The sequence below is a fragment of the Lycium barbarum genome, chromosome 4 (genome assembly GCF_019175385.1).
Source record: "Lycium barbarum isolate Lr01 chromosome 4, ASM1917538v2, whole genome shotgun sequence".
NCBI lineage: Eukaryota > Viridiplantae > Streptophyta > Magnoliopsida > Solanales > Solanaceae > Lycium > Lycium barbarum.
In genome coordinates, this window is record NC_083340.1 from 147,217,306 (window position 1) to 147,279,905 (window position 62,600).

General features: G+C 36.3%; 2 protein-coding genes and 1 long non-coding RNA gene across 11 annotated transcripts; 2 read left to right on the plus strand and 1 right to left on the minus strand.

Moving 5' to 3' along the window:
• Positions 1–370: 370 nt before the first annotated feature.
• On the plus strand, positions 371–10,310 carry LOC132636949 (zinc finger CCCH domain-containing protein 16). 6 transcript variants are annotated; one of them, XM_060354052.1, is made up of 12 exons: positions 580–1,939; positions 2,394–2,538; positions 4,091–4,295; positions 5,302–5,390; positions 5,482–5,577; positions 6,956–7,052; positions 7,458–7,550; positions 7,688–7,983; positions 8,725–8,840; positions 8,915–9,101; positions 9,500–9,572; positions 9,916–10,310. In XM_060354052.1, the coding sequence occupies exons 1-12, from the start codon at positions 1,909–1,911 to the stop codon at positions 9,952–9,954; spliced, it is 1,467 nt and encodes a 488-aa protein (XP_060210035.1). In that variant the 5' UTR covers positions 580–1,908; the 3' UTR covers positions 9,955–10,310. The 6 variants fall into 6 exon arrangements, with proteins under 6 accessions (XP_060210039.1, XP_060210040.1, XP_060210035.1 ...); XM_060354056.1 differs by lacking the exons at positions 580–1,939; positions 2,394–2,538 and adding an exon at positions 371–510; XM_060354055.1 differs by lacking the exon at positions 2,394–2,538 and having other exon boundaries at positions 583–1,939.
• A 3,491-nt stretch (positions 10,311–13,801) lies between these two features.
• LOC132636950 (putative late blight resistance protein homolog R1B-16) lies at positions 13,802–18,555 on the plus strand. The gene is made up of 2 exons (XM_060354059.1): positions 13,802–16,626; positions 17,760–18,555. The coding sequence occupies exons 1-2, from the start codon at positions 13,907–13,909 to the stop codon at positions 17,794–17,796; spliced, it is 2,757 nt and encodes a 918-aa protein (XP_060210042.1). The 5' UTR covers positions 13,802–13,906; the 3' UTR covers positions 17,797–18,555.
• Positions 18,556–30,936: 12,381 nt separating this feature from the next.
• Positions 30,937–34,402, minus strand: LOC132638816 (uncharacterized). 4 transcript variants are annotated; one of them, XR_009581904.1, is made up of 3 exons: positions 34,261–34,402; positions 32,699–32,957; positions 30,937–31,475 (listed from the first exon to the last, which is right to left on the minus strand). It is a non-coding gene; the product is annotated as an uncharacterized LOC132638816 (long non-coding RNA). The 4 variants fall into 4 exon arrangements; XR_009581903.1 differs by having other exon boundaries at positions 30,937–31,478; XR_009581902.1 differs by lacking the exon at positions 30,937–31,475 and adding an exon at positions 31,496–32,125.
• Between the last annotated feature and the right edge of the window lie 28,198 nt (positions 34,403–62,600).

The following is a 62,600-nucleotide window of genomic DNA, read 5'->3' on the forward strand; positions in this document are numbered from 1 at the left end:
CGTGTCCGCAGTATCTCAATTGTTCTTTTATTTCCTTTATTTGGCATATACTCCCTCTGTCTCAATTTAAGTGTCAACGTTTGACTAGACATGAAGTTTAAGAAATAAAGATAAATTATCTTGTGATCCTAAATTAAAAATATGTATAATATAATAAATATCCTTTCAATCTTGTGATTATAAACTTGACATGTAAGATATTTGAATTGTCAACTTACTAAATATAAAAAGAGACAGATATAACCAAAATAAAATAAATTTTAACAATAATTAAGAAATTAAGAGGAAATAAAATAAAAGAAAAAAATACGGAGATTCACTGAGGAGAATAATAATATCCTTTTTAAAATATACAAATTAAATTAATCATATTGAGTCCCGTGCTATATTTTGCTAGTATATATATATATAAACCAAGATTTTACCGAGGAAGATCATTCCACAATCTCTGTCTATTATTAACGCAATGCCTCCAAGAAAAGAACTCTGCAGGAATTTTATGCGTGGCAGGTTAAAATTTATTTATTTTGGGCTTAATTTACATTCAGATATATACTTTATTATATGCACAAATATTTATAGGGTTCTTGATAAACCCCTTAAACCTGCATATCAAGATTCTTGATTTTGTGTTTAATTGCGTCCTTTATACTTATAACTCGTCCTTTATTATGGATAAAGTAGTAAATTTGAGTAAAAAATAGTTCTTTTAAACATTGTGTTTAGGATTGATTGGTAGGTTAAAAAAAAAAATTGGTCTTAATTTACATTCACATATACTTTATTATGCACAAATATTTATAGGGTTCTTGATAAACCCCTTAAACCTGCATATCAAGATTCTTGATTTTGTGTTTATTGCTTCCCTAATGTTTATAACTTGTCCTTTATTATGGATAAAGTAGTAAATTAAGTAAAGTTAGTTCCTTTTGAACATTGTGCTTAGGAAAAATAAAAATAAAAATTGGGCTTAATTTACATTCACATATACTTTGTTATGCACAAATATTCATAGTGTTCTTGGTAAACCCCTGCATATCAAGATTCTTGACTTTGTGTTTTATTGCTTCCGTTAATACTTATAACTTGTCAGTATGTATAAAGTAGTAAATTTGAATAAAGTTAGTTCCTTTGAACATTGTGTTGGAGGGGAAGGTAAAATTTATTTTGGGCTTAATTTACATTCATTTATTTAGTATGCACAAATATTTATAGGGTTCTTGATAAACCCCTGAAAAGTTCATGTCAAGATTCTTGATTTTGTGTTTTATTGCTTCCTTAATACTTATAACTTGTCCTTAGTATGTATAAAGGATTAGGTTTGAGTAAATATTAGTTCTTTTGAACATTGTATTGGAGGGTACCTGAATTGAGAATGAATTTAGAGGATTCATATTGCTGACTGGTTGTTTTGGATTAATGGGTAGTTGATTGATTGTTGTATGGTCATTGCTAGGAGTGGCAAGCGGGCGGGTCGTATTGGATATGGGCGGGTCGAAAATGGGTTAAATAAAGACGGATAAAATATCCGACCCAACCATATTTGACACAGATAAAATATCCATGGTCATGGTCTTCATCAAAAAATTAAATATCCATGGTGAGAACACAAGCTATAAGCCAAAATAAGCAAAGACTCCCAGAAGGCAAGAACTCGTGAAAAATATCAAGCAGACAAATTAGTATTGATAACCATATTATCCATCTGGATTTCCTTTTTTTAGTGGATAATGTGGATAATATTCATATTTAATCCATTTTAAATGGTCAGTTATCCAACCCATATTTAATGGGCCGGATTGGATGGTTACTTGTTTTTTAACCAGTTTCCCTAATCATAGCTAGTAAAGCTCTAAGCTCCAATACCCAAGTGTGTGGCCTAGTGATCAATGAAGTGGGTTGAGAATCATGAGGTGTCAGGTTCAAATCCCCAGCGAAGGTAAGTATTGAGTCATCACATTGGTGCTTTAGGGGTAGGATGGCCTTTATCATGATATTGAAGTCAAACCTATCTCAATTCATTGTTCCCCTATATTGTGCCCCATCTTATATAAAAGTTGTAGTAGTGACAGTGTAATTTTTTTTTGATACTACCGGTGCTTGTTACCAATCAGATGTTTGTATATAAAATTAACTGAAATTGCTTTTTAAATGACTTGTTGATAATGTTTTTAATACCATCAGTGCACATAACATATGATCACTTGTAAAATTACAAGTATAATTATTTTTAACGACTTGATAGTGTAAAAATAATCTTTTATACACTTTTACTATTTATGAGAAGACCCAAGCCTATAGGCTGCCAGGTGAAAAACTTCACTACTATAGTTGCTAATTTGCAAGTCCGTAGAGGGTTAATTTTTTCTTATGATATGACATAATCCATATAGAGGAGGTGGCGGTGTATCGGAATCTCAGGCGAGTGGGTCCCATGGTGGCGATGATCGGCATGATACAAGGAGCCATCATTCATAGCAAATTCAAGTTCATCCATTCTTTCCAACTTGTGTTTTGTAAGTTTGGATGTTTAAAGAGGTTTGATTATTTGCTCTAAAATTCCTTATCTTTTTTTTTTTTTGGTTGTTAAATTTCCCTTGAGCATTCTTTTTCTTTCTTCACCTTTTTTCGTGTGATTAATTTGCCTTACGAGTTTGAAAAGGGCAACAGTTTTAACAAAGGGAGGAGTATTTTGGTTGGTTTTGTCAAAAATCTCTGAAATGTTTTTTCAATTATAGAGTAGAGATTGTTCCTTCATCATCATCATCATTGATAGTTCCTTTTTATCTTTCTTCTAATCTAATGTCACATGTACAAACATTATTGCAGTAAGTTAATTTCATCTGGATATGGATTATGTCATATCATAAGAAAAAATTAACCCTCTACGGACTTGCAAATTAGCAACTATAGTAGTGAAGTTTTTCACCTGGCAGCCTATAGGCTTGGGTCTTCTCATAAATAGTAAAAGTGTATAAAAGATTATTTTTACACTATCAAGTCGTTAAAAATAATTATACTTGTAATTTTACAAGTGATCATATGTTATGTGCACTGATGGTATTAAAAACATTATCAACAAGTCATTTAAAAAGCAATTTCAGTTAATTTTATATACAAACATCTGATTGGTAACAAGCACCGGTAGTATCAAAAAAAAATTACACTGTCACTACTACAACTTTTATAAAGGGGGATCAGCCGGCCATGCAAGGGTGTTAAGTCCCACATTTGTGCTTTAGGGGTAGGGTGGTCTTTATAAAAAATATTAGGTGATCTTGTCCAAGCTGGCTGGACAAAGTTACCTAGTATTTGTTCTGGTGGGAGGTAGCATGTATGCCTTGGATTAGTCGAGGTGCTTGCAAGCTTGCCAGAACCCACTGTTATAGAAGAAGAAAAAAAAAGGGTCCTGAGCTTCAAACTTTTATCATCTCCTTATGAACTTCTTGATTTGGCAGTTTTATCTATTTTCATTCACTAAGGAAATAAAGAATTTTCTGTTGGGTTATGGAATTTCTCGGATATTAGTTCCTGCTTGGGATTGGCAAAAAGTTTAAATTGTTGTTTTGATAGGCCTTCAACAAGTCTGTTACTTCTGAAGCACAAATTCTCAACCAACTTTCGAGTAGATTACATGAGCCATAATTTGTGAGGAACACAGAAAATGCGGTTTGGAGTAATATCAAATTTCTAGAATTTCGGTTAATGTCTACATGGAATTGATAATCAAAATTGTGATCTTTGCTAAGGAGTCTGTACTTATCTAGGCAACTAAAACACTGATATGGACTAGTGACTGAAACTATAGGAGGCTCAGGGCTCTGAAGTGCTAAGGTGCAATTGAGGTTTTTTCTGTGTTGTAATAAAAGTTTCCATAAACATTTGGTTGGACACTTTTATTATATTCCAATGAACTAAGATGGAGATCTTTGTCTTAGAAAATGAAATTAACGTCTTTAAATTAAAACAGAGAAAATATTATTTAAATTAGTTAGTAGTTTTTTATAGGAGTCCAGTAATGCTTGTTTTGATTAGGTTACTTTGTGAAAGTATGAAAAACAGGAACTGATCGTTGTCTTATTTCGTCCAGCTGTCAATATGGTGAACGTTGTAAATTTCAACATGCTGCCCCTCAACAACCGAAGCCAAATCCATTTGGGTTTGGCAGCCAATCCACTAATTTTCAGAGTACAAATATGCAGCAAACAAAGTCCAACCCTTTTGGTTTTGGTGTTCAGAGCAACTCCCAGCCAAGAGGGTCCAATGATTTGGTGCTCAAACAGAATCAATACAAGGTACTTTAGCTGTTACTCTATAATTATAGCTAGTTCCAAAGCAGATTATATTTTCTATTTATTTATTTATTTAATATAAATACTAGGCTCTCCCACAGTACCATTTTGAGGAGTCTTCACTCCATGTTCTCAAATTTACTTGCTAATATATGATAAGGGGTAAATACTCCCTCCTTCCCAATTGATGTGACACTCTTTCCTTTTTAGTGCAGTCCCAAAAAGAATGACATCTTTCCATATTTATTAAAAATTTAACTTTAAAATGCTCATTTTACCCTTAATGAGATGATTTGTAGCCGCACAAATTTCTATGACTTATTTTGGACCACAAATTTCAAAAATTTTCCTTTCTTCTTAAACTCCGTGCCCAGTCCAAACGCTATTACATAAATTGGGATGGAGGGAGAATAAGAATGTAATTTTTTGGGGGGTTTAAATATAGAAAAAGGAATGGATTTTGGTTAAACAACGTATACAGTCCTTTTCATTAACTGAAAAAGAAGTATCGATAGCGAGACTGCGAAGTAATTTCATATGCTATTTGAAAATTCTCTTTATAAGGTCACCTTATGATTGCAAAAAGGGAATAATACCACTGATGCTATTTTCAAACTAAAAAGTCACATGAATCTAAAGGAAGGTTGATTAATGGAAACATATGGAGTTAATTTTTATACATAAGTATGTGGAGTTTAATACTTTGGTGGTAATTAAAGTTTTCTACTGTTAATAGTTACATACTGTCGTCGTCATCAGCAACAGTTTACTGGTGACTGGTGAGTCAATATCTATATATGCTTTTGTTGAGACTTTCTGCATTGTTTATTTATCAGATTAAATGACATATTTATGTAATAGAAATTATGATTATGAACTTGTGCATGAGTATGTGTAGGTTCATATTTATCCAGTTTTCTCGGTGCTATGAAGAATTAAAATGAATAGATAGGTCTTATGATATTGTAAAAATCTACATGATGCTTATTAATTTTTTTTTCCTGTTTAGCCTTTTGAAAACAAGTGGACTCGTTCTGCAAGTACCAACAGTTCTTCATCGCGGCCAACTGATAATCAGCCTGTTGCATCTAATCACACGTGAGTACTCTATGGCCAAAGCCTTTCCGTTTTGCATTTATCTTTATGATTTAAGTAGAATTTTAATGGTTTGGTTCTGCTACATGTGAAGCTGCACGGATCCCGAGTCATGCAGACGTCAGATTGTGGAAGATTTTAATAATGAGAAGCCAATGTGGTTGCTTACCTGCTATGGTCATCGTAAAAAGTATGTTTTAGATCTTATCTTTAGTCTTTACTTGACACACTTTGCTAAATCAGCTTTCCTCATACTTTGAGTTTCTCTCATGAATAAGATTTTTGTTGGGCTAGTTATCCAGCTTCTTTTACTACTATTAATTGGGAATTTGGGATATGAAAATCCCGAACCCTCTCTTTTATTTGCCAATTTAAGTACTCATCCAGCTTCTTTTATTATTATTGAAGGTTAATGAATGGAAAATGAAGATCTCTAACCCTTCGCTTTCATTTGCCAATTTTATTTAAATGAAAAGGTAGAGAATTTTATTACTTCCTCCATTCCAATTTATGTGACACTCTTTCCTTTTAGTCAGCCTCAAAAAATGACCCCTTTCTGTATTTAGTAGCAATTTAACTTCAAACTTCCTAATTTACTCTTATGAGATAATATATAGCTACACAAATATCTATGATTTATTTTAGACCACAAATTTCAAAAGTCTTCGTTACATCTAGTCAAATACCTTCACATAAATTGGGACGCAGGGAGTAATAAGTACCAAGAAGGTACCAAAAGTAGTACATCAGTTTTTTTATTTGCCAATTTATGTGCTTTGATCTCGTCAGACAGTTTGGAGACAATTCAACAGAGTCCATAGAGTTCTCTCTCTGCCCTGAATAATCTACTACTCAAAGAACGTATCATGCATTAACACAAATACTAGTATAAGTTTTTATGTGCTTTTCATCGGCTATTACACTCATATTTGTTCTTCTAATTTGTAATTGACCAGTTTATAACTGCCTGTCTTGGGAGATGATGATTTTCATATCTTAGGGTGTGTTTGGCATGACAGAAAATGTTTTCCATGGAAAATATTTTCTTGGAAAAGAAGTCGGTTTCTTACTTTTTTTTCTAGTGTTTTGTAAGTAAGCCAAAAATATTATCCGAAGAGCATTTTTATGTAATCTAGTAAAACACTATGGGGTTGGAATGGGTGGGGAGTGGGGGTTCGGGGAAGGTTAAGGGGTGGGGGTTGGGCGGGCAGGAAGGAGACAATGAACTTGGAATATCACTTATGGAACTTGTTTCTCCTACTTCCATTAGGGAAAGTCATTCTCCTCATTTTTAAGGAACTTGGTTTCCTCGTGAAAATGTTTTCCAAAATTTTTGACCAACCAAACGTGGGAAAATTGGAAAACAAACTGGAAAATGTTTTCCTTCATACCAAACAAACCCTTAGTTTCTACCCTCCTATTCTAAAACTAAAAGTAGAAGGGAAAAAAAGGCAAACTTTTATTCATATATCTGGAGGGCTCAGATTCCAATTATATGTACATTACCTGTTTCATGAACTGGTAGATCATAGAGATTGATCAGCAGTTGCAATTACTCTTCTATGCAGTTTTGGTCCATGTGATATTACCGGCGATGTTAGCTATGAAGAGCTGCGAGCAGCAGCATATGATGATGCAAAACGTGGACAGAGCTTGACTTCTATTGTAAGACATCACCCTTACTCCCTTCTTGCTCTGTCTTCTTTGCCGTAAATGAAATTTGTTCTCAAAATTCAAGGCAAATAATTCTGTCTTATCAGAAAGAAAGACTTCTAACTTCTAAGTGAAAGAGAGCTTTAGATTAGTTAGATAAAGGGAAACCTTAACATGATCAAGTTTTTCCTCTTCCATTACCTGGGTGAGTTTTTCTTTTTGTACTGTCCTCGCCTCCTGAAAATATGTTTATAGAGGAAGGAGTTGACTTAAGTAATGATTTTTAAAAAATTTTGCACTTTGATATATTTTTTTTTTTTTAGCTATTTTTCCTTGCTAACAGTGTTGTCTTTAGACCTTTTGTACATAATTGTTTATTATTGCACCTCTTGATGCTTCTGACTATTGTTTTAATAGGAAAAAGGTTCAAATTTGCTCCTGAACTATACACTATCTGACACTTTTGCCATCGGTTATACTTCGCCAACAAAAAGACACGCCATTAAAAAAGTAGACCAGTTGTGCCCCTCGTGTTCAATTTTTGACTGTCTCATTACGTACCAGTAAACTCTATCATGTATCATTCACTAAAATCATCTTGCTTCTAAGTTCTAACAAACTTTTTTCTGTCCTTGTGTTAAATGCAGGTTGAGAGAGAGAGGAGCCTGGTTAATTCTAAAGTAGCTGAATTTGAAAATCTATTGCGAAATCCTTATGCATCTCAATCGACTTCTGCTGCTAATGCTCAAAGTCCTTTTCCTGGTTCTGCACCAAGTGCCTCGTTGAGTGCTCAAAGTCCTTTTCCTGGTGGTGCACCAAGTGCCTCGTTGAGTGCTCAAAGTCCTTTTCCTGGTGCTGTTCCGAATGCCTCGTTGAGCGCTCAAAGCAGTTTTCCTCCTTCAGCCTCGAGTTTTAGTCAGTTGGGAGCCATACTGAATACAGGGTTAGAACTGATGCATAAGTATCACTTACATTAGTGCATTTTACACTAGAGTTTTTGGCTTCTTTGATAAGTAAATTTTATTGATAGCTAAACCAGGCACCAAGTGCTGCACATTACAGTAGGGTATTTTCCTATTATACAAATCAATTAGTAACGAGCTAATAAAATCTTTCATAGCTACATCTTCATATACATGATTTTAACCTACACCAACAAGCTAATAATTGACTGTTTGACTAAGCCTCTAAAATTAGCTTATTGTGAAAAGTGCTTTTCAAAGTAGTACTTTTGGTGAGAAGCAGTTTGTGTTTGACATATCAATTTGAAAAAGTACTTTTGAGAGGCAATTATTATTTGGCCATACTTGTAAAAAGTGTTTTTAACTGTATTTTCTCAAAAATGCTTTTCAAAAAGGTACTTTTTGGGAGGAAGCTACTTTTTGCAGCTTCTCAAAAACAGATTATGCTACTAAAAACATTTTTTTCTCCTAAAAGCGTGGCCAAACTCAACTTTGCAAAAAAGCATGTTTTTTGAAGGAAAAAAAACTTTTGGCCCGGAGAACCTTTTTGATCAAACAGGCTATAAGACATTTATGTTTCATTATGTTAACAATTGCAGCTTTTCCTTCAAAACACCACTGGTCTCTTTCCTTGCAGACCGCCCAATACACAAAACTGGAATTGTTTGCTTGAGTTTTGGCTTTTACCAACTTCTGACTTCGTTTTTTCTCAAAATTAACAGGGCATCTACTCCACCAACTAATAGTATATTTGGGCAACCCAGTCCCCTTGGGAACTCTTTTAAGGCATCAAGTTCTTCTGGGGCGGCGAATGCCTTTTCATTCGGGAATACATCAGGTGATTTGACACGGTTTTCTAGTATTGTGCAGTTCTTGAGTAATGCGTTTTATTTAGCTCGACTATGCTTGCAGGCTCCTTTGGCTTCGGAAGCCAAGTCCCGACCCAGTCACAACAGAATCCTTCCATTCCAAGCAATAACTTATTTTCCACCTCGACATCGCTGCATGTTCCTAATCCATCTGGTGGCCAACTTCCTACTCCTTCTCAGGGACTTTTTGCTGCTTCAGTTACGGCAGCCCCTGCCAGTATCAACTTGACGTAAGTTCCAGCACTAGTTACTTCATTTGCCATAATTATTACTCTCTCCGTCCCAACTTATGTGAAGGTGTTTGATTAACGGAGTTTAAGAAAAAACGGAAGACTTTTAAAACTTGTGGTCTAAAAAGTCATATGTTTGTGTGGATTAAATCCATCCCTTTAAGGGTAAAATGAGAAATTTAAAGTCAAGTTGTTAGTATTAAATATAGAAAGGTGTCATTCTTTTCGGGACTAACTAAAAAGGAAAGAGTGCACATAAATTGGGATAGAGGAAGTATTTAGACTATGTAGAATTAAGTCGTCAATATATTAGTCTTGTCATTTTCTATTGAAGTTTGAAATGGTAACTTTCTAATGAGGTCCTTTTGGTTGTTCTTTCTTATACCCTTGTTTTGCAGGAGTGGTGCATCAACAGAAGAGTTCAGTGGTGATAACAGCATTTGGACAAAGAATGAATGGAAAATTGGGGAGGTAAAGCTCTAAATATTTTCCTGATTTTGGCATTTGAACCAAGAGACCATATAGAGAACACTAAATATAAAAGTAGAAGTAACCTTCCTTGAAAATGTCTCGATGGGATTATGCTCATGCAGTTCTGTTTTTATCGGAGATTATCAATTTGATCCAAAATATGATATTGGAACGTCATAGCCCAGAAGTGTTTTCATAGCCCAGAAGTGTTTCATTTATAGCATTCAGTTGTGTTTAGCCAATTTTGGCAGTTGATACGGTGCATCGGCAAGCATGTCTACTTGTGTATTTCAGTAACAATCTTTATAACATATTAATATGTTCTACTGGTTGTGCTTTCCAGATTCCAGAAGAGGCACCCCCAGACAGATATGTTTATTAGGAATGCTTCTGGCACCTGACTATTAAAGGTTGTCAGTTCAAATCAGATACAGAAGAAACTTCCTTTTCGTGACATGGTTCATCGACATATCAGCAGGAAATTTTGGGCATTTGATTAAGTTCCTAGGTAGTTATGCTAGTGAAAAAAGGGTTTACAATATCTTTACCTTTTATACAGTTTCAAAGAGGGGTTAAATGTAGTTTTCTTCAGCTATTTAAAGAGTTGTAATGTGATCAAGTCGTTAGCTTGTACATACTATACTGCTTTTTGTATGGAAAGAAAATGAAGTAGTCAAATATATTTGTTGGCAATTAAAAAAAAAAACTGATAAGATGAGCCAAAAGATTTCTTTACGCTGTTTGTTGAGAAGCTATTTAAATTGCAATGTTCAGGTACCAAGAAGAATATTGGCAAATTGTAGTTGCCAATTCACATGCATATTCAAGCAATGTTTTGAGTTTAGAGAAATTTTGTCAGACCTCATTATGGTGTTACTACTTGATCTGCTGAAATTATTCAGAGATGTTAAAATGACGCAAAAAGGATATATTATATTTTGGTGATACAATCAATCAAAGAACAATGTAATGCTGATTTGAAGATCAAAATTTGGGTCGTATGCCAACTTGGAAACTAGATTTTTTATATGAATAAAAAGGATCATGTTTTACCATGTAAATGTTTCATATTATACCAGATTGCCTACTTAAGAATCATAGAAACAGTAATAATAATTTAAAGACTACAAAAGTAGGATAAATTGCTGGATTGCAGCCATAGATTAATTGCTACTCGAAAGATCTAATTTTGGGAAAGAAACACTATATTGCATAGGAAAAGGCATTGAAGTTAAAAAAAATAAAAATATAGTCGAGCTTTTCTGTAACATTGATAACGGTCGAGTTTTCTTCGGTTCGAGTTCATATTATGTTATATTACATATGCCCTCGAACAGCACATCGTCATAGCAGCCAAATAATATACATTAGAGAGAGATTTAACTGTAGATCCCGAATTGGGTCAGTTGGTGACAAGTAAGGTAATGATAGTGTAAGTTATCCTTCAGGTATATGCAAACAAAATCAAATAACAAGATTAAAACAAAATAGATCAGATGACAAAGATTTGACTAAAGATGGCTTTCATTATACTCAATTGTTAGCTCGTCCCCACTAAATATAACAAAGTTCTTTATTTACTTCAGAATTTAAGAAAAGAAAAGGGAGTTCTTATCAATGTGGAGCAGCATCAAGACCAATCTTCACTAGCTCGTAGCAGCAAAATCTGTATTACAATATGTGCAATGCATGCTCGGGAAAAAAAATAGACGATTCGTCACCAAGTTTAACAGTTGTTAAGGTGCACAACTCGGAAAAATCCACAACAAAAGGATGAAATGACCTTCATAGCCAGCAATGACAGTAACACCAGAAACCATCATTTATTATGAGTTTAGATTAGATCCAATGGAGGAAAAAAATAGTAAGGTAATTGCAGGACTGTAATATTTAGTTACTTTAACTTCCTTCAATATCATGAATTCCCACTGCCTTAACCTTCTATGAACTCCTAATTTGGCTGTTTGGGTTTATTGACCAATGCAGACCATTTTAAACCTGGAAAACACCAGCTTCCAACTGGCACTGGTCTTCAATCTAGTTGGTCAACCCCGAAACAACAGTTGATATGTACCTGTTTCACAGTAGTGGACCAACTAGCATTAGGAGACACTTAGTCTTGTTTACTGTCTCAGTGGTAATTTTTGCTGGAGGCACGTAAATTCTTGCTCTTTTCAAAATTTCAGCAGCAACCCAGTGCTTACGCTTGCTCAGTGGTCTTGAATGATCCAACTTAACCTGAAATTGAATTTTCATCCCTAACTCAATGAGCGTATACAAAATTGAGATATGCAAAATCTTATACGAACAAGCAGGAAGTTAAACACAATGACGGTCAGATACAATGCACGATACACGAAGGACGTAATTTAAAGTTCTACTGCGATGACATTAAAGTAAACCATTCTGACTAATCAATTCAGATATAAGAGTTGCACCCACAACAGCTATATATTAGTAGCTTATGATTTGACGAGGAAAAAAAGGTAAATGAACCTTTAATCACATGAAGCAAAGATATAAATCATTTACACTTAAAATTCAGCAAACTTTTATATTTGAATAAGTACACCTTTCCCTTAACTAGAAATACGTACATGGCTTCCTTCCTACCACTCCCCTTCTTTCTGAAACTCGTGACTAAAATTGTATTTCATACTTATTTGTCAAATTCAGAGAGATAGTCTCCCCTTTTCTCTCTTCTTGTATAACTCCTGGCGTAGTGTGATTAGTGATGTAATTAAAAGAACACATCAATCAACCACACACAATTCCAAATCAATTGTGGTCCTTCAAATGAATCCTCTTAACAAGTTCCACCATGAATTAGTCTTCACAGGTTTATCATAATTAGACTATAACCTCCCGTAGACCTCCTTCTTTATCCGTAGTTGGGACCGCGAAATAACACCATTAACAAATTTCAGCTGACAATAAGAAGGATTCACCAACTTCATGTACCCACAAACAGTTTTTTTTTTTTTTTGTGATAACCGTGGTGTTCAAGCCAGTTCGCGCGCACCTCAAATAATAGATACCAGGTAACACTGTAGACTAAGAGCCCGTTTGGATTGGCTTACAGCTTAAAGCTGTTTGCAGCTTATAAGCTGAAAAAAATAAGTTGGGGTAGTCCAACTTATTTTTTTTGGCTTATAAGCTGTTTTCAACTTATAAACTGCTTTAGATAAACTAAGTCAAATGGGTCCAATTATTTTTTTGAGTTTATTTTAAGCATAAAATGACTTTAAGCTGGCCAGCCAAACACTCAAAAAAACTGAAAACAGCTTATAAGCCAACTTATAAGCCAATCCAAACGGGCTCTAAGCCTAGAGCAAATGGAAAGAAGCCACCTAGTATCTTGTCTCTGCTGAGAGTTGAACCTAAAACCTCATGGTGCTCAACTCACTTGATTGACCACTAGGTCACATCCTTGAGGGCGAAACAAATTATAATCACAGAAACAGAAACACATCACCAATTAAGCATTTGGATAAAAGATGAAGCTCCATAATGAGCCTAGGGATGCATAATTTATAGGAGCTTCTTTATTCTTCATTGAAATAAACTGTTATTATGAGGTGTAATTTCTGCTAATTTTATATATTTTTAGTGTTAGTGTAATTTTTTGTGTTGCATAGTTAAATCTTTTTTCGACAATTTTTTTCAAATTTAACAGACAGAGTTCGGTAAATATTTATGGAGACTAAAAGTGTTAGCTTTTGACAATATTAAAGAACCAAAACTATTAAGTGCTTACTTAAGGGACTATTTGGACTCTACCAATCCGGTGCTAAACTAACCACTCAACGACGTCGTTTGCTTTGAGACCTCCCTTTGCACTCGATTCATATGGTGCTGTGCAACTCAATAAGTGGCTTTTGCACCCACCTAATTTATTTTCCTATGCAGATTCACCCCGTTACTTTTTTAATGGCAAAAGTCATAGATAGCCCCTAAATTTTGTCACATTTTTCGCTGAGGTACCTAAATCGAGGGTTGTACCTATTGGGTACCTAAATCAGTCCAAATTCGATCCCATTTGGTATTTAGTGTATAGAATTTACGTAGAAGCTACTTGGTTTCAGTAAACTTGTATACTACACACTAGCTCCGCCTCTGTGACACTGCTTATTGTAGGAACGCCAATGACATTGAACCTGGCCTGTGTCTCTGTCAAGATTGAGATGTTAATTTTACTGGATAATATCTCAGATGGTCATTCAACAATTCATCCATTTCATCCTGAGAAATATTCTGCCTTCTTCTCTGTGCAGAAACTCCTTTTTTTATTTATTATATACACATAAGAGAGACATTAAGAGAGAAAGAGTGATATGGCTTATGCTGCTATTACTTGTCTTATGAGAACCATACACCAATCAATGGAACTTACTGGATGTGCTTTGCAACCGTTCTATGAAAACCTCGAATCCGTGAGAGCTATTCTGGATGGATCCTGCAGTGTAACGGGCGATCTTGAAGCACTAACAAGCTTGGAAGGTGAAATTGCAGAGGTGGCATACAGTGCAGAAGATATGATTGACTGGAAATCAATAGATGTTTCTTCAGCAGAAACTTCAATTTCGCGAAGCGGAGCTTTCTGGAAACTCAGTTGTTCCTTGGAACAACAGGTAGAACGCATTGATTCCATCATGAAGAAGTGGATGGCAATACGGAACTGGTACAGAAAAATCAAAGATTTGAAAGCACAAACGTTTTCTCTAGCCAGTACTATACCTGAACATGCTGTAGAGAGGCCCGAGCACATAATGGTTGGCCATGAAAATGCATTCAAGATGATGCAGGATCAACTTACTAGAGGAGAAAGGGAACTAGAAGTTGTCTCAATTGTAGGGATGGGGGGCATAGGGAAGACAACTTTGGCTACAAAGCTCTACAGCGATCCATTCATTATGTCTCACTTTGACATTCGTGCAAAAGCTACTGTTTCACAAGAGTATTGTGCGAGAAATGTACTCCTGGCCCTTCTTTCTTCTATAAGTGATGAACCATGTGATCAACTAGCAGACCGACTTCAAAAGCATCTTAAAGGCAAGAGATACTTGGTAGTCATTGATGACATATGGACTACACGAGCTTGGGATGATATACAACTATGTTTCCCAGACTGTAATAATGGAAGCCGAATACTCTTGACTACTCGGAATGGGGAAGTGGCTGAATATGCTAGCTTAGGTAAGCATCCTTATCACATGCGTCTCATGAATTTTGATGAAAGTTGGAGTTTATTGTATGAAAAGGTCTTTGCGAAAGACTCTTTCCCCCCTGAATTTGAACAGCTTGGGAAACAAATTGCATCAAAATGCGGAGGATTGCCTCTAGCAATTGTTGTGATCGCTGGACTTCTCTCCAATATTGGCAAAGCATTGACCGAGTGGCAAAGTGTTGCCGAAAATGTGAGTTCAGTGGTTAGTACGGATCTTGAAGCCCAATGCATGAGAGTGTTGGCTTTGAGTTACTATCACTTGCCTTCTCATCTAAAACCGTGCTTTCTATATTTTGCAATTTTCCCAGAAGATAAAGTAATTGCTGTCGCTAAACTTGTAAACTTATGGGCAGCGGAGGGATTTTTGAAGTCAGACGAAATGAAAAGCATAGAAGAAGTGGCAGAAAAATGTTTAAAAGATCTTGTAGATAGAAGTTTAATTTCTGTCCACCATTTGAGTTTTGATGGAAAAATCGATTTTTGTCGAATGCATGACGTGACCCGTGAGCTCTGCTTGAGGGAAGCTCGAAACATGGATTTTGTGAACGTTCTGGGAGGAAAGAGTAATCAAAATCCTTGTGCGCAATCCATGCAGTGTTCCACTACGAGTCGAGGTCGGATCAAAATCCATACTAAGGTAGAATTGGCTAGGTGTCGTAACAGTGGGGCTTATTCTATTATCATGTCTCGTAGAGTCCAATCCTTCATGCTGGAGTTGCCTTTCAAGCTAGTAAGAGTACTAGATCTTACTCGAATTGAATTTCCAAGTTTTCCCAGTGAAATACTACATTTAATTCACTTGAGATACCTAGCTTTGTCTCTTTATCCTCTCTTAGAGCAGTATCAAAGATCCAAAGAAGAGGTTCCCTCATCAATAATAGACGTTCCCTCGTCAATAATAGACATACCTCCATCAATATCAAGCCTATGTTATCTGCAAACTTTTATACTTTATGGTGTCAATTACCAGGAATGTCCTTTCATATTACCATCGGAAATTTTGACGATGCCGCAATTGAGGCACCTCCATTTGTCCTGGAATTACTTGCGGTATTATGAGCCTACAGCGAAAAGTTTGGTATTGAAAAATTTGCAATGTCTCTCTAGATGGAATCCTTTTAATTGTACCAGGTCTGCATTTAGACTATTTCCCAATCTAAAGAAGTTGCAAATTAGTGGCGCCCGAGAAGACTTTCGTATTCGCAAGGACCAGTATGATTTTCGCTACTTACATCAGCTCGAGGAATTGGAATTTGATCTTAGTAATCACGATGCTAAATGCTTTCTAGAAAGAATTACACCTTCAGATTCTACTCTGCAAAATCCTTTAAGGCTTCAGAGGATAATCAAACTGCCAAAGCCAGGTTTATCTTTAACACCTCTGCTCCTACCTCCGCCAGATGCTTTTCCACAAAACCTTAAGAATTTAACTTTGAAAGAACCTTTCTACTTGCCATGGGAGGATCTGAGCATTGTTGGTAAATTGCCCAAACTCGAGTCCCTTCAACTAGAAGGTTGGGCCTGCGAAGGTGAGGAGTGGGAAGTAGCTGAGGAAGGGTTTCCTCGCTTGAAGTTCTTGCTACTGAAGCTTTTGCATATACGGTACTGGAGAGCCAGTAGTGATCACTTTCCATGCCTTGAACGACTATTTGTTAATAATTGCTGGAGTTTGGATTCAATCCCTCAAGAATTTGCAGATATAACCACACTTGCTCTAATTGATATCGATCGATGTCGAGAATCTGTTGGGATTTCCGCCAAGCAGATTCAACAGGCCATTCAAGACAACTACGGAGGTTCTATTGACGTCCATATTCGTGATCCTCTGTAAGACATCTTCTTCCTTGATTTTTCTTATCATTATTTCTTGTATTTGTGCTTCCAAATTATGTATGCTAAAGCTAAGGCTTGTTTGGTGAGGAATATTTACTCTATTTTCAGTTTGATTAGAGGATTGTCCTACAGAATGTCGATTTTTAATGCTATCACTAAAATCAATCTTATTATTATTTTGTATAATCAGAATTAGTTTCGTAATACAAACTAGATATTTTCAAAATAAGTTTCAATTTAATTTATTTTTTTAACTGTGAAACTTTGGTCGAATAGTAAAAGTTGGGGTCTCATACGTCTGAGGTCACGTGTTCAACTTTTTATGAAAAAGAGTAAAAAACTTGTAATTATTCATACTCTTCCACAATGTGGGTAACTTTTCTGATCGGTCTACGTTATCTGAATTTTAATAGATTGACTTTGTAATTTTCTTCTATAGTGGGCAATTTTTACTGCTCTGCCTTCTTTTACAATATTTATGAGGGTGTTTGGATTGGCTTATTTTAAGTGTTTATTGACTTTAAGGTTTTTTCTAATTTTTGTGGTGTTTGAGAAAGATAAAAGGTATTTCTAAGTACTTACTTTTAGGCTCAAAAAGTACAAAAATAAGCTAAAAGCCAAAGTTGGGTATTACCAACTTATAACTTTTAAATTTTAGCTTATAAACTTTTAAAAAGCCAATCCAACCACCCTTGACCCATATTAGATTCATTCGCTCTCTTTTTTTTCTTTTTTTTCTTTTCAGAATCAAATAGTCTTACGTTAGATTCATAGTTTGTTGCTCTAGTAGCTATAATTTCACCAAGCAGACATGCCCAAAAATAGTTTAAGTGATGCGCAATGATGTGCATTTTATCATTGGGTAAAGTTGATCTACAACAACGTATAACGCATCATAGCAAGCTCGATACGGTAATAGAATAATAACCTGCTTTATTATGTAAAATTGCACCGATAGCGTGAAATTTAGTTACAGTTGTCATTTATGTATATAATTTAAATCCGTCCAATAATGCGTAAGTTCTTATACCTGCATGCTCATTCTTGCTATAATTTTCTCTTGTTCCTTCATTATGGAAAATCTAACATATCGTTTTTCATCCTTTGCACCTTTTTTTTTTGTGCAGCGAGCTGTGTCCAGTGGGTGTGGATCCAGTTCTCTGAAAGAAATGTCAATTCAGAAATCAAGCGAAAAGGTGTCTTATAGTCCTAACTGATATGGAACTCAATTTTTTTTTGCATAGTTGTCTTCAATATCCTGTTGAATCTGCTTGGCGGAAATTTTACAACAGATTTCAGATAGGACTTTTGGAAGTTCGCAAAACTCAAATTCAGAGTTCTGCTTCTTTGTTTCTATGGGAAATACCTTTGGCTTATGCTGCTATTACTTCCTTTTTGGGCACCATAAAACATTCAATGCAATTTCCTAGATTGATTCCGCGAGAGCTGTTCTAGAGAAACCCTGAACAATAACAGGCGATTCTGAGGCATTTGCATCCAGCACAGAGTATGTAGTTGACTTGGAATCAAGAAAACTTTTCTCAGCAAAAATCCCAATTTCACGATGAATAGTTTTTTTTTTTTTTTTTGAAACTTCGTTTTCTCTTGAAATGAGCAGTAACAATTTGTGTATCCAATTTATGAGATATGTAACAATTTGTGACTGGGCCATGTAATTATAGGTGATGTTTTAGTTTTAAAATTGAAGGGAGGTGATTCAAGTTTTAATTATTGAGTAAAGGTGACTAAATTTGATTAGTGATTAAGGGGTTTTGATCTTGCCGAATAGTTTTATTTTTGACACTTTAGCCCTCTATTTTATTTTTAATACTATGCCCTTAAGTTTTATTTTTAATACTTTAACCCTAAATTTTACTTTTAACACTTTGCCCCAAAGTTTTATTTTTAACACTTTGATCCAACCACTATAAACCCTAAAATACAAAAATCGAGAAAAAAAAATCCTCTTCTGCGTCGTTTCCTCCATTTTTGTTCTTCCTATCTGTTCTTCGTGTTGCTTTCTTCTTCTTCTTCTTCTTCATCCGCCACTGCTCAAGAAAAAAAATCATCCGATTTTTACAATTTTTTGATTGAATGTCATTGGTGTAGCACTGGCATTACTTCATAACTGTTTTCGGGTCCATTGGTAAGTTAAACAATACTGTTTCTTTCAATTGTTCATCTGGGTGTAGTTGCCTTATTTGCTGATTTTCCCAGATTCGTAGTTACAACAGTATAGTTGTTGCAACAAGTTCTAAAGTTGTTGTGTAAGAGCTTCTGAACTTTTTGCATCAGCTGTTGTAGTCCTAGTGTTTCTGCAAGAGTTGTTGATAAATTATGAAGTTGTTGCAACAGATTTACTAATCTGTTGCAACAATTACAAAAAATGTGAATAAATAATTTACAACAGCTGTAGTACTTTATGCAATAACTGTGAAATCTGTTGGAGAGCTCCTACTCTTTCCAATAACTTGTTACTTGTTGCAACAAGTATGATACTTGTTGTATCAATTACAGCAACTGTTGGACATATTTTACAGTTGTTGGATGAAACAGAGACTGAAGTTGTCTCCAACAAATAAGTGAGCTGTTGAAACTTTTTATGAAAAAGAGTAAAAAACTTGTAATTATTCATACTCTTCCACAATGTGGGTAACTTTGCTGATCGGTCTACGTTATCTGAATTTTAATAGATTGACTTTGTAATATTCTTCAATAGTGGGCAATTTTTACTGCTCTGCCTTCTTTTACAATATTTATGAGGGTGTTTGGATTGGCTTATTTTAAGTGTTTATTGGCTTTAAGCTTTTTAGACTTTTTGTGGTGTTTGGGAACTTTTTTTTTTGCGAGGATTGCCCTTCTTTTTGGGGTGGTCTTTAAATTTTGCCCCTCATATTTATGGTCTTTAAATTTTGCCCCTCATATTTGTGGTCTTTAAATTTTGCCCTTCGCTTGAAAAGATGGATGAACATCTAAGGTTTTGGGTTTGAACCCCACTCAGGCATAAAATAAAAAAAAAAAATTTGCAAGACAGGGCTGGGGGCGTGTATGCCGGATCCGCCATACAATCCTTAAGGAAAAACTAAAGTTATGTCAGATTCTGCATAACTAAAAGTTTGCCCATAACGTAGAATTTTTCCTTAAGGCATAGTTTGGTTATGCCTTATGAGGCAGACTTTTAGTTAATGCATAACCAAAAGTATGCCCCATATAAGGCAAAAACTTTTCCTTAAGGCATAGACTTTGCCTTATAAGGCAAACTTTTAGTTATGCCTTAAGGAAAAGTTCCGCCTTATGGGGTATACTTTTAATTATGTCTTTGGGGCACACTTTTAGTTAAGGCATAACTAAAAGTTTATCTTGAAAAGTAATATATATATATATATGCCTCAAGGCAAAGTCTGCCAGAAGAGGCATATCGAAATTTAAACTTTGCCTTATAAGGCAAACTTTCGCCTTATGGGGCATACTTTTAGTTATGTCTTATGAGACACATTTTTAGTTAAGGCATAACTAAAAGTTTACCTTGAAAAGTAAAATATATATGCCTCAAGGCAAAGTCTGCCGGAGGGAGCATAACGAAATTTAAACTGTGCCTTGTGAAATTTTTTAAAATTTTTGATTGAGCAGGGTTTCAAACCCGGAACCCATAAGTTTTAGCCAAAGGGCAAAATTTAAAAACCACAAATATGAGGGATAAAATTTAAAGACTACCGTTTGGGAAAGAAAAAAATATTTTTAAGTACTTACTTTTAGGCCCAAAAAATACAAAAATAAGCCAAAAGTAAACAATTTGGTATTACCAACTTGTAACTTTTAAATTTTAGTTTATAAGCTTTTAAAAAGCCAATCCAACCACCCTAGTCCCATATCAGATTCGTTCGCTCTTTTTTTTTTTCCTTTCTTTTCGGAAACAAATAGTCTTACGTTAGATTCATAGTTTGTTACTCTAATAGTTATAATTTCACCAAGCAAACATGCCCAAAAATAGTTTAATTTATGCGCAATGATGTGCATTTTATCATTGGGTAAAATTGATCTACAACAATGTATAACTCATCATAGCAAGCTCGATACGGTAATATAGAATAATAACCTGCTTTATTAAGTAAAATTGCACCGATAGCGTGAAATTCCTCTACAGCTGTCATTTTTGTATATAATTTAAATCCGTCCAATAATGTGTAAGTTCTTATACCTGCATGCTCATTCTTGCTATAATTTTCTCTTGTTCCATCATTATGGGAAATCTAACATATCATTTTTCATCCTTTGCACCTTTTTTTTTTTCTTTTCTGCAGCAAGCAGTGATGACCTTAAGTATGCTGCGGATTATCCAGCTCTCTGAAAGAAATGTCAATGCAGAAGTCAAATGTGTGGGGTGTAGTTTTTGTTTATTTTCATTTTCTTTCAATAATATTAGAATAGGGGGCAGGATGATTGCAAATGTCTTGTAATTTAATTGTATATGATCTTTAGTATATCCGTTTGTCAGTGTTTTGTGCAAATTTTATATTCATATTGTATGTGCCAGAACAGGCTCCATTCCACAAATTTAGAGTTGTTTTCTCAAAAGGTTACTCAACTATTCTTATTGCAATACAAAAGTCACTTAACTTTTATTTTGTAAGTGAAAAGCCACTCAACTTTCATCTTTGTAACACAAAAGTCATTTGACTTTGTTTTGTAACTGAAAAGTCAATCAACTTTCATCTTTGTAACACAAAAGTCATTCAACTCATTTTAGTCAACTCTTGCTGACGTGATATTTTTTAAAAAGTTAATTTCTTATTTAATATAAACTCACCAATTTTTACCATTTAGTGACCCGCCCTACTAACCTGACCTACTATCTAATGAATTTAGTGATGGACTTGATGAAGATGACTGAGAACTGATCAGTAGTGTAAAAAAATTCAGTAATAGACTTAGGAACCATAACCAATATATAATAGTGAGGCATCTCTTCGGAAGAGCATAACTCTTCAAAGGCAACCCTTCAGAAGAGGTGTAACTATTCAGTTATGAACTCATCAATTATAACTGGAAAGTTAATTAGGTTTCTACGCATATAAAAATACATACCTTATAAAATAAGATTTATATATAGCCCATAAAAACAACATTTTATTAGATCAAAAAATGGGCGTCTTTAATTAATAGCATATCTATGTACAATTATATTAAATATGTGAGCTAAATATAGAATTTCTAACAATCCCCCACTTGGACCACATATATTTCTGGAAAATTGTACATAACCAAAACTTTATAGTGCACACAATTTGCTTTCTCTAAGCAATCTGGTCCATTAATCGTACTATTATGGGATTAAAGTGATTTTCATAACATATATCTGTTACTAAATCCATCAATGGTAACAATATCAACAAAATCAATGACATAGATCAAGTATGGATGCATCGCATGGAAATTGCATGTAAAATTGATTTCAGTCATGCTTATTTCCAACTGGTCTTACTTTATGACTTAAATAGTCAATAAACCACTTTACACTTTATGCAAAACCGCAGTACAAAGTCAATAACTTTATATTCAGAGTTTTCAATAAACACTTGAAATTCATAAATTTCATAAAACTTTAATTTGTACAGAAAATATATTTGAACATGTCAAAAGCATAACTAAAACAATAAACTCCCACTGAAGTGACTAATCATAGAGTCCAACGACATCCATACAGGCTCATATAAAAAAAAACTTTTGGTTGCAACCTTTTGTTAGCAGAAACGTAAAAGAAAGAACGCAAGATTTAACGTGGTTCGGATCAAAATGATCTACGTCCACCAGAGAACAGTTGCCTTTATATTATTAACAAAGAAATGGGAGATTTCTCAATTACACTTAAGAGAATTGTTCTCTCAACTCTTTACTCACTACAATGTATTCTATGGCTTTTTGGGATGCTAAACAAAGAAGAATAGCCTCTCATTTTATAGGCATAAAATGACTTGGGCTCCAAGTTTGCTACATGAGCTCTTCAATTCTCCTCCACATCTTAGCATTCTTTGGCTCCAAGCAATGCATCTTTTGGCTCCAAGTAATTGAGCATCTTTTGGCTCCAAGTAATAGAAAATCATCCAACACATGAGTTTTTCTATTACATAACAAAAACCAAATCTTTGAATCTCCACCTTGATTTGCGTTTCAAGCATGCCTATGAACAACTCTAGCTAAAACTTTTAAGCTTACTGGGCAACCCCGTTGTAAGAAACAAGAAGAATCAAATCATTATTGAACACACCATCTCCACCTAATAACTGTTCTCTCAGAGTTGCATCAGTTGATGCGTACTCCCGCTAAGTCCTTGCAGTGTACAAACTTAGCGAGCGAGACTATCTTGGTCAACATGTCTGCAGCGTTATCGTCTGTGATAACCTTCACGACCTTGATAGTTCCCTCTTCAACAACATCTCGAATAAAATGAAATTTGACATCAATGTCTTTAGCGCGCTCATGCAATCTCTAATTTTTAATCAGACGAATAGCACTCTGACTATCACATCTAAGGATTGATTCCTGCTGAACCAAACTCAATTCCGCCACCAAACCTTTCAACCAGATAGCTTCTTTCACCCCCTCCGTTGCTGCCATGTATTTTGCTTATGTCGTAGACAAAGCAACAATCGACTGCAGAGTCGATTTCCAACTAACGGCACTGCCAACAAGAGTAAAGTTGTATCAGTATGTATTAAAAACAAGGTATGTATTACCGGGAAAAAATAAGTTTTTTGATTGATTCAGGGCGTCCACCCCCTTCAACGAATTAGAACCCATTGAGGGGTGCCTCAGCCCGGGAATGGGAGAGTGGTCGAAGCTAGTGCCGCATCATTATCTTATTGTTAGTGTGTGTATATATATTTGGATTACGAGCTATTATCATTCAGCGCGGTATCCTAAAGCAGCATTGAATTTGACCTTCTACACTTAGATATAGTGTTCCCAAAAGTGATACTCCTAATTTGTAACTAAAAGTGGACGCCTAAAATTAATTTAGAATTTGATGCATATACCAAACCATGATAGTTTTGGGAGGGATCAGTAACAAAAATTACAAAAAATTGGGATAAAGCACTCTTATAAGATCTTTGTAGGGCTTTTTTCTTTTATTCAAATGGTAAGAGGGCACGGGAGACTACCATAATTAATTGACAAACTGATGTGATATTTCATAGGGCTGCCAATGGTACAGTTCGGCCGGTTATTTTATAAAATTTATATCATATCGATTTTTCGATTATTTGATTTTGTAGAACCAAAATTAGACTTTTCAAAACCGTCCCATCAATTCGGTTTCTCTTCGGTATTGATGCGGTTGGGTTAATTTTCATTTTTTTAAAAGAACATCATGTTATTGTCACTAGTACAAGTTAAAGACACGATATCATGCATACTTCTCTAGGGCTTTGGCAAAAAATCTAGACATTTTTACTATTTAAAGGGTGATGAATCAAGAAAACATGAAAGACGACAAGAATAAAGATTTATCTCATTATTTTACGATAGTGTAAAACTATGTTAAGCAAAGACAAAAAGTATAATTTAGATCTCATGAGGGGCCAAAAATCAATCAACATGGGACTCAAGAACTGAGTCTTCTAAGAGCCCGTTTGGATTGGCTTACAGCTTAAAGCTGTTTGCAGCTTATAAGCTGAAAAAAATAAGTTGGGGTAGTCCAACTTATTTTTTTTGGCTTATAAGCTGTTTTCAGCTTATAAGCTGCTTTAGATAAACTAAGTCAAATGGGTCCAATTATTTTTTTGAGCTTATTTTAAGCATAAAATGACTTTAAGCTGGCCAGCCAAACACTCAAAAAAGCTGAAAACAGCTTATAAGCCAACTTATAAGCCAATCCAAACGGGCTCTAAATTAAGTATCCAATAAGATAAATTTAAAATCATACAAGAGGAAGGATATCTAACACTTTGTAGCTTACTATTCAATATCATTGGAATATCTTGCAACTTACAAGCTAGTTACTACTCGAGATGCTAGAACTAATTTAATTTCAATAGTAATATATAATAGGGTTTGGAATTGGAACTTAGGTGTTAATTTATGTTGCCGGCTTGTGTTCATTTTCATCATCCCGAACACAAGACGAAAATTTTAATATATATATATATATATATATATATATATATATATATATATATATATATATATATATATATTCAGTATGGTTCGGTATTGAGGTGTATATAAATTTACTGGAACAACATTACTACTACTCCATTAAAATAGTTAGGGGATGAAAATGCATAGGAAAATAAATTAGGTGGGTGTAAAAGCCACTTATTGAGTTGAACAGCACCATATGAATCGAGTGCAAAGGGAAGTCTCAAAGCTAACGACGTCGTTGCAGTAGTTAGTTTAGCACCTGATTGGTAGAGTCAAAATAGTCCCTTAAGTAAGCACTTACTACACCCTCCATCTCATAATAAGTGTCACCTTAGCCAAAAAAAATTCCCCATAATAAGTGTCACCTTAGGAAATCAAGATATAAATTGACTAGTTTTTTCCAATTCTACCCTTAGACAATAAAGTAACATCTAAATGATGATTGGAAAAATCACATAGTAGCTTTATATTGTTGGATTCCCAATGTCAAAAGGTTTACGTCTTGTGCACGCTCTAATCAAAAGGTAAAAATAATTTATTTTTATTATATAAGGGTAATTTGATAAACTTCAAATTACATTATTGGTTTCTCAATATGAGTGTTTTTTTGCTAAGGTGACACTTATTATGGGACGGAGGGACTAATAGTTTTGGTTCTTTAATTTTGTCAAAAGCTAACACTTTTAGTCTCCATAAATATTTACAGAACTTTGTCCGTTAGATTTGAAAAAAAATTGTCGAAAAAAAAGATTTAACTATGCAACACAAAAAATTACACTAACACTAAAAATATATAAAATTAGCAGAAATTACACCTAATAGCTACACTAGATACTAAAAATAAATAAAAAACAATACTTCCTCCGTCCCAATTTATGTGATATAGTTTAACTAGACACGAAGTTTAAAAAAGATAGGAAACTTTCGAAACTTGTGGTCTAAAACAAGTCATAAATATATGTGTGACTATAAATCATTCCATTAAGGGTAAAATGAGATGTTTTAAGTTAAATTATTTTTAAATATAGAAATGTATCATTTTATTTGGGACAAAGTAAAAAAAGAAAGTGTATTACATAAATTGGAACATAGGGAGTAAAAAAGCGTGAATTCCATTAATTTTCTTTTTTCTTTAAGAACGTTTTTAAGGTGGGTATCATTTCCCTAACTTACAAGGGAGTGAAAGTGCACAAAAAAACAAACAAGGTGGACGTAAAAAGTCACTTATTCCTAATTAAAGACAAGATAGTGCATATCACCATATTAAATTAGATTTTAATGCAAAGTGAAATCTAAACTTAACGACGTCGTTACAGTGCTAGGTTTTAGGCTGAGTACGTATATATATTTCTCTCTCTATATATAATAATAAGATGTTGAATTAAATCATGTATAAGATGTTGCTATGACAGATTTAAATTTTATAATAGGAAAAAACCCTACTGTAATGTGCAGCATTTGGTGCTTGGTTTAGTTATCAATGTAATTTACTTGTCAAAGAAGCCAAAAACTTCTACTCTATAAATGCCGAAAAAATGGGCCTTCTGTTTGAGGATATGTTCGAAACAGTCCCTTAAGTATATACTTAACAGTTTTATAAAAAATTAACACTTTTAATCTCCGCAAAATATTTACTGTTAAATTAGACGAAAATCGTGGAAATTTTCTTTAATTATAAACAACAAGAAAGTTCCATCAACACAAGTAATTATACTAGACACTAAAAAGATATAAAAATAGTAGAAACTATGTTCCATAACAAAGTTTATAATAGATACGGAGTATGTTAAAAGTACCTCCAAATTCATGGCGCATGATCAGAATGATGAATGAAATAGTCCCTTAAGTATATACTTAACAGTTTTGTCAAAAATTAACACTTTTAATCTCCGCAAAATATTTACTGTTAAATTAGACGAAAATCGTGGAAATTTTCTTTAATTATAAACAACAAGAAAGTCCCATCAACACAAGTAACTATACTAGACACTAAAAAGATATAAAAATAGTAGAAACTATGTTCCATAACAAAGTTTATAATAGATACGGAGTATGTTAAAAGTACCTCCAAATTCATGGCGCATGATCAGAATGATGAATGCAATATCCCTTAAGTATACAATTAACAATTTCGGGCCTTTAAGTTTGTCAAAAGTTCATGCTTTTAGTCTCCGCAAAATATTTACGTTAAATTCGACGAAAATTGTGAAAATTTTCTTTAACTATAAGCAACAAGAAAGTCCCAACAACATAAATAACTATACTAGACACTAAAAAGATATTAAAATAATAGAAATTATATTTTTAAAAATTGTATCAAATTCTAAAAATAAATTTAAAATAGCATGATGAGAATGATCAATGCAATATCAATTTATGTGATGGTATTTGACTAGTTATGGTATTCAAGAAAGAAAGCTAAATAGCCTCTCTGCCTTCTCAAAGGTAGGGGTAAGGTTTGTTGTTGTTATTTTGATCTTTGATTGTCTGAGCATTTTTAATTTTGAGCTCGTTAATTTGCAATTTACTTCAAATAATTGTTTGTTTTTTCTGATAGTTAAAAGTACGTTTATGAAAACTTCAAAATAATTGTTCGTGTCAATGATAAATAAAGAAGCACCTAAAATGACCTATACCTCCTAGGCTCATTGTAGTGGGATTAGGTGAAAAATCGTTTCTTTTCTGAGCATTTTTTAACTATGAGATCTTAAACTCGCAAATGACTTCAAAATAGTTGTTTCTGTGTAGGTTCTCTTTTTTTGTTATATGGGTTATATACGGAATTTTCTCAATTGTTAATGAAATTATTTACCTGATCAAAATATATATATATATATATATATATATATATATATATATATATATATATATATATATATAGTTGTTTCTTTCAATGCAAACTAAAGAAGCACCTAAAATTACCCAGACATATACTCATTATAGAGATTCATTTCAATTTTTAGTTGGCTTGTTATTTGCTTTTTTTTTTTTTTTTTTTTTGTGTGTCATAAAAAAAAATAGTTGGTGAAAATGTGGTCTTTTTTAGTGGAAATGTTGCTCTGGTCATTCAAGCGTTTTAAATTATGAGCTAATAAACTCGCATTGAGACTCCAAAATAATTGTTTGTCTCAATAAAGAATAAAGAAGCACCTAAGTTACGGATTCCTGGATTCCTAGACTCATTTTGAGCTTCTGTTTCTATTACGCATTCCTAGACTCTTAATTCTTAGTTGGCAACGTGTTCCAATTTCTGTGTTGTGATCTGTTTGTCCGTATGTGAAGTTGGTGAAAAATTGCCTCTTTTTCAGTTTGCTGATGATGTTGTTTTGATCTTTGATTATCTGAACATTTTTTAACTTTGAGCTCTTAAGCTTGCAATTGACGTTAAATTAGTTGTATCTTTCAATGCAAACTAAAGTAGCACCTAAAATTGCCCAGATATATACTCATTTTAGAGTTCTATTTCATTTTCCTAATTCTTGATTGGCCATTTTTTTAAAATCTTATTCTTCTGTAATATGTTTGTTGGTACATGAACTTGGTGAAAAGTTTGTATTATTTTAGTGGAAATGTTGCTTATGATGATATTTTGGTCTGTGGAGGATGGTATGTACGCAGCCTTACCCCCTACCTTTGATTATTCAAGAATTGTTAATTATAAGCTTGCAAACACTCAATGAGACTACATAATGATTGTTTGTTTCGATGAAAGGCGAAGAAGCACTTAAAATACGCATCTCTGGACTCCTTTTGGACCTTCATTGTTATCCAAATTCTTGGTTGGCGATGTGTTCACTATCTTCTGTACTTGTAATCTGTTTGTTGGTACATGAAGTTGGTGAGAACCATTTTTCTGTTGAAACTTTGTAAATGATGTTATTTGCCGGTTCCAACTATGTACAAAGAAGGGAGTTTACGGTTGGTTATAGTCTAATTTAATAACATTTGAAGACTAATAAATCAGTGTGGCACTAGTTAAGAGGATTTGTATGTTGGACCACAATTAATTTGGTTGTGGTGTGATTGATTGATGTGTTCTTTCATCGGCATTTCTAACTATATTACACCTTGAGTTATACAAGTCGAGAGAAATGGGTAGACTTTTTGATGAATATTAGTAAGTATGAAATGTGAATACACTTATAATCACGAGTTTGAGAAAGAAGGCGAGTGGAGGGATATGTATTCTTAGTGAAGGAAAAGATGTGAGGATTCAAATATAATGGTGAATGTCAAGAGTAAATGATGTATTTTTTTGCTTCATGTGATTAAAGGCCCTTTTACTTTTTGCCTCGTCAATCATAATTTAATATATAGCTGCGGTGGGTGCAACTCTTAGATATGAATTGATCAGGATGGTTTACTGTAATCCTCAAATGTCATCGCAATAGAACTTTAAATTACGTGCTTCATTTACAGTGCATCACTACATTTTATCTGGCAGTCGACTTGGTCATTCTCTTAACTTCCTGCTTTGCTTATTTAAGATCGATATCTCTCAAGTTTGCATATACTCACTTTTGTAGCTAGATTTGGTATAATCTGTGAATAAGATGTTGAGTTCTGTATGAAATTCTAATTTCAGGTGAAGTTGGATCACTCAAGACCACTGAGCAAGCGTAAGCACTGGGTTGCTGAAATTTTGACAAGAGCAAGAATTTATGTGCCTCCAGCAAAAACTACCACTGAGACGGTTAACAAGACTGAAGTGTTCCCTAATGCCAATTAGAGCTGAAAGAGAAGTATTGTCTCCATCTTCACCTTGTGTATCCAGAACAAATTGCCTATTTTCTAAACCTTTTGATGTTTTTGGTCCGCTACTGAGATCCGAGTACGCGTCAACTGCTGTTTCGGGGTTGATCAACTAGATTGAAGATCAGTGCCAGTTGGAAGCTGGTGTTTTCCAGGTTTAAAATGGCGTGCATTGGCCAATAGGCCCAAACAGCCAAACTAGGAGTTAGTGAAAGGTTCTAAGGCAGTAGGACTTCATGATATTCAAGGCTGTTAAGCAACTAAATGTTATATGTCCTGCAATTGCCTTGCTGTTTTTTTTTTATCCATTGGATCTAATACAAACTCAGGATAAATGATGGTTTCTGGTGTTACTGTCATTACTTGCTATGAGGTCGTTTCATCTTTTTAGTTGTTGATTTTTCCGAGTTGTGCACCTTAACAGCTCTTAAACTCGGTGACAGAGCGTCTATCTCTTTGTCCTGAGCATGCACTGCATATATTGTAACACAGATTTTGCTGCTACGAGCTAGTGAGGATTGTTGTTGATGCTGCTCCACATTGATAAAGAACTCCCTTAAGTTTTCTATTCTTAAATTCTAAGTAAATAAGGAAAGCCTTCTTTGTGATGCCATCGCTCTTTAGCCAAATCTTTGTTGTCTGATCTAGTTTGTTTGTCTTATTATTTGATTTTGTTTGCATATATCTGAAGTATAACTTGAACTCTTATAATTACCTTATCACCAACTAGCCCAGTTCGGGATCTACAGTCAAATCTCTCTATAGCGGCGTTGTTATATCAGTGGCTGTTAAAGAGAATATGTAATATAACATAATGTGTTAAAGAGAATATGTAATATAACATAATGTGAACGTCGAACCGAAGAAAACTCGACAGCTGTCGTGAAATGTTATTATAAAACTCGACCGTTATTGTGAAATGTTGTTATAGAAAAAGTCATTTCTCTATAGCGGCGTTATATCAGTGGTTGTTTCTGGCTGTTACAGCGAGATGTTGTTAAAGAGAATATGTAATATAACATAATAAGAACGTCGAACCGAAGAAAACTCGACCGTTGTGGTGAAATGTTATTATAAAACTCGATTGTTATTGTGAAATGTTGTTATAGAAAAGCCTGACTCTATATATTTTTGACTTCAATGCCTTTTCCTATGTAACACAGTGTTTCTTTCCCACAATTAGATCTTTTGAGTACCAACTGATCTACGGCTGCAATCTAGCCATCTATTCTACACTTGTAGTCTTTAAATTATTAGTACTGTTTCTATGATTCTTAAAGTAGGCAATCTGGTTTAATATGAGACATTTACATGGTAAAACATGCTCCTTTTTATTCACATAATAAATCCAGTTTCCAAGTTGACATATGACCCAAATTTTGATCTTCAAATTCAGAATTACATTGTTCTTTGGTTGATTGTATCATCAAAATATAATATATCCTTTTTGCATCATTTTAACATCTCTGGATAATTTCAGCAGATTAAGTAGTTACACCATAATGAGGTCTGACAAAAATTCTCTAAACTTAAAACATTGCTTGAATATGCATGTGAATTGGCAACTACCACTTGCCAATATTCTTAGTAGTACTTGAACATTGCAATTTAAGTAGCCTCCTCATACCTTACCATAACTTCTCAAATAACAGTGTAAAGAAATCTTTCAGCTGATCTTATCAACTCTTCTTTTTGCCAACAAATATATTTGACTACATTTTCTTTTCATACAAAAAGCAGCATGTACAAGCTAACGACTTGATGATATTACGACTCTTTGAACTGCTGAAGAAAACTACATTTAACCTCTCTTCGGAACTGTATAAAAGGAAACGATATTGTAAACCCTTTTTTCACTAGCATAACTACCTAGGAACTTAATCAAATGCCCAAAATTTCCTGCTGCTGTGTCAATGAACCATTTCTATGGACTCTGTTGAATTGCTTACCTGCTATGGTCATCGTAAAAAGTATGTTTTAGATCTTATCCTTACTTGACACAATTTGCTAAATCAGCTTGCCTCATACTTTGAGTTTCTCTCATGAATAAGATTTTTGTTTGGCTAGTTATCCAGCTTCTTTTATTACTATTAATTGGGAATTTGGGATATGAAAATCCCGAACCCTCTCTTTGATTTGCCAATTTAAGTAGTCATCCAGCTTCTTGTGGTTTAAATGTTAATAAGCATCATGTGTTTTTACAATATCATAAGACCTATCTATTCATTTTAATTCTTCATAGCACCTAGAAACTGGATAAATATGAACCAACACATACTCATGCACAAGTCCATAATCATAGTTTTCTATTACATAAATATGTCATTTAATCTGATAAATAAACAATGCAGAAAGTCTCAATAAAAGCATACACAGATATTGACTCACCAGTCACCAGTACACTATTGCTGATGACGACAGTATGTAACTACTAACAGTAGAAAACGTTAATTACCATAAAAACAAAACAGTAAGTATTAAACTCCACATACTTATGCATAAAAATATTTAACTCCATATTTTTCCATTAATCAACCTTTCCTTTAGATTCATGTGACTTTATAGTTTGAAGATAGCACCGGTTGCATTATTCCCTTTGCTGCAATCATAAGGTGGCCTTATAAAGAAAAACTTCAACTACCATACGAAATTACTTAGCAGTCTTGCTATCGATACTTCTTTGTCAGTTAATGAAAAGGACTGTATACATTGTTTAACCAAAATCCATTCCTTTTTTTATATGTAAACACTCAAAAAAATTACATTCCTATTACTCCCTCCGTCCCAATTTATGTGAGGATATTTGACTGGGCACGGAGCTTAAGAAGAAAGGAAAACTTTTGAAACTTGTGGTCCACAATAAGTCATAGATATTTGCGTGGCTAGAAATCATCTCATTAAGGGGTAAAATGGGCATTTTAAAGTTATATTGTTATTAAACATAGAAAGATGTCATTCTTTTTGGGACTGACTAAAAAGGAAAAAGTGTCATATAAACTGGGAAGGAGGGAGTATTTATCCCTTATCATGTATTAGCAAGTAAATTGGAGAATATGGAGTGAAGACTCCTCAAAATGGTACTGGGAGAGCATAGTATTTATATTAAATAAATAAATAGAAAACATAATCTGCTTTGCAACTAGCTATAATTAGAGAGTAACGGCTAAAGTACCTTGTATTGATTCTGTTTGAGCCCTAAATCATTAGACCCTCTTGGCTGGGAGTTGCTCTGAACACCAAAACCAAAGGGGTTGGACTTTGTCTGCTGCATATTCGTACTCTGAAAACTAGTGGATTGGCTGCCAAACCCAAATAGATTCGGCTTCGGATGTTGTGGGGCAGCGTGTTGCAATTTACAACGTCACCATATTGACAGTTGGATGAAATAAGACAACGATCAGATCCTGTTTTTCATACTTTCGCAAAGGAACCTAATAATCAAAACAACAGAAAAAGATTCGATTGCATCAGCAGTGATAAGTCATTCACCGTAGCACTTACAACCCTGAGCCTATAGTTCCAGTCACTAGTTCATATCAGTGTTTTAGTTGCCTAGATAAGTACATAGACTCGTTAGTAAAGATCACAATTTTGATTACCAATTCCATGTAGACTTAAACCCTTTTTTTTTTTTTTTTTGAGGATGCAGACATTAACCAGAATTCTAGTTACTAGAAGTCAATTTTCTAGTGCTCACAAGCTGGCCCGGACACCATGATTACAAAAAGAAAGTGAAAAATTTCTATAAATTTGATATTACTCAATACCACATTTTCCAAGAAGTTCATAAACGTTTGCGCTGCACTAGGCAGATAGCTCAAATACACTCATTCTCTCTAAGCGAGGTTCTAAGAGTTGCAAGATTTTGAGAGTGAGAGAGACATCATTAAGAGGTTTAGAATCTCCTTGTTCGGATTGAACTTCAGAATTACATACAAGATCAATTCTTCATGATAATATCTTTCTTCTTATAATCTTTATAGCTCGGGTTCGTTCTTGTCGTTCTTTTGGGGTTATTGGTTTCGCATACTAATAGTTACCTTAGGCGTTCAAATAGGGTCCGAGATTTCTTCTGTTCATCAGTTCTTATTGGGATTTCTATCTTACTTTTTTTTTTTCCAATTATTCCGCTTGCGTAGAATCCAAATTGTATAATCAGGATTTTACTAGCTATGATCATTCAGCCATTACAATAAAGATGAGTACAACAATCAATCAATCAACCAACTATCCATCAATCCTAAACAAGTAGTGCGCTATATCAATACCCTTAGTGCGCTATATCAATCCCTCCAACACAATGTTAAAAGGAACTAATTTTACCTTAATCCATACTAAGGACGAGTTTTTAAGGATTAGGGGAACAAGAAAACGCAAAAATAGAATCTTTACATGAAGATCTCAGGGCGGGTCATACATTTTATCTCTTTTTGTTTAACCCATTTTCGACCCGCCCATATCCTATCCAACCCACCCATTTGCCACTCCTAGCTATGATCATACAACAATCAATCAACTACCCATTAATCCTAAACACAATGTTCAAAAAGGAACTAACTTTACCCAAATTTACTCCTGTATCCATACTAAGGACAAGTTACAAGGATTAAGGAAGCAATAAAACACAAAATCAAGAATCTTTATATGCAGGGGTTTATCAAGAACACTATGAATATATGTGCATTAATTAATAAAGTATATGTGAATGTAATTGAAACCCAAAATAATATTTACCTGCCACGCATAAAATTCCTGCAGAGTTCTTTTCTTGGAGGCATAGCGTTAAGAATAGAGAGAAATTATGGAATGACCAGCAAAATCGTTCCTTGGGTAAAATCTTGTTTTTTATAAGAAAAAAAGGCAAGTCTTTCTTTTCTCTTTTTATTTTTAGGGATATATTATATCTGGTCCCTTAATTATTACTCCCTCGATCCCAATATCATTGCCACATTTTGCATTCTGAGAGTCAAAGAACAGCCTGTAATTTTTTTCATATGTGTTTTAAATATTTAAAATTATTAATTATGGTAGCTTACAATATTTTTTATGTAGTTTTTAAATATGTAAATTTTATTTCGATTAAAGATTTTAAGTTCAAACATACAGTCAAAATTAAAAAGTTTGACCGTCGAAAAACAAAAAATGTCAATCTTTTGAGACAAAGTGAGTAGTAAATTCTAATTCTGACCCATGTGATTGTAATTTTGACCCTTTTGGGTGCACTTGAGCTGAGGGTCTTCTGGAAACAGCTTCTCTGTCTCATTAGGTAGAGGCAAGGTCTGCATACACTATATCCTCTTCGGAACCCATTTTATCAAATTACACTAGGTATGTTATTGTTGTAATCATGACCCTTATAATATATGGCTAGATGTATTTAACCTTCAATTTTTTAATATGTAAGTTTTAATCCATAACAATTTTTGCATTGAACCCACAAATGCTTGTATTTTTTAGTTACCTCGAGTTCATTAGAACTTTCTCTTATAGTTAAATCACTACCCTTCATGCGAGTTCGTCTACTGGAACCCTCGTTTTCACTACTAGAGGAATATATAGTATTTCATTGCTACAAGTATGGATAATTGAAAATAATAAGACATGGATTTGGATATTTCCCTTTAATTATTCATGTCAACTAAACGGGGGGATTGAAGGGAATTTTGTGAAGAGAAAATGGATTATGGGAGGGTGTAACTTGAAAAGACAATTATCTCGCTTGCAAACATATCTGGGCGGGATTAAATATATGACAGAGGTACCCGATATTGTAATCATCGTTGATCAGCACGAAGAATATACGGCCCTGCAAGAGTGTATTACTTTAGGAATTCCAACAATTTGTTTAACCGGTACAAATTGTGACCCCGACCTCGCAGATGTTTTAATTCCAGCGAATGATGACGCCATATCCTCAATCCTATTAATTCTTAACAAATTAGTAGTAGCAATTTGTGAGGGCCATTCTAGCTATATAAGAAATCCTTGATTAATAATAACATAATAAGATAAATAACTTACTTCAGAAATCACTTATGGAATCTTCCCGAAACAGATAATTAATCATCTGCTTCTCACGTTCCGTGAATAGCCAAGACATTGAGGAATATCCAGAAAGGCATTTCGGGAATCGACCTGATTATATATATATATATATATATATATATATATATATATGAAGATGATATATTATTATATTTAATTCGAACTATATTACTCTCAAATATGGAGGCACTTAAATAACACGTGAATCGTCAAATAATGTAATATTAAATCTATGAATATTTACAAGCGTAGAAATCAAAATGCATATTTTAATTAAAGAGTAAATGATAAGAAAAACAGACCTAAACTATCATTTCTCCGCAAAGTTCACACCCCAATTATCCGTTGTTTCTTTTTTCTACACGAGTTTCACATCCTAACCAATAGTTGTTCATTTTTCTTATCTGAATTATTGTCATCTATGTATTAAAACACACCTCAAGTTTAGGTATGTATTAAAGCACACTTCGATATTTCCTATCTGAACTATCACCATCTATGTATCAAAACACACATCGAGTTTATGCTTGTATTAAAACACACCTCGATATTTACTACCTGAACTATCACCATCTACTCAACTAGGTGTGTTTTAATGCATATATTATAATAATTCAGGAAACAACTGATTATTGGGGTGTGAAACTCACGAAAAAGTGATAGTTCAGGCGTGCTTCGACCATTATCTCTTAATTTAATTGAAAATTAAGTTTAGTTAGACAAATATCATAAGAACGAAAAAAGAGTTAATCGATATTTATTTCTGAGTCTTATGTATCCTATGACAGTTACAAAGGTTCTTCTTTGACCATAATAACTTAATTATTTTTTAATATTGGTAGAGGAGACTCTCATTAGACGGAGATGGCAATCATATTTCTGCAAACTCTTGAATGAAAAAGGGGACAGAGACATTGTGTTGGGAGAATTAGAACATATAGGAAGGCGTCACGATTTTGGGTATTGCAGGAGTATTAAGGTTGACGAGGTTAAGGGTGTTGTTCGTAGGATGCGCAGGGGAAGAGCGACCGGACCTGACGAGATTCCTGGGGAATTTTGGAAGAGCGTGGGCCCGGCAGGTTTGGAGTGGCTGACTAGGTTGTTTAATGTCATCTTTAAGACGGCATTGATGCCCGAAGAATGGAGGGCGAGTGTAATGATCCCTCTATACAAGAATAAAGGAGATATCCAGAGTTGCAACAACTATAGAGGTATCAAGCTGCTAAGCCATACTATGAAAGTGTGGGAAAGGGTGGTAGAGATGAGGGTGAGGAGATGTGTGTCTATTTCAGAGAACCAGTTCGGATTCATGCAGGGACGCTCAACTACAGAAGCCATCCATCTTGTGAGAAGGTTGGTGGAGCAGTATAGGGAGAGGAAGAAGGACTTACACATGGTATTCATCGACCTAGAAAAGGCTTATGACAAAGTTCCAAGACAGATCCTATGGAAATGCTTGGAGGCTAAAAGTGTACCTGTGGCATACATTAGGGTGATCAAGGACATGTATGAAGGAGCCAAAACCAGGGTAAGGACAGTATCAGGAGATTCAGAGCACTTTCCAGTTGTGATGGGGTTGCATCAAGGATCAGCTCTTAGTCCGTTTTTATTTGCCTTGGTAATGGATGAATTGACACGGCAAATTCAAGGTGAGGTGCCATGGTGTATGTTGTTCGCGGACGACATAGTCCTGATCGACGAGACTCGTAGCGAAGTTAACGCTAAGCTGGAGAGTTGGAGACATACTCTGGAGTCTAAAGGGTTTAAGCTGAGTAGGACCAAGACAGAGTACTTGGAGTGTAAGTTCAGTGAAGTACCTCAGGAGGCGGGCTTGGAAGTGAGACTTGGTACCTAGGCCATCCAGAAGAAAAGTAGTTTTAAGTACCTTGGGTCTATTCTGCAAAGCTGCGGGGAGATTGACGATGATGTCACACATCGTATTGGGGCAGGTTGGATGAAATGGAGTCTTGCTTCTGGAGTGCTATGTGAAGAGAAGGTGCCACCAAAACTGAAGGACAAGTTCTACAAAGTGGTGGTTAGACCGACTATGTTGTATGGGGCAGAGTGTTGGCCGATTAAGATCTCTCACGTTCAAAAGGTGAAAGTTGTCGAGATGAGAATGTTAAGATGGATGTGTGGCCACACTAGGAGTGACAGGATTAGGAATGAGCATATTCGGGATAAGGTGGGGGTGGCCTCGGTGGAAGGTAAGATGCGAGAAGCGAAATTGAAATGGTTTGGGCATGTGAAGAGGAGAGACACAGATGCCCTAGTGCGGAGGTGTGAGAGGTTGGCCATGGATGGTTTCAGACGAGGTAGGGGTATACCGAAGAAGTATTAGGGAGAAGTAATTAGACACGACATGGCGCAACTACAGCTTACCGAGGACATGACCTTAGATATGAGGGTTTGGAGGACCCAAATTAGGGTAGAAGGCTAGTAGATAGTCTCGTTTTCCGTTCTTATTAGTAGTCGCATTATCGCAATATAATTTCTTCTGCTCAGATTTATGCTATTATCTGTTATTTCCTGTGCTTTGATTATCCTGTGCTATCTGTGTCGCTTGCATTATTTCATTTCATATCGCTTTGATTCTCTTAACCTTATCTGACTTCTTTTTATGCTTTTATTGAGCCGAGGGTCTTTCGGAAACAGCCGTCCTACCTTGATAGGAGTAAGGTCTGCGTACACTCTACCCTCCCCAGAGACCCCACGATGTGGGATTTCACTGGGTTGTTGTTGTAGTTTTTTTTTTTTTATGTATTTACTTTTTTTTTTTTCAGTCTATTAAAAAAATATCATTTCCTATATTTAATAACACTTTAATTTCAATGTTCTATGTTTAAACCACAAGATTTAAGGACATCTTCGTACATTGCACATATTTTTGAGTTAACACTTGAAAATTTAACAGTCTTATTTATTTACTAAAAATTTCGTGCCTAATCAAATTAAGACATATAAATTGAAACATATGAGGTCTAACTATAGTAATTTTATACAATTTTAAACTACAAGCATTCTTTGAAAAAAGAAAAAGAAAATTTATGTTCAAACTAATACTCCCTCCGTCCAATTTATATGATGGTTGACCTATTTAGCGAGTCATATCCTTTTTATTTGACTTAATTTTAAATATAGATTTTCAAATATTTTATATTTAAAAATTACATAAAAATAGTATAAATATGCGTAATTAATAGTTGGAGAAGATTATAGTAGCGTTTGACTCCCAAAACAAGTCTAACCTATAAATTGTGAGTGAGGGAGTACCTATTCCAAAAGCAAGCAATTACCCCAATTATGTGGCATCCAGTGGAAGGGAGTCCGGCCCTTAGTGTGACCGCTGCCCACAAAAGAGTTGGAAAAATTTAGGGGCAATTTGCACGATTGACTTTATTCGGGGTGGTCTTTAATTTTTGCCCTGAAATTGTTGGTCTTTAATTTTTTTTTCCTTCGCCTAAAATATCTTAAGGTTCTGATTTCGAATCCCGATTCAATAAAATAAAATCACAAGACAGAGTTCCGTTGCGAAATTAGGCTTATTCGAGTAAAAGTTAAAGACCCAATTTTTGTAAAATTTCAAACAAAGTAAAAAAAATAAAAAAATTATGCCTTACAAAATTTCGCACGATAAACGTTTGCCTTAAAGCAGAATGTACCTTAAAATTCTGCATTATAAGCATAACTAAATTCTACCTTATAGTTTTAAGACAAATTCTGTCTTATAAGGCAGATTTTTTGCAAACCTTACATTGTGATTTTTTTTTATTGAATGGGAATTCGAACCGGAATTTTGAGATATTTTCGGTCATTTTTTAAGCCAAGGACAAAAATTATAAACCACTAATTTGAGGGGCAAAAATTATAGACCAGCTCCTTTGAAGGACAATCCGTGGAAAAATATGAAAATCAATCATATATATATACAAAAGCAGGACAAAGGGCCGCTAACGTGGCGCAACTAAAACTCAGGAACTCTATTTATCTTTTTTGTCATTTTTTTTTAATTTTTTCCCTTCTATTTTTTTTTTTAAATGCACTGTTCCTGTAAAAAGGAAACACACCGTTTCCGAAAAGAAGCAACGCTTCGGAAAAGATGAAACGCCCACTTCCTTTACTGCAGAATTCATCAGCTTCTTCAATTAAAATGTCTCTTTAAATTTACTGTCAAAGTTCCTGTTATTTGATCCACTACGCGATCTTCCTCTTACCATTCGCTAACTCTACACTCACAAAGATGATGGATGAATCTTCCATACTACACAATCAAGAGTAGGATATACACAACCACAAAAAACAATATTTCAGGTATTAAAGAAATATATATCAGAAAGAATATTGATCTTTTCCTGCTCACGTTCGCTGCGCATTTTCTCAATTACCAATCACGGAGATAACAACACAATGTTGAGTTAAGATTATTTGCAGGAATCTATGCACCCATTGCTGCATCTTCGGGTATTCTCTTTAGTTTTCTTTACTTAAATCGTATTCATTCTTATCATTTTGTAATACATTTAATATTATCAAAATGATCCAATAAATATATTCTTTAAATATTATACATTCTGTCTCATTTTTCATGAATAGTAAAAGACCTTCAAGATAGATGAAAGTGGAAGCTTCCCTTATCAAATTTCCAAATTGAAGACCGAGATCACCTTGAGGTTCTGAGGCTGAAGTACTTAAAATAATTTTTTTGAAGAGATTAGGCAACTCTTGAGGTTCTTGATGTAATATTATAATCTCAAAAAGTCCCTAATACAATTCTAGGCTCTGTTGTATCATTTTTATCTTTATGTAGATTCACAGTCTTATCTACATAAGAAAAATTAAAGATGAATTATAGCTTTAAGATACTCAGTTCTTTTCTTTTGTTATTTTTGCCTTAATTATTCTTTATATATGCGAAGATATAATAAGTCTATCAACGAAGAAATAACGAAAGAAGGTGGAGTTGGAGAAAATGAAAGGCTATAAAATTTGCTTATTTCATATATTATAATATATCCCTTAATTCTTAACAACTATCTTTTTCCCAACGACTCCGTCATCACTCTTTGAAAAACTAAAGTAATTTAATTTACAATAACACCTTTTAATTGATAGTACGTGAATTTTGTTGAAATAATCTGTTTGTTTTGTCATAAATGAGTTTAATAATATTTTAGGTTTAAGTGATAGCTCAATAAAATAGTGGGTTGCATTTATGCTTTTATCTATGAAAATATCTAATTGAAACAAAAAACTTAATACCTTTTTTCAATAATATGTTAAACTTTATCCATTTAGATTCGAGATCTCAAATATATATACCTTTTCAAATAAACAAACAAACGCTTTGGACCATGAAATTCACTTATTATATTTTACCTCATTAGGTTCTTCTCTTATTTGAAATTTTTATCCTGAATTCAGGGAGTAAATATCGTTTGGTCGACAAAAAAGTGAAAAGCAAATTTCAACTTGATACTTCCAGAGTTAACTCACTTTTAACTCATAGTTAATGAACTCATAATTCAGTTTGATTAGCGCATTCTATTATCTATAAAAAGGTTAAAGGTCACATAAAAGTATTACATATATTGAATTTTCGGAAAAGGGCCTAAAATACCCTCAAATTATTGAAAATGGAGTAAAAATACCCTCTATCCACCTTTCAGCCCCCAAATACCCTTATCATCCACCTATTGGGTCTAAAATACCCTTATCACTAACAAAATCTTTTCATTAAACACGTGTCATTTTTCTATTGGTTGGATTATAAAATTAATTAAATTAATTAACTTTTGCAATATTGACCAGATAGTGCCCCCCACCTCCCAACCCGACCCCCCCCCCTGAATTTTTTTTTTTTTTTGAAAAAAAAGTTGACATTTTTTTTTGCACCCCACCCCGCACCCTACCCCTCCCCCGCACCCCTACCCCCCCCCCTCGACGCAAAAAAAAATTAATATTTTTGAAAAAAAAAGTTTTGACGTTTTTTTTGAGTTTTTTTAGCTGGGAGGGGAGGGGGGAGTAGGGTGCGGTGTTTGGGGGGTGGGGGGAGGGGGAGGGTGCGGGGTGGAAAAAATCAACTTTTTTTTTCAGCTGGGAGGGGGGGGGGGGGGAGGTGTAGGGTGCGGGGTGGGGTGCAAAAAAAATATTGTTACGCTTCTCAACTTCCTAGTAAAAAGCACAAGTACTGTGAAATGTCTTGATAAATTAAAATGTCTAATGTAATTGAGTTACCAAAAGAAAAAAATATCACACCCTAAAAAACATGGTATATTTTCAACCAAAAATCTAAAAGGCACAAGTGTAGACTACAATATTGTTTTTGCACCCCACCCCGCACCCTACACCTCCCCCACCCCCCAAAAATCTAAAAGGCACAAGTTGGCTTTTTTTCCACCCCGCACCCTCCCCCTACGCCCCCCTCCCCTCCCAGCTAAAAAAAACCCAAAAAAAACGTCAAAACTTTTTTTTTTCAAAAATATTAATTTTTTTTGCGTCGGGGGGGTGGGGTGCAAAAAAAAATGTCAACTTTTTTTTCAAAAAAAAAAAAAAAATTCACCGGGGGGGGGGGTCGGGGGGTAGGGGGTGGGGGGCACTTGGGTTATCTGGTCAATTACTTTAATTAATTTTATAAGCCAACCAATAAAAAAATGTCACGTGTTTGACCAGAATATTCTGTTAGCAATAGGGGTATTTTAGACCCAATAGGTGGATGGTAAGGGTATTTGGGGGCTGAAAGGTGGATGGAGGGTATTTTTGCTCCATTTTCAATAGTTCGAGGGTATTTTAGGCCCTTTTCCGTTGAATTTTTGATTGACCTTGGAATGATGGAGATCATGCACATGCAATCCATAGATAGTAAAGTGACGTAATACCGTTCATAAAACAGGAATCCTCTTTATTCTCATTTTTTGTCCTCATTTTCTTTAAAAATTTGGTGCTCTTTTATATTTTTATTTATGGTGAAAACCGTTGAAAAGTTTAAAAGTTTTCTCATTAAATATATAAACTAATTACAGCTTCAATGACTTTTGTAACTCCTCAAGATTTAAGGCACTCATTATTTACTACTTTTTTCGGTTTAAAATAAGTGTCACTTAGCCTTTTTAACACCCATTAAAAACACTTAACTGCTCGGAAAAAATAGGTATTTTAACCAAATTTATCCTTATTTAATAAGACTCTTGATTATTTATTGCCTTAAGTAAATAGGGGGTAAATCTAGATAAATGAAGTTGATTCCTTCGATTTTATAAGTGAACACTTATTTTAAACTGGAGTATTTGAACATGACCAGTGTTGCTTCTTGTGAGAAATCAATGAAACGAATTAAAAACATCATCGAGGTTTTCGAATACAAATTATTGAAGTTCAAGTTTCAGAGAATTTAATGTACTTCTATTAGCTTTCTTTGTCAAAATTTAGTTCTCATCTTTTAGTAAAAATGGACCTTCGTGTAATGCATCTTAAATTTATTTTTATGATATCTTTTCACATTTTTTCATATATATTTGATTTTCAATTTTTCTCCCTTCTGAATGTCATAGATTATATATTTATATTATAATTCAATTTTTATTTCTTCCGCATTAATTACACTTTAAAAAGATAAGTTTAAATTCGCGCGAAGCGCGGGCACATTAACTGATATATAATATAAAGCTAGGCATAGACAATCCTATGAAACACTTCTCTATGACCTTCATTGGCATATATATATTTTTTTTTTGGTGAACGAAAAATATTTTATTTATTTGTCACCTACAGTCTATTACAAAGCTCTCCTTTTAGTTCTCTATTCATAGATTTGCTATCTCTTTCTCATTACTTTTCCTGTACGCATGCTCCTTTTCCTGCAAGGTTAGGTAAGTAGTCTATCTATCCAACTGCTCTCTTTTTGACTCATCTTTTTGCCCATCAGCCAGCTTTTCCTCATTTTGCATTCTTGTTTGAGTTGTCGCATCCACCCTACAATTGCTGGCACTTTCAGGTCCCAGACTGCTTTGTTTCGTGCTTTCCATATCCAATATACCAGTTTTGCTAGTGTGGCTATAACTATCCCCCTACACCTTCTTCCTTTTATGCTTCGTGCTACCCTTTTCCATATCCCTTGTATATCTGTATGTTGCACCCCTGTACCTATCCACTCAAGAGTTGCTTTAAGACATTTCTTGGAGAAGTTTCACTCAAAAAATAGGTGTTGGACAGTCTCCTCATGGTCTCCACACATAGCACATTTATCATCCGGGCTTATGCCAAGCTGGTACAGTCGAGCTTTAGTCATTAGCCTTTGGTGCATGACTAGCCAGCTTATTAAGTTGTGCTTTGGCTGGTTATCTTTGTTCCATGCCCACCTGCCCCATTGACATGTTTCCCTCTCTCCCATTCGCCATTTGTACCCACTTCCTATAGTGTACTTCCCTTGAGCTTTCAACCATCCATTCTGCACAAATCCTGGACCATAAATTTCTCTCATCTTGCATATCTTTTTCCAGTTCGAGCAGCAGTCCACTAGTGGGGCATACTGCCCCCATTCCTCTCCTTTTATGTATATGTGGCTTACCCACTTCACCCAAAGAGTGTCAGCTTTCTGAGCGATGTTCCACACATATTTTACTATCGCTGCCTGATGTGCCGTATAATTACGGGATATTCGATGCTAATCTCTTAAGCTTTTGTAAATCTTCAAGCACTTTTGGTGTTACTTTTCGTGTGTTTATGTCATTTTGTAGGAAAAGATAGTTGGAAAGCATAACGGAACAAAATGAAGCAAAATAGGACAAGAACACACTGCACAACATGCGAATCGCATGTCATGCCTGCGGTTCCACAATCATACCGCAAAGAGTGACAGAACTCTGAAGAAGAGAAATGAAAAGTTGCACCATGTGCGAATCCAACATGCGGCTCGCATGTTCAACATGCGGTACAACAGTTCTCACGCAAAGTGTGCCAGAGAACTCTGAAGAAGAGAAATGAAAAGTTGCGCCATATGCGAGTCCAACATGCGACTCGCATGCTAAACATGCGGTACAACAATGCTACCGCAAAGTGCGCCAGTACTCTGGAAAGCTTGAAGGCAAAAGCACAACGTGCGGCGGCTGAGCACGACATGCGTCTCGCATGTCTGTCCTGCGACACACTATGCGAGACGCATGTTGCATCTGCAGGGGTACTTTGGTCTAAACTTTGTGCACGTTTATGGGAGATATAAATACCTAACTAGGGTTCTGACAAGGACATTCTCTGCACTTGATATTTTCTTTTTGTAAGAAACATTTATACCTGGTTGTTGAAGCTTTGAAGGAGAATCTTTCACTCTATTTGGAGTTGTTTTCACAACAAGATTTGTAAGCATTATGACTACATTACCTATCTTTATTTCTTATTTAATGCAAATGTCTAGCTAATCTCACTAGCTAAGGTTGTGGGACCAAATGTGTTAGTAATGTGATTGGGTTTCATATTCACTCCTCATTTGTATGTTGACGATGCATTCTATCTGCTCTTCGTACCTTAACATTTTTTTATGGTTGCAAACATCAATTGCGCCTAATCACTTTCACCTTGCTTGAGAAAGAAGGTGGAAGTTAGGAAAAGGGTTAGATAGCAAGGATCTGGGTCAATACACCCATCTAATAGCCTGAGCTAGAGATAGGATGGCTAACTTGTAGCATATTGGATGTGTATATGGTTCACATTCTAAGGCTTGAGAAAGCTTAGTAATGATATTTATTAATTTGGTCGAAGGACTTTTAATAAACTTAAGCAATCCATCGTTAATCGCATCGCAACATTCAAAGAGGTTAAATTGATACCCTCTCGCATTGCTTCCCATTGGAACTGCAACCTTAGCCCCTCTCTCTAATAGTTTACATCTTATTACAATACCATTTAATTGTCAGAAATCAAACATCAAACCTAATATCATTATATCCCCTTACCCTCGAAGTTTAGACTAATAGTCGAGTGTTACACGTGATAAGTCTGTTTCTTCACTGTATGCTCTGTGGGATTCGACCCCAACCTTGTTGGGTTCTATATTTGACAACGACCGCTTACTCCTGATAATAAAGGTGTAATTTGGGCGTATCAAATTTTGGCGCCGTTGCCGGGGAATACGGTCTAGAAATTTACTAACTAGTGTAAAGCTTTACTTTTAGTCTTTATTTCTTTTCTTATTTCCTTTTTGTTGTTGTGTGTTGTGCAGGCAATATGGATGAGGATGGTATCCCTGTCCAAAATCCACCAGTAGTGGTTGGTGAAGAAGCTGCGGGGGCAGGTTATGCAGCTGCAATTCAGCCCCCGCCTTTAATTGGAAACTCGAGTTTCCACATAACCAACACAATGCTACACCTGCTCAACACTAAGGGCCTGTTCGGTGGTCTACCCACAGATGACCCGAATAGGCACCTTAGGAACTTTCTTGGGGTCTGTTCTACCAATGTCCATCCGGGCGTCTCAATTGAAGCAGTCAGGCTACGGCTCTTCCCGTACTCCCTAACGGGGGAAGCCACGGCTTGGTTAGATGATCTTCCTTCCGGGTCCATCACTACTTGGGAGGAACTGACCGAAGCATTCCTCAAGAAGTTCTTCCCTCCATCGCGGATGTTACAACTCCGTGACGAAATCAACAACTTTCGTCAACTTCCTGATGAGGCTCTCCATGAAACTTGGATTCGTTTTAAAAAGAAAGTCAAAAGCTGTCCCAAGCATGGATGGCCTGATGGTGTGCTTCTGCAAACATTTTATAGATCTCTAGATTCGGTCAACAAATCAGTGGCGAACAACATTGCAGAGGGGTCTATTATGGACAACTCTTATGCCACCATTAGTGCATTTTTGGATAAATTGGCCGAGACTAATGAAGCATGGCACACTAGGTATTCGGAAGTAGGTGGAGGAAGTTCCTCAAAATATGTGCTCACTCGTGAGATGATTAAGAAGGAGGAAGAGAGAAATGAGTCCATGGCCAAACTTGTCACCCAAATGGACCTTCTGACAAAATATGTCATGGGTGGCGGAAGCAAAAAGGTGAACGCGGTAGAATCCTTTGAAGCGGAAGATGAAAAGTTCCTCAAGTTCATCGAACGATTAAAGGATCTCTCAATAAATATTCCATTGGTTGAGGCACTTGAACAAATGTCTGGTTATGCGAAGTTCATGAAAGATCTAGTGACCAAAAGAAGGAGTCCTGGCATTGAAACATTGGGGGGCACTCATCATTGTAGTGCAATCGTCACCAAAGCTTTGGTGCACAAAAAAGAAGACCCCGGAGCATTCACAATTCCATGCACCATCGGTAAATACAAGTTTGCTAAAGCTTTATGTGATCTTGGAGCAAGCATCAATTTGATGCCGCTTTCTATATTCAACAAGTTGGGATTGGGCACCCCCCGTCCTACCACGATGAGATTACTTATGGCGGATAGAACTGTAAAGAGGCCTATTGGTATTCTTTATGATGTGCTTGTAAGAGTGGATAAATTTATTTTTTTCGGCCAATTTTGTGATCTTGGATTGTGAAGTTGACTTTGAAGTTCCCATAATCTTGGGAAGACCATTCTTAGCCACAGGGCGTGCCCTCGTGGATGTGGAAAGAGGTGATCTGAAATTTAGAATGAATGAGGAAGAGATCACTTTCCATATTTGCAAGTCAATGAAACAACCGGCAGATATGAGTGTTGTGTCGGTTATTGACACAATTGATGAAGCAATGGAGACAGCCATAGAACATGAGCATATAGGTGATATGTTGGCTGCGGTGATAATGAATTATGAATGGGAAGACGAAAAAGAATTTGAGGAGATGGTCAATGCATTGGTTGGAATGGGGTCTTACCACCTAAATCCAAAGAGACTCGATCTTGACCTGGAAAACCGAGCAACTCCTCCTGCAAAAACTTCAATTATTGAGCCTCCTACTTTGGAACTCAAACCTCTTCCTTCACAGTTGAGGTATGAGTTTCTTGGACTCAACAACACATTGCCCGTGATTATATCTGCCCGGTTGACGGATGAGCAAAGAGAGAGGTTGATGGTGATCTTGAGAAGATACAAAAAAGCTATCGGGTGGAGTATTGTAGATATTCAAGGGATTCCACCCGGTATTTGTACGCATAAAATTCAGCTTGATGAAGACTGTGAGCCAAGCGTTGAATATCAAAGGAGGTTATCCTCCCATGCAAGAGGTTGTCAAGGTTGAGATAATCAAGTGGTTGGATGCCGGGGTTGTGTACCCCATTTTGGATAGCTCATGGGTGAGTCCGGTTCAATGCGTGCCAAAAAAAGGCGGGATCACTGTGGTTGCGAATGATAATAATGAGTTGATTCCCACTCGCAAGGTTACCGGATGACGTGTTTGCATGGATTATCGGAAGCCGAATAAGTGGACCAAAAAGGACCACTTCCCAATGCCATTCATGGACCAAATGCTTGATAGGCTTGCGGGTAGAGATTATTATTGCTTCCTTGATGGGTATTCCGGATACAACCAAATCACCATTGCCCCCGAGGACCAAGAGAAAACTACCTCCACTTGTCCTTATGGGACTTTTGCTTTCAAGAGAATGCCTTTTGGGTTATGCAATGCACCCGCAACATTTCAACGTTGCATGATGTTTATTTTCTCCGATATGGTTGAGGAGTCCATTGAAATCTTCATGGATGACTTTTCCGTAGTTGGGGATTCCTTTGATGAATGCTTGCAGAATCTTGCCCAACTATTGAAACGATGTGAAGAGACAAATTTGGTTCTAAATTGGGAGAAGTGCCTCTTCATGGTTAGAGAAGGCATCGTCTTGGGGCACAAGATTTCGGAAAAGGGGGTTGAAGTCGATCAAGTCAAAATTGAGGTTATTGTTAAGCTTCCCCCTCCAATTTCCGTTAAAGGTGTTCGTAGCTTCCTTGGGCATGCTGGGTTTTATAGAAGATTTGTCAAGGATTTCTCGAAAATAGCCAACCCTCTATGCAAGTTGTTGGAGAAGGAGTCGAAGTTTGTATTTGACGATGCTTGTTTGAAGGCATTTGAGGCTTTGAAAGAGAGACTCACATCGACTCCTATCATCATTGCCCCGGACTGGTCTCAACCCTTTGAGCTGATGTGTGATGCAAGTGGCTTTTCCATGGGGGCTGTTCTTGGCCAGAAGCGTGATAAGATTTTTCACCCAATTTACTACGCAAGCAAGACTCTGAACAGTGCCCAAATGAATTACACTGTCACAGAACAAGAGTTGCTAGCTATTGTGTTTGCCTTCGAGAAGTTCCAGGCTTATTTGTTGGGCACCCATGTGATTGTTCACACCGATCACGCAGCCTTACGTTACCTCATGACAAAGAAAGATGCAAAACCGAGGTTGATACGTTGGGTCCTTCTCTTGCAAGAGTTTGACTTTGAAGTCAAAGATAGAAAGGGGTGTGAAAATCAAGTGGCAGACCACTTGTCTCGTCTTGAAGAGGGTGGGCGTCCATTGGATGGCCTAGAAATCAATGAGTCATTTCCGGATGAGCAAGTAATGGCAGGGTCACATGACATGATCCCTTGGTATGCCGATTTTGCTAACTTCCATGCTAGTGACATTATGCCGGTGGATTTGAATTTCCACCAAAAGAAGAAGTTTTTGAGTGATGCCCGAAAATTCTATTGGGACGAGCCATATCTATTCAGGGTTTGCGCCGACAATATCATAAGGAGGTGCATACCCGAAGTAGAAATGATGCTCATCATCGAAGCTTGTCACTCATCACCGATTGGTGGACACCATAGTAGTGCAAAAACGGCGGCTAAGGTTCTGCAAAGTGGTTTTTATTGGCCTACAATCTATCAAGATGCACATGATTTTGTGAAAGCTTGTGATCAATGTCAAAGGCATGGAGGCATCTCGAGGAGGCATGAGCTACCGATGACCCCGATTCTTGAGGTCGAATTGTTTGATGTATGGAGCATTGATTTTATGGGTCCATTTGTAAGCTCCTACAGCAACAAGTACATTCTGGTAGCAGTAGACTACGTGTCCAAATGGGTGGAAGCCATCGCGCTCCCCAACAATGAAGGAAGAAGTGTCACTGCATTCTTGAAAAGGTATGTTTTCTCAAGGTTTGGAACTCCAAGGGCAATCATTAGTGACGGGGGCTCTCATTTCTGCAATCGATCATTCAAGACTCTTCTAGAGAAGTATGGAGTCAAGCATAACGTTGCCACCCCGTATCATCCCCAAACAAGTGGCCAAGTTGAAGTTTCAAATAGAGAGATCAATAGCATACTTTCCAAAACAGTGAATGCTAACCGGACTGATTGGTCAAAGAAATTGGATGATGCTCTATGGGCATACCGAACAGCCTACAAGACCCCAATTGGCATGTCTCCATATCAATTGGTATTTGGAAAAGCTTGTCATCTTTCGGTGGAACTAGAACATAAGGCATTGTGGGCCTTGAAAAAGTTGAATCTAGAATGGGGTGATGCCTCAAACTTGAGGTTGGAGCAGATTAACGAGCTCGATGAATTTCGACTTAAAGCATATGCGAGCTCTGCACTCTACAAGGCCCGCATGAAACACTTCCATGATAAAAAGATCTTGTCAAGAGAATTTAGCCACGGGGATCGTGTATTGTTGTTTAATTCAAGGCTTAGGTTGTTTCCTGGAAAATTGAAATCCAAATGGTCCGGCACCTTTGAAGTGACACAAGTGTACTCGCATGGAGCGATCGAAATCGCTTGTCCGAATGAAGATCGCATCAAGGTGAATGGACAGCGGGTTAAGCAGTATTTAGGCCTCCCGAATGAGTTGGAGACAAAGAGTATTGAGGAGATCTACCTCAATGAACCATGAAGGAAAAGTCACCACGTCGTGCCGCGACGTAAAAATCAAGCGCTTCTTTGGAGGCAACCCAAGTTTGTATTTTTATGTTTTGATTGTTTTTTATTTCTGATGTACATGTACGTTGTTATGTGTTTGTTTTGTTGTTTCAGTGATTGGGAAGATATGGGATTTATACAAGGATTGATCAAGGGAACATGCCCAAGTAAAAAAAAAAAAAAACTTTGTGGTGTCATTGCACCTTCGCATATTCAACATGCTAAACCGCAGGTTCAACATGCTAAACCGCATGTTCAACATGCTAAACCGCATATGTAGTCGCAAGTGCCGCCACAAAAATTTCGAAATTAGTCACGCTCTGTCACAACATGCGTTTGTACTGCAGTCCCGCAAGCACAACATGCGGGACGCATAATTGGCCGTAAATCATGCCAAAGGTAAGTGAGGTGCGGGTCTGACCCGACCCGACCCTTTTCAATTCTTTTAAAATTAAATGATTCCCACGTATGCCTATTAGTTTCAATTCTCCCTCTCCACCGTTTCATCTCCTTCTCTCTCTCTCTTCCAACTGCTCTTATTGCAAATCAACAACTGAAAATCCCCTTTAATTGTGTGCATCTAAAGATTGACTGGGGGACAAAGCATCCATTTCTTCATCTTCTGTGGAATTCAGGTACAGACTCCTTTGACCCTGATGATAGGTGGTAAGAATTGGATACTATTGCTAAAAAAATTTTATGCTAAATACACTCTAATGACCCTATGAAATCAGTGATTGATGTCTATCTTGCTGTGTTCCTAAATATTTCTTGCTTTGTTCCGACATTTGAAATCAATGATTGATGGATATTTTTTTTCAGTGTCAGATACGTATGTGGTGTGTTACCCGAGAATGAAGGATTTCTCGTTTACCTGTTGGGTCGATGTTAGGAGGGAACCAAAATAATTTAGAATAGTCGCTTGTGTTGATATTGCCTATTTCATGCTTGAGAAAATGTCCCAAAGATCTTAATTGCTTATTCCGTATTTTTATTCCTGGTCTAATTCATCGCTTTTCTCAATGATAGACGGTGTGACAACCCTCTTAAGGGAATAAGTTCCGAGGTTGGATGTGGAATGGGTGAACAGGTGTGAATTAGAGGGACAAATCATAAGTGTCACACTTTGCGTTACAAAGTGAGACTCGCATGTCAAACATGCGGAGTCACAGTTTTATCGCAAAGTGTGACAGAAGGTGCACCAAAATTGGGACATGAATGTCACACTTTGCGGTTCAACATGAGACTCGCATGTCAGTCATGCGAAATCGCATGTTGTAACGCAAAGTGTGACAGCAATGCATATACAAACTTCAATTCTTTGTCACGTTTTGCGATGATCATATGCGTGCCGCATGTTGAACATGCGGAACGCATGTTGAACTCGCAGATGGTGTCATAAAAAAAAATAATTCATTTGTTGGTTTTACTTCTGCTTGGCTTATACTTTGCATTTATAGTATTCCATGTGTGGTTGCAGGATGGCAAGGACTAATCGAGCAAAGGACACCCCTCCTGTAGCGGAGAAGCAAGCAGCCGGTACGCGAAAGCGAAAGGCCCCAGATACCAACGTCCCTCAGTCTGAAGAGGGGACGTCTACAGCTCAGGGTGCACCACGGGCCTCTCAACCGGCTAGCGCCACAACAGGGGAACCGGAGAGTGATGTCGATATGGCAAGGAGGCAAAGAAAGGCCGAACATGAAATCCGATTTGCTATTGAGGGGTCCAAAGCACTGTACTATGCTTGGTGCAAGGTTAAGGAGGATGGTAACCTCACCAGGGGTTTCCATGAGGAGAAACAAGTGAGCCGCAATGGGCTACGGGCATCATATCCCGGATTGGTACAAAAACTGGAAGCCCAACGGTGGGAATCGTTCATGAACCTTCCTGGAGACTACTGTCAGACGTTAGTAAGGGAGTTTTATGCCAATTATGGGGCCCTGTTGAACAGCAAACGAGTGCGTTGGCAACCCAAAAAATCAATGATCACATTAATTGGGTGCCGGTGAGGGGTGTTGAGGTGGACTGCTCCGCTGAGGAAATAAATTCGTACATTTGTGGACACCGGGAAGATGAATTGAGGGGGGAATGGCCACCTTCCTATTTTGAATACACTCGAAGAAAGGAAGTTCCAGCTGATTATCGTGAGTGGGCAGCGTCAGTGATTTCGACTGGGACACCGGCCTGGATAGACCCAGCAGTTAGCATCCACAAGAGTACCCTCAGCCTTCAAGCTAAGTTATGGTTGTCCATCGTATCCTCCAGAATCATGCCTTCCAAGAATGATACTATGCTTTCCATCGACAAGGCAGTTCTAATCGCCTCTCTCATGTCAGGGTATCCGGTGAACTTGGGAGAGATCATCCAGCACGAGATTAAGGAACAGGCTCATCATTAAAACACATCTTTCCCCTTTCCTTGCATGATCACTGCCTTTTGTCGGAAAGCTGGGGTCACTCAGTTCGAAAGGATTGATATACCCTTGATAGCGGATCAAACGATTGACATCACCAGACTTGAACCCGGGGCCAGACGGAGGAAAGAGGCTGAGCACCCGCGGGAATCAGTTACCGAGTTAGACCCACACATTATGGACACTTCGCGTCCGAGCCCAACTGTTCCTGCCGCCCCCTCGGGTCCTGAGCTTTCAGGTGAGCCAGCAGCAGCCACAGACACAGCCCCCTCCACTTCCAGGGCCACTCCCTCAGCTTCATCAATGGGGGCTACTATTCCTAGGAAAGGCATGCGTCTGATCCGTCTTGCGGACGCTAAGGTAAATAAATTGGTGACTGAGCTGCCTGGGTTCATCAAGGATGCCATTGAGCTGGCATTGGCTCCACGGGTTGCAGCCCTTGAAGAGGTCAAAAGAGAACAACAGAAATTAAATGATCGGTTGCAGTCGATCGAGCTTCACTTACAGCGAGTCGAGGGTGGTCGTGCGGAGGACTTACCCTCCATCCGAGCTAATCTGGAACAGGCCCGTGCATCAAGTTAGGAGTTTGATCCATCCCACATTGGCCCTATCTTACCCTCAGCGGCAGAGCGTTTCTCCAAAAGGCCCGCTGAGCCGCAGGACGACCTTGCTTCCGAGGAGGATGAAGAAGAGGCCGAAGAAGAAGATGCGGGTGAGTATGCAGATGATGATGAGAATCAGCGGTTGGATAGAGCTCGCAAGGAATCCTTGGCGGCTGGAGTTGATAGAGAAGATGTAGACACCATGGTGGGGGTACAGAGGTCAATAGAGGAGTAACTTGAGATCGTAGGCACAGACGATGATCCCACACAGGCCAGTGGGATTGGCACCTCCGACCCCATTCAGGAGACTTTGAGCGGATCGCCTGACCTCACACTACCATTGGAAATAATCCCGGCTGTCCCGAGTCTTGCTCCCCCGGCTGCTCGTCCGGACGCTTAAGGCGTCTCAGTGAGCTTCCTACCTCCTGATTTTGTGTAGTAGATGCCTATGGGGACATAGCATGTATTTTTGTTGGGGGTGGGAGCATATGTTTTTGTTGGGGGTGCTGTTATCGTTATGTTTTATTTTTAACTTTTGGGTTAAAGTAGTATAAAGCAACTCGACTTGTATAGTGACAGTTTAATCAGTGCTATCTGTGTGAGTTTTTTATCATTCGTGTCTTGTACATAATTGTGATCTAGAACTTGCCCGGAAAGTATATCAAGGCGAAATCCTAAACGACACCTTGCTTGAAAAGGGATGTTAGGCTTTCTTTGGATTGTCACTAAAACCTTAAAATTGCCTACCCGATGCATATTTTCCCTAGTCAACCTCTTTGGGCCTTTAACCTTTTTTTTGACAACCAAGTTACAAGCCTTAACCTTTTATTTCTTTTGATCTATCTATTGGAATCCTACCTCCCGGAGTACTTGGAAAGTGTAAACACAGTCTAAAAGTCTAAGTTTGGCGGTGATGGTTAAAAAAATTTGTAATGTGAAAGTCGGTTAAAAGGTGAAAGGGTTATCTAAAAATATTTAAATATATATATATATATATATATATATATAGAAAAGAGAAGTTTTGAATAAAGGAAAGACTAATGGGTGAAATGAACAAATGAAGAAAAAAGGGTGGAAATTGATTGAAATGTGTCGTGCTCCGAGAGGTTTTTGAGTCACTCGTACCCAAACTGTGTCCTATCCTAACCAAAAGCCCACAATACTACCCGCAAGTCCTAACTGATTTCGAATGAGGTGTGTTTACATTAGTGGAGAAATACTTGAAGGGCAAGCCTATGGCATCGTATTTGTGTGCTTGTACACATTCTTGGAGTGTGAGTTGTTCTCTTCTCTTTCGTCTGTCGTCCCATTTATTCTGGTGAATATTTGCATTCCGGGACTTTCGTTGGTCTTTTGTGAGGGCATGTGGATTACAAAACTTGATAAAAGAATTTCTTCCCGACTTAGCATTCAAGGACAATCCCTTAAAGCGAAACACATTGCACCACCTAATGAAACGTTTGGGTTTCACTCAACGTCCCGAATACATGCTTGTAACTTAACACTATCACCATCGCAGCCAATGTTGTTTTTGAAATGCTTGAACGCCTGTTTTGTGTCTCGGTTTTGTTTTAGTTGCTTGAGGACAAGCAAAAGTTTAAGCTAGGCCGTGTAATTACGGGATATTCGATGCTAATCTCTTAAGCTTTTGTAAATCTTCAAGCACTTTTGGTGTTACTTTTCGTGTGTTTATGTCATTTTGTAGGAAAAGATAGTTGGAAAGCATAACGGAACAAAATAAAGCAAAATAGGACAAGAACACACTGCACAACATGTGAATCGCATGTCATGCCTGCGGTTCCACAATCATACCGCAAAGAGTGACAGAACTCTGAAGAAGAGAAATGAAAAGTTGCACCATGTGCGAGTCCAACATGCGGCTCGCATGTTCAACATGCGGCACAACAGTTCTCACACAAAGTGTGCCAGAGAACTCTGAAGAAGAGAAATGAAAAGTTGCGCCATATGCGAGTCCAACATGCGGTACAACAATACTACCGCAAAGTGCGCCAGTACTCTGGAAAGCTTGAAGGCAAAAGCACAACGTGCGGCGGCTGAGCACGACATGCGTCTCGCATGTCTGTCCTGCGGCACACTATGAGAGACGCATGTTGCATCTGCATGGGTACTTTTGTCTAAACTTTATGCACATTTATGGGAGATATAAATACCTAACTAGGGTTCTGACAAGGACATTCTCTGCACTTGATATTTTCTTTTTGTAAGAAACATTTATACCTGGTTGTTGAAGCTTTGAAGGATAATCTTTCACTCTATTTGGAGTTGTTTTCACAACAAGCTTTGTAAGCATTATGACTACATTACCTATCTTTATTTCTTATTTAATGCAAATGTCTAGCTAATCTCACTAGCTAAGGTTGTGGGACCAAATGTGTTAGTAATGTGATTGGGTTTCATATTCACTCATCATTTGTATGTTGACGATGCATTCTATCTGCTCTTCGTACCTTAACATCTTTTGATGGTTGCAAACATCAATTGCGCCTAATCACTGTTGACACCCAATTTTGTCCCTCATTTATTTTAATTTACTCGGGGTTCTAAATTTACTGACGAGCTAAATACTTTATTTTCACTATTTTTTAAAATTATTATTGCTACTACTATTAATACCACTGCTGTTATTTTTCAACACTACGAGCATTACTTTACCACAAATTTTAAATGATTCGTCATCATTTCATTTTTTCGGGTTTGGACTCGCTAAATTAATTATAGAACAACACTTTGTTAAATCCTTATTTTTTTTTTAAAATATTAATTATTAATTGTCTTCATATAGTATATATTTTACTAGTTGTTAAATTAGAAGCTCAACAATAATAAAATAGAGGAGAAAGGATCAACAATTTTCACCTCATAAAAAATTGCTCGGAAGTATATCAATATTGGACTCATTTTGAAGCTCGTATTTTAAAATGACGTATTATAATTTTTATTTTTTGTCAAAATATTATTTTACAAGGGACCAATTCTTGATAATTCTATTTACCTTTTTTCCCTATTCCATAAAAAATAAAATAAAAAATTCAAAAATCATTTTCAAAGTTTCCATCTGTGTCTTTCTCCTTTGCCTTTTTTTTGGGGTTCCACACGCAACTTTCCATTTTTTATTTCTTCCTTCTTTTCTTTTTGGGGCTCCACATGTTTTCTCTTTTTGACTTCATACCATATTTTCCCTAAATTGCTCCATCTCCCTTCTCTTTCTCCTGCAAACCAGCCGCCTCCCTCATCTCCTTTGTCCTCTCTCCTTCTCTCCGTCCCTCACCTGCGCTCCCTTTCCCCGATTTTCCTCCACTCTCATTCGTCGCTGTCCCCCACTCGCTACACCCCGCTCCTCTTCTTCTTCCATCTAAAACCCTAATCACAATCCTATAAAAAGAGGGGAACGAGGAGAAGCCAGGAGGACGAAATACCTCTCATTTAAGCTATTTTTCTACTTTTGCTAAAAAAAAACATTAGCATTTTATATCTTTCAATCTCTGTCCGTTTCTATTTTGTAAAAGGAGAGTAGATCTGAGACTTGACGCCCCGTTCACTGTGCTCACAAGAGGTCAGCCTTTATTTTTTTTTCCCCTTAATTTCATTTCTCTTTTAGTTGTTACAATATGAAATCTGAACTTGTCTTGTGGTTGTCCATTTTAATGAAATCATGTGTTTCTTAATATTAGAAACCATATCAATAAATAGTTTCTATACTTCTGTCTTTGATAAAAGTAATCATATTTTTCTTTTTCAAAAGAAGCTTGAGTTATAATTTTCTTAATGAAATCTATCGCCTGTGTCCGACACTATAGTTGACATCGTAAGTACATGTAGTATGTTATGAATATTTGATTCTGAATGGGAAGATTGCTTTGTCATATAGTAAATTTTGTTTTAGTTATGTTAGATTCTGAATAGGTATATTATTTAGTATCATATATTACGAATATTTGATTCTGAATAGAAATATTATTTAGTACTTTTAAAAAATGAGGTACATAATTATGTTGCAAGATCTGTGTACACGTGGTGGGAGTTTTTATTAATGAGCTACGGATATATGCAAGTTCAGTGATTTTTTTAAATCATCGTGTCTAAAGCTGAGATTTTTTTTTTTTATTTTTGTATTTCTCTATCCATCAGTTTCGTTATATAAATCAGAATAGATTTTTTTTTATTATTATTTTTTTCTAATTTCCATTTCCTTTTTTTTTTTTCGCATGTACACCGGAGCCGAAGAGTTTGACTTCGAAACTCAAGGACACCGCTTATGGAGTCCACATATCTGCGCGAATTTTTCTTGTCTCTCAAATATCAATTTACAGAGGGGATTTTGTCCTCCCATTAAAGCCGAATGTGCTACTTAATCGTCCCTCTTTTCTCTGGTTGCTTTGCTTACTTATGATGGTGAATGATTTTATTTTCATTTATGTATTTACCGTTAAAAGTAAGATTGTTATACAATTAATTAATGACTAAGCCTTAAGTAATTATTTAAAGTCCTTGCCTTATAACATTTTTTTAGGATTAATAATTCAATAACTTTAGGATATTGAACATTGATTTTGAGTGGTAATTTGGTTTCAAGCTAAAAAAAAAATAGTAACTTTTTTTAAAAAAATAAACCACTCTAGTTTGTAAGTGATTCTACTACAATCAGAGTCGTTTTCTTCTTTACGTTTAGTATAGTTAAGCTAACTATTAAGAATTGTTTTTCAATTCTAAACTCACTTTTTTTTCAACTTTGAATCCAAACTTTTCCCATTAACTAATTTTGACTTTATATAGTCTATTAAAAGGGTCTAAAGTTTGCCTTGTTTTGCAATAGGACATTCTCAAACTTTGGTACATTTTGGTCCCAAACATTCTTTTAAAAATCAAGTCTTAAATCAGAAGTTCAGTTGTCCAAATGCTATGCAGTTTTAATATATAAGTTTTTTTTTCACGAAATGCATTAGCATTTGTATTTTAACGACCTCCTAAAGCCTAATTAATTCATCTAAGTCCTGTCGGTTAACCATTGTTAATGGGTCTTAAAGGGTGCCTAATACCTTCCTTTTAGACTAATTGAACCCTTACCTAGAATCTCAAGTTTCGCAGTCCTCAAACAGAGTTAACTTTAAACATAACTTTAATAAACCTTAGGTGTCCTAATTCACCATAAATAATTAGGTGGCGACTCCTTTAAAACAAGCATATTTAGGAATCTCCAATACGTCATACTTCTAATTTAACCCTCCGGGGTTAAAAAATGGGGTGTGACAATCACTTTCACCTTGCTTGAGAAAGAAGGTGGAAGTTAGGAAAAGGGTTAGATAGCAAGGATCTGGGGTCAATACACCTATCTAATAGCCTGAGCTAGAGATAGGATGGCTAACTTGTAGCGTATTGGATGTGTTTATGGTTCACATTCTAAGGCTTGAGAAAGCTTAGTAATGATATTTATTAATTTGGTCGAAGGACTTTTAATAAACTTAAGCAATCCATCGTTAATCGCATCACAACATTCAAAGAGGTTAAATTGATACCCTCTCGCATTGCTTCCCATTGGAACTGCAACCTTAGCCCCTCTCTCTAATAGTTTACATCTTATTACAATACCATTTAATTGTCAGAAATCAAACATCAAACCTAATATCATTATATCCCCTTACCCTCGAAGTTTAGACTAATAGTCGAGTGTTACACGTGATAAGTCTGTTTCTTCACTGTATTCTCTGTGGGATTCGATCCCAACCTTGTTGGGTTCTATATTTGACAACGACCGCTTACTCCTGATAATAAAGGTGTAATTTGGGCGTATCACTGCCTCATTCCATTTAACACAGTCAAGTATCCCCAGACCCCCTTCTTGTTTGGCTCGACACACCAAGTCCCATGCCACTAGTGGAGTTTTGTTTGTGGCGGTCTTGCCATCCCATAGGAAGTTGCGGCATAGTGCCGTTATTCCTTTGAGCACTTGCTTGGGGAGAATAAATATTGAGGACCAATAGCTGTGTATATGCATTAGTACTGAATTTATCAATAAAGCTTTGCCAGCGTATGAGAGGTGCCTAGTGCCCCAACATTTTATTTTTGCTGCCATCTTGTCCAACAACATTTCGCAGTCGAGTTTAGATAGCTTTTTTTATGAGATTGGAAATCCAAGGTAACGGAAGGGGAGGGTCCCTTTTTGATACCCTGTCAATTCTACCAGGTCTGCTAGGCTTTGGTGTGGCATATTGGCACGGAAAATGCTTGATTTGCTTGCATTGGTGCATAATCCAGAGGTGTTGGAGAACGTTTTCAGCCCTCTAAGCATTAGTAGCACCGATTGGAAATCCCCTTTGCTAAACATTACTACATCATCGGCAAAACAAAGGTGGTTTAGCTTCATACTCTTACATTTTGTGTGGAATCCGAAACCTTCCTGCTCAGCTACTATGTTCATTATCCTTGTGAAGTATTCCATACAAATGACAAAAAGTAGAGGCGAGATTGGGTCTCCCTGTCTTAATCCCTTTTTTCCTTGTATTTCCCCATAGAGTCCACCATTGATTGCTATTGTGTATTGGACCGAGGTTAGGCAGTTCATAATCCATTTTATGCATTTTTGTGGGAATTCTAGAGCATGCAGCATTTCTTTTACAAATCCCCATTCAACAGTGTCATATGCCTTCTTGAGATCAATCTTGATCAAGCAGCTGTTGGTGGTCTGTTTTCTATTATATAATCTAATGAGGTCCTGGCATATCAGTATGTTTTGGACAATTGTTCAGCCTGCCACAAAGGCACTCTGATTTGCTGAGATGATGCTTAGGAGGACTAGTTTCAATCTGTTTGAGAGTACCTTTGATATTACTTTGTAAGTTGTATTACAACAGGATATGGGCCTGTAGTCACCAACAGTTTCTGCATGTTCCGATTTTGGTATAAGAGTTAATACAGTGTTATTCCACACCTTGAGTATTTTCCCTGTTTCAAAAACCTCTTTCACCCCTGCTATGAGATCTGTGCCTACTAAGTCCCAGCAGTCCTTAAAAAATTGGCTCCCATAGCCATCTGGTCCTGGTGCCTTGTCACCTGCTATACCCCATAAGGCCTTTTTTACCTCGGACCCTGTTACCTCCCCTATTAGCATCTCTTTGTGATCTGCTCCAAGGACAGGCCCTTTTTTAACTGTGGCACTGCACACATGAGTTCTTTCAGCGTTTGAAGTACCTAATAGAGCAGTATAGAAGTCTAGAAATGCCTTAGCTACCCCGAGAGGGTCCGTCACAATCAGCCCACTGCTGTCTCTTATGTTGAACACTCTATTTTTATTCCTTCTTACTTTTAGCATATTATGGTAAAATGTTGTATTTAGATCCCCTTCTGTCAGCCAATGGAGCTTACTTTTCTGTTTAAGGAATTGAATCCTTGCTTGATGTAATTTGTGGTATGTTGCCGCTAGCAGTATCTCTGTTCGAATTAATTCTGCATTTGTAGGATTATGCTGCAGTGCAGTTTGGCATTCCTCCAGCTCTGTTTTTGCTTTGTCTGCCTTGATTTCCACCTCATTGAAGTGTCTCTTGTTTATGCTTCGGAGGGTACCTTTCAATCTATTTAGTTTGCCCACCAGCTGGAACATTTTAGTTCCATCAATGCTTTTCGTCCAGTTCTCCCTTACTTTTTGTTGAAAGTCCGAGGCTTGACTCCACATATTAAAGTAGTATAATCTTGGTTTTATTCTTTGGGTGCCATCTTCCCAGTTTAGCATTGTTGGGCAGTGATCCATAAGTCCTTCATTCCCAAAGTGAACCTCAGAGCTCGGTAGTGTAGTGAGCTAGTCTCCATTAACTAGGACTCTATCTATTCTACTATAGACCCTTTTATCATCCCTTTGTTTGTTGTTCCAGGTGTAAAAAACACCTGATGACCTCAGTTCAACCAAGGAGCAGACATCCACACATTTTTTAAAATCCCTGATTTCAGCTGCTGTGCAGGACGTCCCAATCTTTCATCTTTTTTTAGTACGCAGTTAAAGTCCCCCATAACAGCCCAGGCCCCTCGTACTGAGCCCTGAATTTGCTCTAGGTCTTGCCATAGATCTCTACGTAACGGCTGGTCATTAAAACCATACACAATTGTTATACTAAACTTGTTTCTTGTACCCCTATGCTCCACTTCACAGTGTATTAGTTGAGCCGTTGTCTTTAGAATGTTTACATTAAATATTAGATGTTTCCACAGTATCAAAATCCTCCCCCCTGGGTGATGGGACAAATTCGAGCTAAAAGCCCATCCAGTACAAAGATTAAGAGCTGCTTGAGTAGCTTTTGCTCTCTTAATCAGTCTCTAGGAGCCCAAACAGACCGGCATTCATCTTTTTTCTCCTTTTTTTGACCTTTTCTCTAATTTTTCTCAATTATTTCATTTTTGAAAGTCATCTCCATAACTCGTACCTATTCATTTTACATAAATTATATTCTTAATTAATATTAGTAGTATCCATAACCCCCAAACTTTTCATGTTCATAACCCCCAATCATTCAATATGCAAGTTTATGACACCTTAAAGTCACACTAATATCTATACAAATAAATTTGTCTTGAGCAATGTTGGTTATCCTCAATTTTTTAAGTGCAACAGTCACTACCGATTGTGTGCATTTGTTTGGGTTCTTGATGATATGAATGGAGGAACTCTTTAAAAAGTAATTTTGGTTTATCTCATTGCTTCTTCTTTTTTCTTCTAAGAAAATTTGATTATGTTACGTTGACAACATATATAGTCTTTCTTTCCTTTTTCATTATGTTATGTTGATAATATAGTCCTTCTTATGTTTTTTTGAAGAATTTGATTATGCTATATTGTGTCTCTAAGGCAGGGTGTTTTCATAATTGAAGCAGAAAAAAGAAGTCCAACATATACATGCATGCGAGATGTTGCTTAAAAAAGTACGTATATATCCTTCCGTAGTCATGTAGATCAACTTTTAATAAGCCTAATGATAGAACATGAGAATGTAAAAATTGTTTTTAATTTTTAGAATGAAGTTTAATTCATAGGAAAGTTGTTTATTGATATGTAAAGAGACGGTCTTTAAGTTTTTAATTTTTTTGTCGTAATAGTTAAAACTTAAAAGTCCTCAAGTTTTCCAGACTTTCATAAATTATTACTACTTTTAAT

Excerpts from the sequence above, each read along its gene's own strand:
- LOC132636949 (XM_060354052.1), top strand. The coding sequence starts at position 1,909 with ATGAGGTGTCAGGTTCAAATCCCCAGCGAAG. Across the intron at positions 1,940-2,393 it reads GGTTCAAATCCCCAGCGAAG|AGGAGGTGGCGGTGTATCGG; the intron begins GTAAGTATTGAG and ends TAATCCATATAG. Across the intron at positions 9,102-9,499 it reads CCTGCCAGTATCAACTTGAC|GAGTGGTGCATCAACAGAAG; the intron begins GTAAGTTCCAGC and ends CTTGTTTTGCAG.
- LOC132636950 (XM_060354059.1), top strand. The coding sequence starts at position 13,907 with ATGGCTTATGCTGCTATTACTTGTCTTATGAGAACCATACACCAATCA. Across the intron at positions 16,627-17,759 it reads GTCCATATTCGTGATCCTCT|CGAGCTGTGTCCAGTGGGTG; the intron begins GTAAGACATCTT and ends TTTTTTGTGCAG.